Raw genomic sequence first — 70591 nt, forward strand, 5'->3', positions numbered from 1 at the left:
TATTGCATGCCTAAAAAGCAGCTCTCTCTCTCTCCGACTGCACTCAAGGCTTGCTAGATATTTCATCTCCAATTAAAAAGGAACTAAAGCACTGCATCACTGGACTCAAGAGGAGAGAAATAATTGACATGCTCGCTCCTGAAACAAGTGAATAATTCAATTTGTTTTTAATTCGGTGGAGAATAAAAAAAGTTTCACATCGAGAATACGTTTAGTTATGTGTAGGCCTAGGTTGTTGCTTGGTGTGATGCAAAAATAATTTCTATAGGCTACTGTAGATGAAATATTAAGAGAAATTTGGTCATTTGGTAAATGTACTTTTTCAGAATCCTTTTCTCTGACTCTGGAAGAGGCCAACAAGAGGAAAAAGAAAAATAATGAAAGAAATCCCGACGGAAGCTATTTATTTGTGTTTTATTTCAATTCCTCTGGTGCTAAGTGTTGGTTGCTGGATGTATAAAATATATAAGTGGACAGGGAGGCTCATACACTCTAAGGTACAGTAACAAAAAATAGTAGCAGCGTTCAACTGAACCAGAACTGCTGAGGGAAACAAAAAAAATGACTTGCTGCTTTCTGAAACATCCACTCTACAGTTGCCTTTAGATTAATAGTTCCAGATTAGGAGTTTACAATCCCCCATCAATAAAACAGATGACATTATCTTGGAATATCACTGCTTGCAATGCAATGTTGTCAAACAAAAAGTGTGAATTGGCAGTAATTTAACAGCAGCCACTTTGGCCTCCAAGTATCAAGTCCTGTATGGAATAATGTCAAATGCTAAATTGTAGCATAACAGTAGTCCAAGAATAGAAGGGTTACAAAGTCTACAAACATACTCGGCAATGTCTGTTTTACAGCAAAACGGCAATATCTATCTAGTTAGCTTACATTAGCTATCATTAGCCGCTATAAGCTAGTGGTCATACCAGATCAAGTAGGATAAGCTTTAGCAGCAAAACTCCTGGTTTGGTTTTAACACGTTTGAATTATTCATTTGTAAGAGAATGAATGTGTTATTTCTTCACTCAAAAGTTATATAGTCTTGCTTTAAGATATTGTCATTTAAAGGTGCTCTAAGCGATGTTGGGTGACGGCACTTCTTGTTGACGTTCAAAGTATTTTCAAACAAAACAGAGGCTAGCTCGCCTATCCCTCCTCCTCATCCCGTTCCCTTTCCCTCCCTTCCGTGCTTACGCGCACTAACCCCTCAAATCCTTCTTGTCGGTTATTGGCTGGAACACTGTTTGTTATGTTTCGTGGTGCAAGTTGGCACAGTTTGATTTTGTAGGCGTTTGTGGAGCCCGGGCTGTCTACATGGACCGCATTTTTTTACAGTGTGTTCAGGGGACAGGCAGCTCGCGGATAGTGAGGAGATGTTTGCTGTATGTGACAAAAATGATTAAAAACGCATGACATCGCTTAGAGCACCTTTCAACAATGTAATTTCAAGAAAATTAATGAATGAAACTGGGTGACAGCATCTCAAGATATCAGATTATTTTGCACTTGTCCTAAGAATATGGATTGAGTACCTCCAGGGATTTCGCAATTGAAATAGAAAAGCTAAGATTTAATAAATTACTTAAAAGGCTTTTTTTTTTTTTTTTTTTTTTTGTGTCTGTTAGTCTCACACCTTTTTTCTTGTGTATTCTGTCAGACATTTTAATGTTCCAGATTCCTTTGGGTTTTCAATAAAATATCACCACGTTAAAACATCAGAGGCTACAATATCTTAAACACCTGTTCATTTAATGTAATATTTATAATTATGTATTTAATTCAATAGCGCTGCAGCATATAAACCATCAGTTTGTTTAAATTGTATCATATATAGTAATTCAACTTGATGGCAAACGTTTTTGGCTGTACTGTAGGTTGGTGTGCTTTTATTGCATCAAAGTATGCAGTAAATGTAGCATTATATTTTTTTGGTGTTATATTAGTGGTGTTTATGACATGGTAGCCACCTTCTGTAGCCTTTTCCCTTGTTGTCATTGTATCGATCCATCCAAACAGCAAGCAGTGGAAAAAGTGAGAGCTTATCACAAAGGTCCTGCTTGTCGACTCCTTCTAGCCCAACCTAGCCAGGGACAGAGTGTCTCAAAATGGAGACTTTGCAGCAGGATTGAATTTGGCCACAGGAGATACCAACAAAGGATTGATCAATACGGTTAGATTGCTTCTTCACAATGCATTAAGCACACTAATGTAGCAAAAGCAAAACATGTAAACTAATTCAGCATGTTAGAGGCATTATATTCAGGAGTCAAGAAGGGTAATGTCACGATTTGCATGTTAAATTTAGATAAAAGTTGTTGAATTCTCCACTGAGGTCTTGCTAATGATGTTCTCTTGGAACTGGTACAATTGGCAAATGATTATTGATTTCAGCACTCGAGGAGGCTGGCTCCTTTACAGAATGATCTTGCGCCGGGTTGCAGTCTGTGAGTTTTTTAATTACATTCAAACATGCATATTAATTCAACAGCCTCACGCTTTTCTGTAGAATACGAGACAAAATGTTCCATTTCTGATGAGCTATGTGACGCAGAGCCTTCCTACTGCATGTGAAGAGGAGCATGTTGCAGCTCCATCGCACCACAGGCCTTTTATTTATTTATTTTTATTTTTTCATTTCTTCACTTCTCAGACTGCACAAGAGGTGAGAAGTGAAGAAAAGAAAGGAGTGAAAATGTAATTCCCAAAACTGATGACTGTTATACAAAATTACAAGAACAGAAAGACAAAGAGGCAGCATTAACTCTTAATATGCCCAGCCTTGGGCCAAACTAATAAAACCACAATTGAATCAGCTCTAAATAAATGATTGTGCTGCAGTTTAATAGCATATCATCTCCCTCACTGACAGCAATGGATTTGACGGTACTATAAATCTTAGTTATCCCACAAGTTGAAATTGAAGGACATGTCTCGGGGACAAATTCACGTTGTTGCTTCATTTCCCCTCACTCATTTTGTATGTGTCCTGAGGTTTTGTTGGCAAACACTGAGCTCCACCCGGTGGAGACAATAAGAATTGTAAAAAGAAAATAGCTGTACAAAGTGTAAATGTAAAACAAAACATCCAAAGCTACATTATGTCAAAATGTTACTTAATGACATGATTTTATTTTGTTGTTAAATCAATGCCAACATACACTGCTACCCCACAAAAAGATGAACACAGTACATGTCAAACATTACATTATATCACAGATTATGAATGGAACAATAAAAATCATTCTCATGCATTTGTGAAAATAATTCATTCCCCCCAGCATTTTGTTATATTTATACATCTCTTTCATTTATTCAAAATGAAGTAAATGAATGTTCATGTGACATACATATGTCAGTTTATCGGTTTATATACTGCATGTGTTGGATGTAGCACAGTATCGACACCAGACCAGGCACTAAAGACAATACTTTATTCTGCACCATGTGCCAGAAATTAAAGTAGCTTGTGGTTTACTGATGAACACTCCTCCGTGACTGTGACACTGACATTCAGTAAATCTATAATGTTGACGTATATTATTACAACCGTCAATATTACATTTTTATTTGGGTGGGACTCCTGTTACAAACTCAGTTAATGGTGCCTTCCAGTGCAGTCTTTCACAGTGGGAAATGTACAGCTTGTGTCTTTTGTTGTAGGTTTTTGAGATAGGTTTGAGGTTTGATTATACACGACTTGAATTAAAAACATTATAAAATATTAGAGAATATTATAATATAATGTATTGAGAAGCAGACAACAAGCCGGTCGTCAGTTCTTATATATGAAACTACTGTTTGAACTGTGCCATTTTAACTCCTGGTAAAATTTGACATGTTTGCCATACATCTCAAACAGATGATGAATGAAAGTTATACCCCAACTTGTAAACTGAAGCAATGTTTTCTTGCCAAATAAAATATTTTCTGTTAAAAGTTGCTAAAGGAAATAGTGAGGAAAAACGTGAGACAAATAAGTACAATGCAGAAAACATTCATTTGCAAGTAAGTTAATTTACTTTGAGAGGGTGAATGAGCAATACTTATCATTCATACAAAATGTATATTACTTTGAAGAAATGTGCAAACAAAGCTTTAATAAAGGATGCCTTCACATGCTCTCTGATGCTGGCATTTGGAAAAATATACAGTTAGAAATATATACACATCCAAAAGTAGCACTTCTACATACTCATTGTGGGCATTAGCAAGAATATGCTTGCATAGTTAAGTGCATGCATAAGCAAATTTATCATGCAACAACTGTCATATACGTCAAAATCTCTTTTTTCAGTCTATGTCAGTGTGTTCAGTGTTGATCTACTCTGCGATGCAAGCTAAAGATGTGCACAAGCTGTGAAGTCAGACATGAAGACGGAAGATGGGCGGACTCAAACATACCATAATGCTCTATGTACATGTATGGTGCGTTCAACGAAGGCATCCCGTCTGTCTTTGAATACGTGTGCGTATAGTGGCTTTTTACATTAACCCTGTGTTCATCTGAGAGGAATGTTTGGAGATGTCTGGCAGTCTAAAGAGGCTGATCCCCATGAGGAACATGGGCACCGCAGTTTAAGTGTTGGCATCAGCAGCTGGAGGACAGAGGTGGCGACGGATGGGAGGTTGTCTGAGGGGTAACAGGTCATTACTGGTAAATAAAACACAAACTTTTAAGAACCATTATAAACTCACGTCTCCAGACATTTAACACCAACGACACATGCTTCACTCCTGCACTTTCTTCCCCTTCTGACTTCTCGAACGTTTCGATTCTGCCTGCACAAAAAATACTTCTTAAAGGCTGTCGCGCAATTACTACATCAAGGAGCATATGTAAACAGCGCTTCAGGTTAAATAGGCTTAATTGTGTTTGACTTGAAATTACATTTTCAGTGCTTAATAAATATTAAAATTGAATTATAAATTTACCAACAGCTGCAGGTATACAATTGAGATTAAATACTTCACTTTGATTATCTGAGGCACTGATGTTTGTTTACATATGGCTCTCAATATTCACGGAGAGCTGTACATGAAGATTTTTGGAAATAATTCCATGTTTCACTGCATCAGCATGTTAAAAATTGCCAGTAAACTTCCTTTGGCGACTGAGAAGTCTGTGTTTGATATATCTCAAAAGTTTCTTCCCACTATTATATCTGCTTTCCACCTTGTGCAAAGTCACTTTTCCTTTTCACCTCCTACTGAGATGTACTTCTCCCAACTATGCTACAGACAGAACAAGGCAATCATTTCAATACATGTGCAGTCCATGCTTATTTACAATACAGTATAATATTCCTCAAAATCAATGCAATCCATACAAAGTGCTTTGTTAAAATCCATTCCTTAATAACTATTTAACAACGTGGAAAGTAGGTGTCCAGTATGGCAGCTGGTATTCAGTAACCACTGAAGAGCTACGGGTGCGTTAAAGATGTTAGTTTGATGGTTAAAACACCTCAGAGCTGCACTAGAGAGATTGTTATCAGGCCTTTAAAAGAAAGTCACTTGGCCTTGTGGCTAGTTTGTGTAGAGCTGATGGGGATCTTCCTGGACTGCATCATCTTTTTAGCAGGCTCTTTCTTTGAAGGCTCTTTTGCATTGGCAGCGGACTTGCCGGTCGTTTCTGCTCCAGAAAGCTTGGACCTTGTGGACGGCAGCAGTGAATGCTTAGCTGGAGCGGACACCTTAGAGGACTCCTTGTCTTTGGCTGTGGTCACATTACTCTGGGCCTCTGAAGCCACATTCTGGGCTTTCTTGCTCGCACCGTTTGGGATTCCCTCTCTAGCTACATCGCCGCCACCACCATCCTCTGGACTCGCTTTAGCCTCTCCCGCCCCTGCTTTCCCACCATCGGCTGATTTCCGGGTCTCTTTGGGCCTCAGAGCAGTTTTGAAGAAGGATAAACCTTTGTCTTCTGTCTTACTGTTCCTACGAGGTCCTCTTGATGGCGGGGCTGCGCTTGCAGAGGAAACACCCACACTTGAGGATCGGAGACTAGCCATGGAGGAGCTACTGCTTGAGCTCCGGCCTGCCGTCCTGTTCTCCACAGCACGGCCCGGCCTGACCTCTGCTCTACTAGCAGCACTCGACCTGGAGGGAGGCCCTCCGTGGTTAACCTTCTTCTCTGAGACCACGGTAGTCCGTGAGGATTCCCGGCTAGTGCTCCTGTCTGCTGCTTTAGTCCTTCCTGAGGCTAAGCTTTTCTCGCCTCCCCCTTTGGGTGATGTCCTCCTCTGAGGGTGTGAGCTTTGTAATCCTGGAGAACCACTCTTCTTCTGTTGGCCAGAGTCAGAATGTAATACCTCCGGGGCTTGGGATGATCCTTTCTTGCAGGGGGTTGCAGTTCTCGAGGAACCGGCCTTGCTAGTTTTAGGCAGCCCATCACTTTTGTCTTTGGGGGTTGATGCTGATGCTCCTGTCTTGGTCTGTGTTCGAGACGGTAACTTGTCAACAGCTGGGGATGCGGGAGACAGAGAGCTGGATGATGTTGAGGAGGTGGCAGGGCGTTTCTTGGGACTTGCTGAGGTCCTTTTAACACTGGCGCTATCTGCAGCCCCATTTCTTTGTTTCGGGTCCTTTGCAGTTGCCCCGTGTCGAGGACTGAGCTGTTCAGCAGCAGTGACTACATTGTTGTTATCCCCAGCCTGGGTCGAGCTCCTCTGCTCTGCCTGTGCCACATTCTTGGAGTGAACCTGCTCTATCAGCCTCTTACTGCCTGGATTACTATCCAAAGCTGCAAGGGTCGACTTGCCCCCTGAAGCTCTGTCTGGCTTAGGTGACCCAGTGCAGCAGGAGGCTGACAGCTTGGCATCAACCACCTCTCCTATCCTCTCCAGTGTGGTGGAGGAGGAGTGGGATTCCAGGGAGAAGCGTGAGGGAGAGTTGGAACGGAGTTGGAGTTTAGCAGAGTGGGGCCAGGGTGGTTTAGTGACATTTTCACTGAGCACCAGTGGGCTGGCAATGGAAGACCTTGAGGAGAATGTTTGTCTTTGCATGCCTCTTACTGCTGGCCGGCTCGATAAGCCTGCATGGTAGAAAGACATGCATCAATATAAGAACATATCCACATTTGTCACATTTGAAGCATTGAAAACAAGTCAGAAATTGTGTGTATTTGGATGAGTCTATATTACCATCATCCTCGCTCCTTTCACCGGCAAACTCAGCAGACTCAGAGAGGGAGGCCAGTGAGGTGCGTCTGGAGGAACCAGATGAGGCTTGGCTAGGTGGACGGCTGCCCATTAGCCGACTGATCCAGTGCTCACACAAAGAGGAACTGGTGGATCCTAAAGTCCCAAACAGACAATGGTTGAACCAGGGGTTGATGCATAGACTGTATAAGGTGAAGCCAAAACATCTGGATCGCCCCCTAGTGGCTGGCTGCAGTATAGGTCATAAATCCCCACCCCCATCATGTTAAAGGGGTGATAGAATGATTATATAGGGTATTTCACACTGTTCCTTAAGGTCTCCTAATAGAGTATGTAACATTGGTTTGGCTGAATATTGCTTGAATGCTATTTTATGGGTCCTTAACTACCCTGTGAATATAGCCCTATTTGTAACAAGAGCTTTTCTTCCAAATATGGTATGCTCATGAATATGTAGATGAGCTGCGCGTTTGTCTACTATTTCGTTATTAAATTCACTTCTGAGACTTTTTAATGCGAGAAATCAACTATATAAAGCTCAAATATGGGCCGTTTTATGAAAATTGATGGCTAATTGCAAATTTGGTAAGACGTGTCGGACATAGGCTATGTGTCCCATTTAATTCTATGGGAAAAGATCGTTGCTACACTTTCGTCATAATTGTCATATATTTACAGTTTGAATTTCGTCATGACATGTATATCACAGCTACCTTAAATTCTTAACAAAGCTAATTAAGATTTAAATTGAATGTATTTTGTGAATTTTAGAGGTTTTGTTAGGAGGAGGCAAGCTAGCTCTCATTGATAGATCTCCATACAGCTCACTCGCAGACAAGAGGCGTTTATTTCCCGATCGTTTGTTTAAATAACTCAACACACATATCGATTATAAGATTAACTGGAACCTGTGGTAAGAGATTGTGGGTGTAACAAGCTCGCTGACCACGCTCTCACTCACACACACCGACCATTTAGCAGGAAGAGGGGAGCTGCAGGCCCTGGAGCTCTGTCAGGGCAGCGGTGTTTGGTAGTCCACTAACCCAGAAAAGGTGACTTTGCACGGGTTATCGAGCACCGTGGGCCAGCCATGACAGAGCTCCATCTACCTCACAGCGGGCCGGTTTAGCAATCAATTTTCGTAAAACGGCCCATATTTGACCTCTACATAGTTGATTTCTCACATAAAAAAGTCTCAGAAGTGAATTTAGTGGTTAAATAGCAGATGAACAATGTAGCTATACAATTTCTGAGATCTGCGCGACCTATTCAGAAGACTAAGCTGACCTCAGCCTATGTAAAAGTTGACGTCAACTCGGCAGCTTGTTGAGATTCGCCCGTTTTCAGAGGCAGTTTCAAATTGTGAGATTTGCAGAGGAAAGAGGTGTCAATGGGATTTTGAGGTTCTATGTATGTACTATTTACCCACCAAGTCGTTATTCAACTATGACAGGGTGAAATTGGTTTTGCATTCTATCACCCCTTTAAAGGATGGGACATTGGACAAACAAAAAAATCGAACTACAGATCAAATACATATTTCCCAAAGATGTTTTCTGTCATTTTAGGTAGTTGCTATCACGCTGATGTTTGTTCAAGTGTTTATTTTTGTGATAAGTTTGGTTTTTATTAGTTTGATGCTATAAAAACGGGGTGAAATGTCATGATTGACAGCGGTTATTGACTAGCGGTTGGTCGGGCGGATGTATGGGCGGGGCTTTGATACCGTGACTCCACCGCCCGATCACTACTCTGCGGACTCTGGCTCCAACATTACAAGATGGCAGCGCCCACATACGGGATATTTTGGCTTCACTTTTGTTCAGTGGGAGGAAGTGGAGACGGGTCGTCCATCTTCATATACTGTCTATGGGTTGAACATGTATAATATATTTAAACATGTACATACGAGATTGTACAAGCTAATAGCAATAAAGATTACCTCCCACAGAACTGTTGGCAGACCAAGATGGAATTGTGGCACGTCTCTGATAAAACAAGATGTAACCGGTCTGCTTGCAGACCTCATCTTCAGGTATGGGCTGAACATCACTATCATCAAAGCAATACCACTGTCCATCTATGGAGTTCTTACAGTGAGCTACAGGACACAACACAATACAATTATATTAATATCTTGGAAAACTTTTTTGAAAGAAACAGTTGTGGTTGGTTGTTGATGCTGCTTTGCTACCTGTGTAATGTCCACCCTGCATGGTACCATGATGGTTACACACTGCATACAGGTCATAAAGGTAGTCCTCTGGGTCACGGCCCATCCCATACGGACGTCTCCACGGTGACCAGTGGGAGGGGAGACTCCAGCTGCTCTGGCTCCTCTTTACCATATGTGGTGCCATGTCCATGCCTGCGAGCGGGAACTTAACCATGTTCTGCATCTTCATTCGTCGATCCCCATCCTGAAGTCACGACACATTTATGGCATTTCATTTCTACTTTTTTAAAGTTCCTACACAGTAATATGAAAATTAATAATCTCTTTCTCTCACTTATATATATATATATATATATATATATATATATATATATATATATATATATATATATATATATACATACATACATACATATATACACACACAGTACAGGCCAAAGTTTGGACACACCTTCTCCTTCAATGTGTTTCTTTATTTTCATGACTATTTACATTGTAGATTCTCACTGAAGGCATCAAAACTATGAATGAACACATATGGAATTATGTACTTAACAAAAAAGTGTGAAATAACTGAAAACATGTCTTATATTTTAGATTCTTCAAAGTAGGCCACGCTTTGCTTTTTTCATAACTCTGCAAACCCTTGGTGTTCTCTTAATGAGCTTCATGAGGTAGTCACCTGAAATGGTTTTCACTTCACAGGTGTGCTTTGTCAGGGTTAATTAGTGGAATTTCTTCCCTTATTAAGAAAAAAGCAAAGGGTGGCTACTTTAAAGAATCTAAAATATAAGACATGTTTTCAGTTATTTCACAATTTTTTGTTAAGTAAATAATTCCATATGTGTTCATTCATAGTTTTGATGACTTCAGGGAGAATCTACAATGTAAATAGTCATGAAAATAAAAAGGAAACGCATTGAATGAGAAAGTGTGTCCAAACTTTTGGCCTGTACTGTATATTTTACTTTTAGAAATCTAAGCATTTTGGCACTTTTATTTACTAGACTGTCAACATGAGTACCTGTCTAAAGCGTTTCAGGTGAAGTATGAGGATGTCTGGCAGGGTCCACAGACTGAGCTTGATGCTGCCCTGCTGAAGCTGCTTACAGTGTGGACAACGCCATGCATCATCAGGAGCAAGCTGAAATGAATGTGAAGAAAAGTAAGTAATTAAAAAGTAACATTTTACCTGTTAACATATGCTTTTTTTGTATACTAAAAGGTATGAACTTATTTCTTTAAACATGTCGTAAGCAATATAATATAGCAAAAGAAAAGTGGCAGAAAAGTGTAATTGTACTGCCATCTACTGTTTGTAATTGTCTGCCATCTTGACACCACCACTGAAATCAAATGAATAGAAATATAACCCAACATCACATCCCTTACTCACGCAAACCTGAATCTTAGTATGCAGCAAAAAATAAAACACTTCTTCAATTCTAACACTCCTGCAGCCTATATGACAGCATGTCTCAGCCTACCTGTTCCTCTTTGGTGTAGAGTTGAAAGCACTGGGCAAGTGAGCAGGTCTGAGGCTGCAGGTGCTGCTCCTTTACTTGACGCACGCTTTCAGCATCTGGGATGTATTCATCCTCAGTTCTTTTGAACAGACTGCGGGGGCATAACACGGCACAAGTCACAGAGGGATCACACAAAACTTGAAAAGACATTTTACTACATGTATTTGTGTTAAAACGCAGAGCTCTGAAAGGATACATCACACATCTGCCTGCCCTGAGCTTAATTAAAGTGTGAGTGATTGTTGCTTCAGCTGTCACTTACTAGTCTTTCGTCTCCTTGTCCCATTCAACAACAATTTTGACATGAGGTGGCCCTCCAGGACCACAAGACTTGTATGCCCTGTTGGTAAATAGATTGAGAGAAACACATATTATATTTTTTTTGTTCATTTTACTCATTATAATTTTCTTAGAAGAAAATCTCTAAAAACTCAGACAAGCTATTATAAATCTCAGGAGATATATTAACATCAATACGACTGAAGACTCCGCCTACATACTGAAGCTTTAAGTGGCTTGAACTCACTGCAGGGTTTATATATTGACTATTCAAGTGCGGTAACACTCCCCCCTTGTGGCGATAAGTAAAATTACCTCTCCACAGAGGGATGGCAGAGCGGCTGCTCCTCCTGAGGCAAGAGGTATGTGATTCCAACCACTCCTACCACACGCAAAGTGAAGGGCCCTACCTACAGACCGTCAAGGGTAAGACGTTAAAAAAACATAACACATTAAAATGGAATTAAAAGATTATTAAAAATCAAAAAGTATGCAATGAGGATGTACCTGCACAAAGACTCCAGGGCGCAAAAGATGCCGCATCTTCTCCAAGATCTCTTTCTGAAGCACATCCCATGTCACTGTACGCTCCAAATACAGAATAAAGGGATTACCAAACCTGCCGGAATTACAAAAACAAAAACATCAGTTTTAAAGATTTCCTTGGGATAATAATTTAAACCTTTTCAAGTGTTGTTTAATACCTGCGTCCTTGCTGTCCAGCGCAGGCTCTGTTACACACCAGCAGGACGATCTTCTCAGCCTGTCCACTATTTTTATTGGGACTCTGAGGTGGGGTCGTCGGCTCTTGTATTTGTGTGGATATCCTATTATTATCTGTGCCATACTTCAGGTTGTTCTGGTTGAGATTTGCATGTGGGCTCCCTGTATTAAACACAGAAAATTTAAAGATTCAAATGTGAAATTGAAAATGATACACGTGTGTGTGTGTGTGTGTGTGTGTGTGTGTGTGTGTGTGTGTGTGTGTGTGTGTGTGTGTGTGTGTGTGTGTGTGTGTGTGTGTGTGTGTGTGTGTGTGTGGCAGCTCCCCGAATAAAGCACATCTCTAATATTAGTCCATTTCTAATCTGATCTCAACTCCTACAGGCGTAATAAACTTATTTCTCAGGGACAAAAACAGGATGTACTGTATATGTACCACTTCGCTTGGAGCGGATCTGCTCTGGTCTGAATAGCTCAGGTGTCTCGAAGGCAAAGATGGAGTCACTCTCCTGAATGATCTCGAGGTCGTCGTCGTCGTCACAGAAGGAACGGTGAAAGCCGTCAAAGTACATTTCAGTGAGGACGATCTGAGCAGAGACAGGGAACAAAAGCAGGTTTGCATTTGGATTGAGTCATTTGATGAAAATTTGTGAAACAAACTAACAAGTGACAAAAAAGAGGTGCTTCCAAATATCAAAAGAGGCTTTATATTCTGAAATACATATATCGATATTTATAAAGCACTGATAATAAAAGGCTGGTCTTTACTATGAGATAAATCAAATACTTGACCATCAAATTCTCTCACATCTGACTGGAAAACACTCCTTCGCCATCCAGTTTCCTCAAAGTAGCACACCCTATCTTTAATCCTCTAAATCTTGATACATTAATGGTACTAAAAAAAGGAAGTTTCCTAATAAGACAGCACCTGTTGGGCAGGGATTTTGGTCTCTTGGGCCACAGCTTGTCTCAGCCTGGACACGGTGCCAGAAAGAGGCACCGCCACCCCGACTCTCATGCAGTGGGAGCACTTTCCTTGGTACACCACTGTCACATACAGGGGCCTGCAACACAGAAAGACTGGAATTAATTGGCTGTTTCATAACCACGACTGGACTGATGTTGCAAACATAGACAGCTTCTTCTAATTTTAACTTCCTCCTGTCAGATATTTCACGGTTTTTGTCAAAGCTGGGTTTGACACTTCTTTTAATGCTGGGTTCAGACTGGGTCTCGTCTCGTTGCACGTTTTGGATACAGGGACTTTTTTTGTCTGACAGATATTGTCTTACTCATAAACAAGATGCAGAGTCATCTTACCGTGTGTGAGGTACCGGGATTGGCAGTGAGATGCAGAGGAAAGGATCAAAGGTGTTGCTCTGTTTCTGGCAGTGAGGGCAGGTCAGAGAGGACCTACACACAGACATGGCGAGAATAATTACATTCAGCTGGAATACTGTGATTGTGTATCATTACAAAGAAATGTATTTTTTTGGGATATATGCTTATTCACTTTCTTGCCGAGAGTTGAATGAGAACATTGATACCACTCTCGTTTGAATGAGCTGGTATTGATCTTCTTATCTCAACTCACAGCGAAGAAAGAAAATAAGTGTGTTTTGCAAAATATTGAACTGCTCCTTTCAAATTAGTGGAATACAGGATAGAAAAACCTAACATCCACTTCCAGGAACAGGGTGTTCACAACGATCTGTACAGTTTGCTGTTAAGAGCATAGGAGAGCATAAAGATGCAGTATTATCGGTGTATCATTTTAAACATCAGTGCCATATATTACAGTAATGAATAATACAGTTAGAGTTAGATAAAGTCAGTTACATCAACTTTATATCCCTGGAGTTTAAACTTGTAATCACCGTTTCTTTTTGTCAATACAATGGCTTCAAGTTCTGTTCTTAGGTCAAGCAATGACACCTGAGAAAGTTCTGTTCTCTGAAGAAGGTCGTGGGATATGGTCAAAAGCTCTACAAAATAAACTAGTAAGTGATCCTTAAGTTTTAGAATTTTATCACAAAAGTTGTGTGTTATGTGTTGTGTGGCATACGTCATAATTGTTGCGATATAGAAGATACAGGATGTTATGAACTCCTCATTGATTTTCAGTCAATATGAATGTGAGCTAGTAGTAAATGTTTGCAGTCGGTATAAACAGAGTATATACCAGCAATTGAAAGTTTCACCTGTATTGTGCCTGAAACAACTCTTGTACAAAAGATCCAGGTGCTGGTAGTGGAGATCCTTCAGGGGCATTTTCCTCTTCTCCTGGAGGCTGGGAAAACAACAGACACAGAACAATTATTTGGCAAACAGGCACGGTAAAATGCATGTTATATAACAGCGGCAGTCACCGGTAGTACACTTTATAGTATCGCAACATTCAGTTTATTTCAATATTGATCATTTGGGAATTACAAAAGACATCCTGTCAAAACATAAAATCACTGTTCAGATATTCACACAATTTTGAATATAAGGTACTCTGTACAGAGAAAACTGTGTTCTAAGTTGCTGTTTACCTTCCTGGGGGGTCTGATGTCAGGGTGGATGATATGGTTGAGGTCTTCGTGAACTCTATCCAGCAACCAGAGGAGGAATTCCTGGGCATCGTGCTGGGAGTTACCCTTGAACTGAAGAGCACTCTTGGAAACCACATTCTGCAGCAGGACAAACACATGATTGGTTTAAGTGGACTGCTCCTAAAACAGAAAGGATTTTGTCGACATCACTGTCTCGTCATAAAATATTCAGCATGTTTGACCAGGATGATGATCAGCACAATCCTAAAGGTCAGCAGCGATGCGGGTGATGGTGAGACGTAGGCGCGGCGAAGCTTTTCAAAAACCGGGACACAGGCGGAAAAATTGACATCTTAACGTCACTGACGATTAGCTATCGGAGATGACAACAGTGTTTACTCTGCAGAGCCACCCAGTAAAGTCACCTCTACTGGCTATCAAATGTCACGCTGGGTCAAAGACATGAGGGGACTGTGTGTCTTTCCCAGCCTGTCCCACCAGACGTTCTTTTTTCATTTTGAAGGCATTACCAATGCAGCCTCAGCATTTTGTACAAGATGTGGTGCAAATAAAGAACTAGCCTTCCTTCTGTGGCTTGGCTACAGAGGTTTGTTGGTGATAGCTCTCGAGCTAGCCTTAGTATACCCCTCTGATTATTAGGGGTGGGAATCACCGCAGGCCTCACGGTACGATACCATCACCATACTTATGTCACGATACAATATTATTGCGATTTTAAACATATTGCAATATTCTGCGATATGTTGCAATTAATTGCCCAATTTCAAATGATGTCCCCAAAAGAAAACTTTTTCAACATCTGTTTCATTGAAAAATGATAATTTTCTCTGTTTGTTCATCGTCATCATTACTTCAATTTTATTGCTGCAAAATGGGATTGTCAAGCAGACAAACGGACCAACACATATAAGAATAGATCGATACTTGGCGTCTGTGTATCGATACAGTACTGCCACGGAAAACATCGTAATACTATGCTGTTTTGATTTTTTTTCCCCACCCCTACTGATTATGAGTCAATTTTAAGGCGAACAAGCAATTAAGAGATTTAGACAGAGAGTGAAATGCGGACTGAATATTAATGAGGCACTGTTTTAAATATCTGTATTTCGTGTAAACAGCACACCTTGACAAAAATAGTGTGTCCTGTGAATGGCAATGCTTTCTCAAGGTTTTGGTGAAATAAAAGAAAGTGTAAATAAAATGGGTCTGATGCGTTGTGTAAAAGTAATAATTTTAATGTCAAAATATTGATGATGCTCACAATATACTGTATGCAACAGTACAAATATAATTCGAAAGGGGAATGTTGCTCTTAAACAGCTACAGTAATTAGTTATTCCGTTCAAATCAGTTTCTCATTTAATATCCCTACAATACAGATCTACAAAATAAATCTAATAATATAAAAACATAAAAAAACATCTAATAATTTTATCAACTATTGATTTCAGTTACCTTGTGTTGTTTACAGACTCCCACCATTTGTTGGATTTGTTTCCCCATCGATCACATCGTCAAATTAAGCATCGCATTTCACAAATGTCTCTTGCTATCATCTATGAGAGTTTGTGCAGATCGTACTCAGTGGCAGTTTGGTGTACAACAACAAAATCCTCAAACCAATTGCTTCTGGGAGAAAATGGTCTCTGAGACGCAGCGGATAATTCCCCTGTGTTATTATTACGGATGTCTTCCTAATGATCTTTAAGTGCTCTCAGTTTCGGCTCAGATTGTGGTCGGAGGGAAAGAGGCGCAAAACCAATAGCAAAAAATGTGCATGCTGAGCTGTGATGTATACTGACCACAAAAATAACATTGCTAAAGTTCAATTAGCTGCACTTAAGTTGGAGATGTACAAGTTGGTGCGCAAAATAACAATTTTGTCAAAAGAGTATGAGAATCCTTTCAATCCATCCAAATATTGGATCTTTTAAGTTATTAAAAGGGAAAGTCTACTGACTTTGACTTTATTTCTACTTCACGAACATATATACAGAATGATGCTATTAAAAAGCAACAGCTTGGGATGTTAGCCAAAATAATTTACATAAAACAAAACAAAAAACAAAAAGATGAATCACCATTAGCTTTTGGATATATTGCCAGGATTCCTCATTTATCACAAATGAAATACTAAATTTTACAAATATTGTAAATGTAAAGTGCCTGATAGTCTGGGTTTGAACTTCTTTTTTTTCCAATGAGTTACAGATTCAAGGCCTCTCACTCGGGAGAGAACAATCTATATCCAATCAGACAGTTGGTACTTTGGCTGGCAACCAAGGTAGAAAAAAGTGGACAGAAATAGTAACACTGTCAAGAATAAGCAATGTGTTGTAACAATTTAAATGGTCTCTGTTATTTTGAACTTCTGAAAGAAAGAAATAGGTTATCAGACAGAAAAAGACATAAAAATAAAGTATCCCTGTTGCGAAAGAACAAACCTTTGTGATTGTGACAGGCGAACCAACCATGAGGTGAAACGATGAGAAAGAAAAGGAGGCTGCAACAAAAGCTGATAAGTGTGGGACAGACAATAAAGCAGTTGCAAAAACAGATGAGTTTTATTACAGCTCAGATCTAGGACTCAGCTGACCGGCTAAAACAGCCTTTTGAAGTAAGCAGCGTTAGTCCAGGAACACTGACTGCACCTGTTTCATTAGGATTAATTCTCCTATAAAAAGGCTGATTGTAAGTGCAAATATTACATGAACTGATATCAGAACTGTGAGATGTGCTGGAATCTGATTCTTGACTAAAGAAGAGACCTGTCTGCAATTATTCTGACAAATGAAGGAATTTTATATAAGACAGACTCAAATTCATATTTTCCGTACTAACCGGTGGGACCAAAGCATCTGCATCTGGTATTATAGATGTCAGAATTGACAGAGCACAGAAAGTTTTTATTTCCCACTGATGATTTAAAAAGTAGTCTCAGATGCTGCGGATCCCACTTATCGTGTATTGTCCTTAATGGTAAACAAATGGCACAAAGTGGGGCTGAGGTGCTATTCAGTAGGGCCATTTGCAATCCTAACAGCGACTGTAGGCCTACTCTTCTTTTAAGAATGACATGGACCAAATAAAAATGCTGGGGCTCCTGATGACGAACAGCAAAACAACAAAGTTATTAACTTGAGAAGACATCTCAGTTTGTTTGTTATTAAGTTCCTCTGTAAGTATTAAAATAAATCAGGGGGCACTGAAGGTATCTGGAAACTTTATTCTAAGCAGGATCAAGTTTGGGTCGATATGAACTAAATAGCCAGCCTCTCTGTAGCTATATAGTACAGTGTAGTCTGTTGTTAGATTTATTAACACGTTTGAACCAAATTAATCAAATAACATTCTTCAGACTGACGAGTAAGGAGTCCTGCATGATTCACAGCCTACCTTGAAGTCTCTGCTGTGCTGAGGTGTGTACTCGAAGGTCCACAGAGCCCGAACCAGACCGGACAGCTGCTCAGTCACCTCCCCAGCCTCCTGCTGCTGGCTCCCCTTCTTCTGCACCAGCAGCCCGTTGGACTTGGACTTCTCGTTGCTGCTGCTCGTCTCTGTCCCTTTAAACTGCTCCAAAGCCAGGTACTCGGCAAAGAGCTCCGTGTTGCTCAGGCACTGTAAGATAGCGTTCATGAAGCAGGTGTTGCCGTGGTTCTTGAGTCCGGCGACACCCGGCACCTTGTCCCCGAAAGGGAAACCCCCGCAGTCGCTATCGTCGGACGGGACTGACCCTGCGGTGGTGGTCGGGATCAAACTTGCGTCGTCCTTCTCATCCTCGGCGGCCTGCTCCTCGGTACCGAAATGAGACAGAGTCGACAGAGTCCGGAGAACTCTGTTCATAAAGCTCCCAACGGAGCGGACAGAGCTTCTCCGGAAGAGTTTTTTACTAAAGGATTTCTTCTCCTTGTTACTGACAACTTTCGACATGGTCGCTCTGATGGCTTTCCCCGCTTTTTTTACACCTTAATTCCAGAAAGGGCCCCCCTTTTCAGAGCATCGCCTCGATCATCCCCATGTAGTGACAGCTCCTTCACTTTCTGGTGTTTTACAAAAGGCCCGAGCATATTTCACAGACACACAAGGCCTGGCAGTTCTGGGGATCATATGGAGACAGTGGAGCAGCATGAAATCAGCCCACTTGCAACACTGCGTACGATTGCATAAACAGCCTCCATGGAGAGCCGCTGTCAGGGCGCTTCACATGAACGCATGGGGTAGTCCCGCACCAGCCGTCAGCCATCATCTCTGGCGCTCGGTCCGGTGACATAACATCACCCGTGCCATTGTTCAGACACAAAAACAAGGCGATGTGGTCGAGTATCAGCGTCCGTCAGACATGCACATCAAATCAACCTTTCACAATTAGGCTGAGAGTGACGAGCGAAATTCCTCATTATTTATTAAAGAAGCCGCAGCTCCACCCTTTAAAAAGGCATTTCTTCACATCTGGTCATCACATCCACGGCGATGTTAAAAACCGAGCGCTTGGTTGGTGATATTTACCCAGTGGATGTCTTCCCTAAATCGCCTCCACGGTGGGCGCGCTCGCAGGAGCTCTGCCAAACTGAGGAACACCCCGAACGGAGAGGCACAGCCCGCGGCTCCCTCGCGCTTGTCCGCCTTGGAGCATCACTTCGTGGGCCAGATGTGAAAGGTGCACGTTTCGGTGTCCCCATCTAAAAGTTTTTTTTAATACTTGTCCCACTCTCCGTGCGCCTTAATTCCTCCTTCGGATGGGATTCATGGCGAGGCCGCTTCTCCCGTCTCCATCACCATCTGAACGCACCGATACTGCAGGCAGGCAGGGCGGTAACGGCTGACGTCAGGGCCAAACACTGGTCCATGTTGGAGGAGAGAGCAGGTACAGCGGCATGTGATGCTCGGTGATGCTACATCCGCGTCTCTGGACAGCATGGGCACTGATGAGCGCCAGTTGGGCAGCAAATGGCGATATATTATCACGTCATTGACAGAAAATAAAATTGGTATTTATCTGACGCATTTAGGGTGTCGCTACAGAAATCCCATGGAATCTACCAAACCACAGAGGAACAAAGGTTACCATTAGACAAAGTATTGGTGTCCATTTAGGGGTATTGCAACGAGTTTAATTATATTTTTGAAAAATTTCTTTCAGCCATGTCAAATTTCCCCCGAAAACATGTAATTTTCAATATGTTGGTAATTTATAAATGCAATTGATTTCTTATCTACAAATAACTAGTTATCAATGATATAAAAACTAGATTATTTAAATGATTAATCAATTAAAAAAATTGTTTATCTAAATAAACTAATCTATTCAGCACTAATATTATTGTAGTTTAAAATTGTGGGAAAAAACATCAGTTTTCCTCTTCCAAATTGTTAAAGACGCTTGCTACAGTAAAGTCTTCTATTTCTGCATTTATTCCTTTGACAGTTGACTGTGACAGACATGCCAATTTTCATGACTTGAAGGTGCGAAATACATTCAAAATCAGTGAAATAAAAGAGGCTAAAACATGGTACCTTTGTGTCATTGGACACACACGGTTCGACCAATGTGGGATTACGAAAGGAAAGGATTTAGCAGAAAAGGATATACATTTATTAAACTAGACAGATTACATTACAAACTCATTCAACCCCCTCTTTTATCCAGCAATAAAAATAGATTGATCAAAAGTAACACAATAGGCTCCATTTTAGTGTTATGTCAATGTTTTATGTACAGATTTTTAGGATACTGCATGGAGAAATATCGAAGAATGTCCACATGGAGAATATTCATATTGTCCAGCCCAGACTGCAACCAGAGAGAGAGAGAGAGAGAGAGAGAGAGAGAGAGAGAGAGAGAGAGAGAGAGAGAGAGAGAGAGAGAGAGAGAGAGAGAGAGAGAGAGAGAGAGAGAATACTCTTTCATTTTTAAAGTCAACTGCTGAATGTGTATGACAAATAATCAACAACAAATATATCAGTCCTATAGATTTTCAAATGCTCTCACACATCCCCTGATGTACATGTTGTTAGTTCCTCTATAGAAGCATCAGCAATAACAACAACAACAAAAAAGCAGAAATTAAAGATCTATAGTCAAGGCGCTTTGACTTGAAGGCATTTTTCCCCGTTGATCATTCAACGCCACATTTAGCTCAACAATAATCAGTATTAAAAAGTCTGAACCACCCTGATTTCAATCTCTTAACATTCCCATAAATGCCATTAGAAATGGACAGGACTATAATCCTAAACCGCTGCAGCCACAAATTTGAGACTTAAAAAAGGACAGTAACATGTAAACCAGCTACTAGTGATGTCACATTCTTCGTAGTTGTCAAACATGCCTGCGAGTCCCAGGTGGCGCTCTGAGAGCCACAGTACCTACAGGCCAGCTTCCTCTCCCTTGGCGTTAGTAGTCGATGCAGCGGACAGCAGCGACGGTGGAGGCCAGCCGATGAGGCAGCAGTTTGGCCGTCTGCCTGTAGTCTTCTGGCTTGGCCCTCAGCAGGGTGACGATGTGCTGCAGGGTGCGGGAGGGCTGCAGGCCCAGAGCGTCCATCACGTTGCTCAGATAGTCTGTGGAGCAGGAACAGGAGTCATCAGTACACATTAGCTCGACTGGGAGTCACCTTTCACCGAATTGTTCCCTGTGAGCATTAATGACAGCGTCGTTGCTCTGCTTAACCATCATAAGGAATTTATAACTGCGTGTGTCCGTCCGGCGGCGTTCTGGTTACTGTACCGATATCCGTGGCCAGCTGTTTAGTGGAATGGATGCTCAGTTGGGGAATGAGCAGAATGGCATCACAGTAGGTCTGCATGGTTGCCCGAGCAATGGAGCCCAGCCAGTAGTCTGCGGTGTTGTCCAGCTCGGGAAGGTCATCACCTGAGACAGAAGGAAGGTGATGTTTCCAAAGTGAGTCAGTTTACAAGATGTAAAGATAAAGGTGTGAGGATAGTGATGTAGATACTTTTTTTTTTTTTTATTTAATATAGTCAGGGAGAAAGAGGAAGCTGGAGATGGAGGATAAAGGATAAAATGATGTGGAACAGAAAAGGTTGTCAAAAAAGTACAGTACCATGGCACATTTGCGCTGATAACAATTTGACCTCTCAGTTCTTTGGCTTCACGATAGATCAGTTGTCTGAATGTTTAATGTCTTGGATGTTACTTTGTCATGTATCTCTGGGTGTGTTATCCTGCTTCAATCACCATTTGCTCTAAATACTACCAAAAACTGATTTACATCAAACTTGCCCTATCTGGGGCGCCTGGATGGCTCACCTGGTTGAGCGTGCGCTCCCCCAAAAAAGCTTGCGCTCTCTTTTATTTCTTTTTTAATGCTGCATCATGCTCTTGGGAGTGTATAGAAACATTTTAATAATAAATACAATCACAGATTTCTGACTGACCCAGACAACCTTCCGTCTACCAAGCTAATGTTGCGTTATGCTGTTTTTTTGAGTTTCCATTGCCTTGGTTGTAGTCCAAGAGGATTGATTTGACCTTTAACTTATAATAATAATAATAATAATAATAATAATAATAATAATAATAATAATATTCATATTAAGTTGGCACTGCTTTTAATTTGCAAATCAAATATTTATATTAGATTCTTTTGTATCATTACAGAAATTATATACAAATCGGAGGCTTAAGAAATATACCGGAAGGGTTAGTGGAAGGAAAAAAAGCTGAAATAGTGAAATAAAGAGAGAAAGGGGAATGGGAAGGAGGGGGGGGGGCAAATACATGAAGTTTTAGATTGAGAAGAAAATCAGGGTTGAAGGCCAGAAACCTTGCTCTGGAGGGAAAGGCAGCTTCCCAGCATGTAGGGCCATCTCTAGGGCCGGGTCCTCCTGAGTCACAAATGGCTCCAAGTGGAGAGGCAGAGACATCAGGTACTGCCCTATCTGGAAGGGACAAAAGTAATATGTGAATATGTACAAAAATACTGCTAGTTTGACTTCATCTTATGAGGACAGTGCTGTTGTTTTTTGTATTGTTCTGCACTGCCCATATGAATCATATCAATTGTAATTAATTGATTGTCATGATGTATATTCAAGCCAAACCTGACTAACATTTGTGATGTATTCTTGCGGTGACAGGCTGAAATTAGGCAGGTCCTCTGCGTAGCTCTCTCCAAAACCAGGTGCCTCTTGTCTCTGAACACAAACAAGATGCAGGAAGCAAACAGTATGAGGTGAGATTAAAGTAGACACAGTACATCCAACACTTAAATGCACATGAGGAAAGGCGGTCCAAAAGCTCTCAGCAATGCACTCGTTATCGTGCTAATCCTTATATCAAATCAAATCATGTAGTAACTTGACACTGAATCACCTCCATCTTGGAGATGAGGCAGAGCTGGTGTTTGATTTGCAGGAAGACAGAGTCAAAGGCCAGCTGGTTGGCCTGCTGGTTGAGTCTGATCAGAGCTGCTCTGGGCTTTGCTAAAAGGCTGGAGTTACCTGTGCCCTTCTCCTGCAAGATAAGGGGAAAGAGATGCATATTAACAGCTGCAGAGGGTCCTTTATAAACCACCTGATAACATGCAACAGTAGAACAAGTGTCAGTTCTCTTCATAGGACAACAACCAGATCTATTCTCATTCCGACACCAAGCCCTGCTCCATACCTTTAGGGAGTAGAGGACTTCCATCAGGCTGTTGTATTCAGCCATATTTCCTCTCTGGAGGTAGTTGTATTCCTGCCAGGGGTTCTTGGTGGCGCTCTTCCTCTCTGTGGAGCTGGCCTCCTGGATGCCCGCCAGGCTGCGTGGGCTATACGATTCTGACAAGTACTTACCTGCAGTGCCCAGGATCCTATGGGAAGGATTGATTGTATTCAGACAACAAATGCAACTCCTTTAAATCTGAGATTGTGCCATATTAATAGAGTGCCCCATTAGTTCCATCCATGTCAAAGGGAAAGGTTTAGGGCAAAACAACTAGAACATAATGAAATATAAAGTATAAACATCTCTCTTACTTGTTTGACAGCTGCTGCTCAAAGGCTCCACATTGTCTAAGCAGTTCTCCACAAGTGGCAATAATCCTGCAAAATCAAACATGAAACTGTTCATCTATCCATCCATTTTGGCCCTATGCTTGCACATGGTGTTTGTTATGGCCAATCACAGAAGTCCAACAACAAAGCACAACTCAGGTTAAGGCTGAGGCTATTCCTCCCAATCATCCTCCGCCAGGTTTCTCCATCGTTGCCTACAGGAGAGGGCTTTGGTCCGACAAGTATTACAAAAATCTGTCCTGTGCACTGAAATGTCAAAAACATTAACCTGACGGAGTTCTGGAAGGCTGTCCAGTCCTCCTGGAAAACAGATGAACTTGGCGTATCCTCCAGTTTACACTTCTTCCTGATTGACTGCAGTGTTGTAGAGAAGTCTGACACATACCTAGAACAAGCACAATGTTAAAGCTGGCTACAGAAGTCAAATAAAGTCATGTCTACATATAGTAAAAAAAAAAGTAGGCCATTTTCTTTTCTATCAATAAAGCAAAGTAATACATCTTATGTGGCCTATGACCGTTTTGACAATAAAGGACACTTATTTACTTGGTGAAGAGGGCTTTGAGGGCTTTGAGGAGGCCACACACGGCCAGTCCATCACTCAGTTTGACACAGCGGTCCACAGCAGAGCTGGCCAGGCCAAACAACTTGCCAACCGAGTGGCTCAACTCTTCCACGCAATCAATTACCTCCCCGTGCTCCTAAAGACAGGAGAGAATATAGAGTTTGAAACAAGGGGCGGCACAAACAGAGGAAATAAAAGGTTGTGGCAAGGTTTTAATAAATCTATTATTTTTTTTGTGTGCGTGTGTGTGTGTTGTCTAACCAAGGGTACAGCACTGATCTGGATAAGGAGGTGAGCTTCCTCCAGATCGCCATACTGCAGCTGATAAGGTTTGTAGGGGTCATACAGCGCACAGACCAGCTCATTCACCTTCAGCAGATTATTCTCACCTGGGGAGGAAACACAAGACAGAACATAAGGACCTAACTTCACCCACATCTGAAGTATCTACTGTCACGTCTTGTCAATATACAAACCAAGGTGGGGCAGCATGGCGGCCTCCAGGCTGTGTCCGAAGGTGGACGTGGTGTGATGGAGTTCGAGCAGTGTGTCGAGGCGCTGCTCTTGGGCAGCCCGCTCCATGGCCGAGCTCAGGCACACGGGGATGGATGGGACCATGGCACCCAGAGTTTGGATCAGCAACACTGTCACCACCTCATACGGGTTCTTGAACACCTGTTACAGTAGGTGATATGCAAACAATTAAAAGAGCATTCTGACTGACTATTTTTAATTACTGATCATTGTAGGATCGATATTGGGTCTGTGGTGTGTCTCACCTGGCTGCTCCACTGTAGCTGAGAGTGCCAAGAGGAGAGCAAAGTGTCATAGAACTCTGAGAGCTGCTGATTCAGACTGAGCTCGCTCTGAGAGAGATCCTGCCAAATGCTCACCAACTGGCCCTAGAGACGCCAAAACAGACGGTCACTCACAAATGGACATTAGAGCATTCCTACTCCAAACAGGTCAAACATACCAAGAATATGATTTTGTGATGGCTTATTAAGGTAAAGGAGAGCTGTGGCACCGACCTTGTGACACTTGTAGTAGTAGGCAAAGAGCTGTGGCATTCTATCTATCTCTGTGAAGACTTTAACAAACAGCTTGGCTTGGTCTGCAAATAAAAAACATGTGGAAACATTCTGGAAATATAACACTAGAAGTGAAGTACAGTGAACAAAGAAAGAAATTGAAGTTGGAATTAATATTGAAGGTTCTTCTTACCTATAGACATGGAATTAAAAGTTGCTACTATTTGTGGGCTGGCCAGGGCCTCCAGTCTGTTCTTGAGAGCCTCCAGGTGGACACACTTTTCAGAGTAGTCTGGTGTGTCCACCAACATGGCCAGACTGTTCTGCATGCAGGTCAGCTTCGAGGAAATTACAGCAAAGTCCTGGAAAAACGGAAGAGAACATATTTAAGATGATAATGACAAACTAATTACCCTGTATCAGAAATATGAATATTCCAATGTCATATTTTTTCAACTAAATTGAATCAGCTCAAATCAACTGCCTAGAAAAATGCTTGAGTCTGTGAGGGGCCATTGCCTTGGTGTCTTGCACACCTCAATTGGAACTATTCCTCGAACATTCAGGAGTCCCGTGGTGATGTCTTGCATGTATACCTGTGTTTTGAAGGTCTCCTCAATGTCTGCACTCAGTGTGCTCCATTTGTCCGCCTCCTGCAGAGCGTCAGCTGCCACCTGCATGCGGCTCTTCACTTGATCTATCTCCACCAGGACCTGGTGATTAGGAACCACACAATATAAAAGTCATACCTAAAAAATATCCTGAGAGCACCCTGCACATTTTATGTCACAGTCAGGCTCTGACTATTATAGTGCTTATTGTCAAAGAAATTATTCTAAAAACATAACGTTCGATAAACACTCGTGTGTAGATTTGTATCTTTGTTTTACATGCAATACATGATTTGTGAACCATGAATCTACTTCAAGTATGCATATGCTATAGACGGAGTAGTGACAGCGATTGAACTAATTTACACCTGCATAGACTGCACAGTGTCTTGCTCAAACTTCTTGATGTCTTCCTTGACCAGAACCATTTGCTCCTTGAGGAAAGAAGCCTCCTGTTTCAAAGCCTCCACATCTCGCAGCACTCTGGGCATATTTTGCAGGGCTTGATTACTGCTCTCTACACATAAAAAAACAAAAGTATTTCAGTTAATGGACTTAACAAGAAAAGTATAACTTTCATAACATGATATATCACAGTTGGTGCCATTCTAAGAAGAAATTGCCTGAAGTCATTACATGCAGTCCTCTTTGGTATGGGTTTCAACAGCAAAAAACTAACTTTGTTGGGTAAAACATAATGCTGCTCCTAATAGATTAGTGTGATTTTGTACAATCCTCTCTACATCTTAGATGTTTCATTGTCACCAAAATGCAAGTAAAGTATATACTATGCTATACAATCAGTTGCCAGTTTATTAGGTACACCCAGTTAAAATAAATGCATTCTAATAAAACAGTGCTGCAATATACCCTACCTTTGTGAATGTTGTATTGTTCTGGTTTTTTTTTTTTTTTTTTTTTTGAGGTGTTGATTCAACTGACAGGTATTTCTATAATTTGGGTGTATAACAGTTCAACGTCACCATACAAATAACCTACTCCAAAATGATCACTTAGTTGAATCATAAAACAGTTTCAACAAAACATGAAGGGACAATGTATCACATGACATCATTAGGTTTAGCTAGGTAGGCCTACCTAATAAATGGCAACTAAGTGTAATGACTCACATAAACAATGCAGTCCCTGAACGAGCTTTGCTTACAAATCAAGTTAAATTAATTTCCCTTGGTATTTCCCTATCCATTTAGGCTTACCACTTTTCAGATGATAGGTCTGGTATTGCCATTATGACATCATCATGTAATCTGAATTGCTGCAAAATCACAAACTATTTCTCGAGGTTGCAAGAAAAGGAAACAACTCACTACATAATATGTCATAGTCTAGTCAGTGATACTGGCCCATCGTTTAAGCTAGATTGCATGCAGCTAAGTCCCCATAAACAAAACAGTTTATGTTAACGTTGCCACTTTATGAGCTAATACAGTCTAATACAACAGCATTAGCAAGAGGTTATAATGAAACTGTTTTTGAGAGGTGTTGATTCAACGTTATGGTCATTTTGGACACTGTGTTGCTATCGAATTTATACTTCGGGGTGTTTGTAATATACAAGTCTACCCTCACTGAAACAAAAAGGCTGGACAGAGCATTATAAACAACCTTCACTATAATGAATACAATTCTACGCAATAGGTAGGAAGTAGTAATGCAGAGCTGTTGTATTAAGATTTAGCTAGGTGTACAGAAACCGGAAACTGGGTGACAGGCAGCAAGAGAAAATACACTTTGTGCAGCCGAAAGAAAACACCCTACAAACTGTTAACGTGGTGTTAAAAGCAAAACGTCATCAGTTAACTTACCCTCAATGGCATTGTTGACTTCCTGGATGAACAGCTGTAGTTTCATGACCAGTGTGGCTGCGTGTGTGTCTGCCTTCCCCGGCGCGTCTTTCTGCACCACCTTGAAGGCGCCGTTCACCCAGTCTTTCACATCAAAGTCATCGTCCAGGAATTTGGAGAAATCCATTTGGCCTCTACACTCCTTCACTAGTGCAAGAAGCCGGGCGGTGTTCAGTAAAACTCTTGTGGTGCAGTACAGTCTGTGTCATCGACCCATTGCTAACGTTGGCTAATTTTTCCCAACCAATGGCTTCGACACGAATATAAAATAAATAGCCCAAGAAAATGAAATTATCATTACAACTAGATATAGTTCCAACAAGGCGACGGCTTCCTCCAGAGTTGTTTTTTAAATGTTGACGTCTTTAAAAGGAGAAAAGTAAAGACATATTTCTAAATGTTTGATGCTAACACATAGCAGTGCTACCAACACTTGACAACAACTTCCTCTTTGTGCTTTCGATTTACCTTCCCCAGAAACGAGCGCCAGCTCGACAAACTAACCTGCTGAATACACAGCTTGTCAACAGAAATTTCGTCAACAATATGGGACAATTTGTGTGTTTTTAAATGAAGATATATCACAATTGGCCCCCGAGAAAAAAGAAAGGGGAAGACATAAAGCTGAAGCAAAGAGTATAGAAGTAGCTACTGTTGATAGAAACAACGAAAAAGTTACTTCTTCTTCTTCGGCTGAAGCTTGAAGCAGTGTCACAAATAAGTATATTCGTACAGAAACGTAAACCGATATTTTTGCAATACCTTCATGCTGAATTAGTGACATAATATATATATGTCTATATATATATATATATATATATATATATATATATATATATATATAGAGAGAGAGAGAGAGAGAGAGATATATATATGTATATATATATATATATATATATATATATATATATATATATATATATATATATATATATATATATATATATACGGATGATCTGGGGAAGGGGAAAACAGCTGAACTGTAGAGTTTTATAGAATGTGTGTGGTCCGTAATAATTTAATCATTGTTATTATGATTTTTATTAATAATAGTGATCAATAGCATTGGATAGACAAACAATTGTGGCTTCTCACATTAGGCGACTCTGCTCACACTTTGAGAAACGTGAAAAGTTGTATTAACAGAGGAGGTGGTCAGGACCAGTAATTTTAGTGCCCTTTGTGCCAGTAAGATGCTGGTAATGACCACTGTGCCACTGGTCGCAACCAGTGTCTCTAGCGCCCCTAGTGGTTGTGACCACTGGTCCGTGCCAGAGATCAGCTGGTCCTGACCACACGGATCACCATTATCAATAATAATAACAATAATAATCATAATATATATGTTATATTGTATTTTATAGACAAAAGATTGTGATCTCTGACATTTATCCAGCTAACAGTGCTGCCAAAACGACAGGAAGGGTTTGACAATACTAAAGCAGCTTCACAGACCACAGGGACCACAGGGAAGACCACAGAGGAGCTGGTCGCGACCAGTGTCTCTAACGCCCCTAGTGGTTGTGACCACTGGTCCCTGCCAGAGACCAGCAGGTCCTGGGACAGACCACAGAATCGGCTACAACCCCTGCTGCAAAACATATATAGTTTATAAAATACAATGTTTTATTATAAATGTAACTACCCAACAATATATAGACCTACAAACACTTAGTTGATTGGCAGAACTGTTCGTGATCGTTTCCAGTTTCCAAAATGTGAGGATTTTTCTGCATTGAGTACTTTTACTACTTTAAGTACATTTTCCTGATGATACTTACATACTTTTACTTACGTAACATTTTCAATGCAGGACTTTTACTTGTAACAGAGTATTTTTACAGTGTGGTATTAGTACTTCTACTTGAGTAAAGGATCTGAATACTTCTTTCACTACTGGCCTATTTGTAAAATGGCATTTGACAGCAGGAAGCGATGGACACACAGCAGAGGTAACTTAATTAGTCAGGGAGCCAAAGCAGATCTGCTTTTGCCGTGTCTTGTCCTCACTGATGCCTCTTTACCTATAGTATACTCATTTTGGTTATTTAATATCTGCAGCAGCAGACATTTATCGCCACACACAGTCAGTGTCATGAATAGTATGCAAACCTGAAAGGCAGTAAAAGACCACATGAAAAGTGGAGCTGGACACACCTCAACCAGTTTGGAGCAGCTGCCTGCAAGGACATACATAACAGTCATTTTAACTGCTCTTCAGCTCATTTAAAGAGATGGGAATAATTGATGATATTAAGGACACATTGTCCAAGGCTGTGTTTTCTCCTTCTACTCTGTTATCCGGCCGAGGCGGGCTGCACATGGCCCAGATCATTCTTTCTGTGGTCACCTTTGTCTTGGGTGCCTTTAGAGGAGGGAGCACCCATACCTACTGGAACTATGCTATGTTCACCTGGGCCTTCTGCCCCATCATGACCCTCATCATCACCATTATTGAGATGTTCAAGCTCGATGTAATACTCAATTTGTTTTGCATGGACTGGGCTGACTTCACCACTGGGATGGCCATGTCCTCTACGCTCATGACCGTCTCTGTCGCTATCACTTATGCCAACTTCTATGCCTGCCTGAGATGGCAATGCCTGTACGGCTGGATAGTGAGTATATTTGCTTTCTTGTGCGCCTTTGTCTACACGCTTGAAGTGGTGAAGGACAAATTCCTGGACAAGAAGAAAGGGAGCTACCTTGCTGCTCTGCCTGGATTCTGGAAGGTCATGGAGGCCTTTGTGAGCTGCATGATTTTTATCTCACTGACTGGTTACAGAGACAAGCCCGCTCTGATCTTGTGTATTATAGCATATGCCATTCCTTTCCCCATCCTCCCTCTAATCATAGCCACTAACATCCTCAAGAAACTGAAGAAGTGTTTGCCATTTAACCTGGACAGGTTTGTGTTTATATTTCTGGTGATCTCTGTTGTGCTGTACATATTTGCTGCTATTATGTGGCCCATTTTTATGTTCAGAAACAACCCTCGATCAAAAGACTGTCCACCCAGCTTCTGTATCTGGGCCATAGAGTTTATGGTTGCATTTTTTACCTATGTGAATCTCATTCTTTTCACACTGGACCTCATTTTTACCCTGCTTGGTATCTGTGACTTTAAGCGCACATAGTGGTGACTTTCCTATCATTTTTTTTTTGTTCTTGTACTTGTTAATCTGTCCCATACAGATTAAAAAAAAAACTGGTAAATGCTGCTCAACATAAAAAAAAAAAAGTGTGAGTGAAGTTTTCTAGCTAATTAGAGGTTTACTTTATTAGAGGTTTTAAATTATGCTTTTAAAGCCTAGTCTCAAGTGGGTGAACTGTGCCATTTCTGCCCTCAAGTCAAATTTTGCATATTTGGGCGCATGTAGCAGAGTGTACACAATCTCTATTGGAGCAGAAACAGCGCTGTGGCTGTACACCAATCATGGATGGGGGCTTTAAACATCCATTTCTGATCCCACTCAAAACGCCAGCCCTAAAAGGTAGTCTACATTTTTGAAACTCAATAATTTAAACATTAATCTGTTGAGTATTGTATTGTCTAGTTTTTTTATGTTTCAATGTAAAGTTTAATGTGTGGTGTATAATTAAAACGTGAATTCTGCTCTATTCATTTGTTTTCCACTGTCTGTTTTCATATTTCTTAATGTGCTGCCTTGAAATATGTATATGGCACTGCCAATGAATATTTAAAGATGTAAGCTGTGTTGCATTACATTTGAAAATGAGATAACACCTGAATGAACACACCTGTATATCCTGGGATCTGTCAGCAACAGACAGATGAATACCAAGATGGAAATAAAGTGACGCTCTTGAAAAGACATATTTGTGACCTTATTTTGTTTCTTCCAATACTAGATGAAAAGGCTTTTAATTAGAGAAGACATATGGATGCTAAAGAGACAAGGCAATATTGTATTGTCAGTTTACAATTTAATTTAAGGTTAAATCTCAAACAAACACACTGATCCGGTAATGGTCAAATAAATACATGTGTTTATTTTTAAGTATATGATCCTGATAAGACAAAGGTAACATAAATTAAATATAAGAAGATAAGGAGTAAATGTATTTTTTGCTTGCTGGATAAATTACAAAATAAACAAAAAATAAATATTGACATGCAGTGACATGCAGAAAAAACTCTATAGAGACAGCATGCATGTATATATTTAACACAACATACTGTGTATTAGAAATGGTTGAGAGCGAGTCTCCTTTCCCTTCAGACATTCATGGAACACACACTGAGCAATTCATGAATTTGGAAATTTGAATAGTGGGTAAGACGTGGCTCTACCTCACTAAAAGGATCCAACAGCAGCAGGACAAGGAATTAGTGTTCACACTTAGTTCACCTTGCAAAGTACTGGTATAACAGAATAGACTTTTCCTTCTTACTCTTTCTTCAAGATCTCGGGTTCCTAATTTGAGCATCATGTGTGGTCCATTCAAGGGCTGTCAGGGAATTTTGCGCCTCCTGGAAATAATCTTCAGCGCTTTATCTTTCATCGTTGTCATCTGCAGAGGCAGGATGGTGAGTCCATGGGGTGTCTGGTGTGAGTTTGTCTGGGTGTTCTGCATCACTGTGCCCGTGGTCATCACCGTGATGGAGGCCAAAATGTGGCACATCCTCCTGGCTGTCTTCCTCCCCAACTGGGCTGACCTGACGTGCGGGCTCACCAGCCTGTGTGCTGTGATGATCACCTCAGCCACAGTCATCTTTGCAGCCGTGTTTGTCTGCCTCTCCTGCTTTGTCAACATCCTGTGTTTCCTCTTCTCCCTGGTTGCCACCGTTGTCTTCCTGATTGATGGTGCAATGCAAAAAAAGCTGTTTCCGAGCGGCTACCTATCCAGCCTGAGAGGAGGCCTCCGCACAACAGAGGCCTTTATAGCCTGTATTATTCTCACTGCTGCCGCTGACCACTTTGTAACTGGTGAATGGGCCTTTCGCCCTCTTGGGATGATATGCAGCATCATTGTGTTTGCCGTTTGCCTCCTGGTCACCGTGGTCATCATAGTTCTCCATCTGCTCAAGCTACTGCAGTGTCTGCTCTCATTCAAGCTGAACGTGATGGAGCTCGTGTTCAACATTGTGGCAGTGCTGTTGTACCTGCTCGCTGTCATTCTTTGGTCCATCTTTGGTTACAAACGCTACAAGCACAATCCTTACATCTGTCAGAAGTGTTCCTATGTAGACATGAATACTGTTACCATTGGAGCCCTTGTCAATATTGTCTTTTACATAGTGGACCTGGTTTTATCCTTTAAATCTCGCTAGAAATATATACATAACATGTACTTGTAGATGAAGATAAAAACATTGATTTGCTTGTTTCATTTCTTGAGAAGTTCATTCTTTGATAAAATATTCAATGGACAGTAGATGTTTATACAGTATGTACTGTATGTTATAGTGAATTATTATCATATTGCTTTTTAAATCTGTCCTCAAGTCAGCAGGTGACAATATGATATAAAAAAAGGATGTTTGTCATATTGTTTTGCGTTCTTAATTCTCAAAAGTTATTAAAAAATAAGTGCGTGAGATATGCTTTTATATTTATTTTTGAGTATTTCTTGTCAAATTAAAAGTTCTAAAAAGGTGTATAATGTATACAAGGCATTTTAAATAATGTCTATGAAACGATGAAGAAAAGCTGTGTTAAACCAGAGTGGATAATGTAGTCTCCCTCGTATTTAGTAAAATTTATTGCCAACGTAATGTAAGCTGTTACTACAAAGTTTAATTGGCTCTCTGCTAACACAATAGTTCTGAAACAGTATATTCAAATCTCACAACTATGGCAGTCATAAGCCATTACACTGAGATAGAGAATGCAAATGTCATAGCAAACATTCACAGCTGATACCAAAGAAAAATGATACCAACCTTTTAACAATAATACATACAGTATGCATTGTACTTTTAAAACATTATTACATGATGTCATTATAAGGAGAAAAAAAACAGGCATATACAAACAATGCCTCATAGTCCAAAACAGCAGCAACCTTCAGGCCTCCTCTGGTTCCTCAAACTCCACATTCTCCAGCAGACCTTGAAAACAGAAGTAGTGGGAGTTGCAGTAGACAGCAGGCTTATTGGGACATGAGCCCATCACTTCTGGTTTCAGCGACGCGAAGGGGCACGCTCCGCTTCCCTTCATGTCCATCTCCAACTCCAACAGGATCTGCAGCGAGTAGGTCATCTCTGTCTCACTGCGGGTGGAGGACCAGAAGCATCAGCAGCCATTATACACGACACAGCATGGATGAATTCACATGGAAGATAAGAGAGCAGTGAGACGATAAAGAGGTTGAGTGTGGAGGTAGCACATCCATCAGACATTTGGTATATTTGCATGTTTTTATGCACTGGTGTAACATACAACACCATAACGCCAATAATATAAAACAATATCAATGCGCCAATTTGTATGCTATTCTTGGTTAAATGGAGGCCTGAATGGTACTCTGACAACATGCGGGAGGGAAAGACAGTTTGAAATGATAATCAATTACAGATCATTGATTATATGTAACATAATTAGAATGTAAAATCAGTGCTACAGTACGGCATATTATTCCATTCAATTTACTTCACAAATTTCAAAACATAAGCAGTTTACCAAATACTTCATTGTTTGAGCCATCAAGCTAAGCCTGCCAACGCCCTGTCATTATTGACCAGTGAAGGTGCACCACGGGAAGAGGAAGAGGCCGAATAGACCCTTCTGTGTAACAGCGCCTTGGTCGGAGCAGGAGAAGGAATATGGATTCGGCCGACTTAGCGGCCCTAAAAGGAAAGCGCTCAACAGCACAAAGCTCTTTCAGTAAGAGAGCCAAAAAACTGTCCCTCACTGTAGACCTCCTAGAAAAATAGGGTACTCATCGACGAGATCAGAGCACTCGGTGTGGACTTTGGAAAAGTGAACAACACTGGACTTGAATATGTTGAGGCTCTAGGAGAAGAGGAAAGTGGGGAGGAAGAAGAAGCAGCAAAAGAAACAGCTCGTGTAGAGGAGAAAATGGCGACGTGCCTCGCCACCTATACAGAAACGCTCCGGCTCGCTAAGGAGACGTTATGGTCCAAATTCGCCTATGTTGACCTGAAGTTGTACGCCTATGGTGCAGAGGAGAAATGTACTGAAGTGGAGAGCACGGATGTGAAGGAGTTGCCGGAGGAAGACTTCCAAGTCCTGAGAGAGGGCTTGGTGGAGAGAATCAACATGCTTGAGCAAAAGGTGCTTGAATGGGAAGCTCTTGTCTCCGGAGCCAAAACAACAGTGTACAAGCAGCAGCTATATAAACTGGTCAACAGACTGCATGACTGGGTGCAGAGCTGGCAAAAGTTGCGGACAGAACAGGTCGACGGGAGAGAGAAGGTTGAAGAAGCAGGCACTGATGAACTGCATAGCGAGTCCGGTGAGGGGCCCACTAGAGCTGGCATGCAAAACCAAATCCCCAGTGTAACACCTGTACCAAGTACCGGAGAACCTGCGCATCCATATGCACCAACACAAAGTATCCCTAGCCTGCATCCCGGGGCGTACGGCTTCAGACCACAGATCAGTCTTGAAAGAACACGTCTGCCCACATTCATGGGAGACATGACTGATTACTATCGATGGAAGGCTGAGTGGGACGAGTTGGAACAGCTGGGAAACCCACAGAGGACGGCTGGTGTTACAAGGTTCCACGTCCTGGCAAGTCTCAGCGACAGGGTGAAGAAAGACTTGGTCCTGTCCAGCTGTGCATCGCCGGATGAAATGTTCAGGCGCCTTGATAACCGCTTCGGGAACAAGGCGGATCATCCTGAAGATATCCGACGAGGTCCAGGGCCTACCCCCCGTAAAGGGAGACAACCCCAGGAAAGCTATTGAGCTGATCCAAGCAGTGGAGCGGGCCCTTAGTAACCTTGTGATTCTGGGAGAAGAGGAGGTTATAAGGAACCGTTGGGTAGCACAGTCCCTTGAAAGCAAGCTACCAAGCTCTCTGAAGGAGAAATGGATTGCGCATATGACTGAGCCTGTGAATGGGTTTGCTCCACATGACCACTTCGACTGCTTACTGCGCTTCCTGAAGAAGCAAGATGCAATCCTGGAAGAGCTGGATCAGCTGGAGGCAAGCCCTAGAGAGGGAGGCTCCTCCTCAGTGAGAGGCCCGGCAGACAAGCCAGAAAAAGGAGTTAAGAAAGCGTTCTCCAAAGCTACCTCAGGCCGAAGAGGGTCTCAGCCGAAGTCACGCTCGGGTTTGTGCACTGCCTGTGCTGATGAGACACACGCTGGCAGGCTGTTTGCCTGCAAATCCGTCAGGGAGATGGATCTCCAGAGGAGAAAGGGCCATCTAAAGACCCATGGGATGTGCAATCGGTGCCTGTGCTTCCATCTAAAGGATGGCCGTTGCAACCCGAAGTTCCTCTGCAGTAAAGTGGACTGCCGCAGAGAAGAGCCTCACCACTACCTACTTTTCTCCAGGTTCATCGCTCAAGAGAAAGACGCTGGCAGCGAGGTGCAAGGTTCCAAAAGAGTGGAGAAAAAGGGCCTCGGGCCGACCAGCAAGCAAGAAGAGCTTTTGGCAAAGGTCACTCCGGAACTACAGTAAGAGCAGAAATCAGGAAGGCTTTTTCCAACAAAGCCTCAACCACGATCTGCACTGCTGGAGGTGGACTGAAAGAGTACTGTAATGATGTTACTGGAAGTGACAACTAACTCAGGCCAGTTGATAGGTACTCTGATTGACCTTGCCTCTGACACCAACTATATAACTAACAACGCTGCCCAGCGCCTTGGACTGATTGGGGAGCGCATCAAGTTAATTGTCCGTGGAATAGGAGGGATGAGAACAGCAGCCTCAACCAAGAGAGGCTGCTTTCTTTAGCTGTATGAATGTCTGTAGAAGTATGAATCGCGGACCAGCGTTTAACGTAAGTGACGGTTACTTCCTGGTTTACCGCGGGGCATTTTGGGAGCTGTAGTTTCCAGCTGTTATGCATTTTGCATAGGCTTTGCATAGGCTTTTGGTAGGTTTGTTTGACATGTGAAGTGTGTACATAACAATTATGAAATTATGAAATGAGTATTATTTTTATTGTGGGATGATGATGATGATGATGATAATAATGATAATAATAATAATAATAATAACTATATATGTATTAATATATATAATAATATACTTGTATTTGATTAATGTTGATTGATTTGTATGTAATTAATTTATATTTGATTAATTTGTATTTAATTAATGTTATTCCGTTAATGCTGCTTATTGTTATTGAGGCAAAGAACTGGGGAGCTGTCTGTAGTATGCACATGAGAATTGACAATTGCATTTCTTATTATTACAGGTTTATTACCTGGTTTCCCTTTGTGAAAAACAAGAAATTAAACAAACAAATGTGGAATACCGAGTAGTATCCATTTGTTGCCCTTTCTGTGGGGAGAACACGGAACATACAGCCATAATATTCTTGTGTTAAGCAGTCGTGTCTTTATCTGATATGTGTCTGATAGGATTTCATAAGGCATCATCATTTCTGTAAACTCCTTGTCCACAGATCCTTTCATTTATAATCTGATCACTATAATGTAATCTGAAATTTGTGTACTGTTTTTTCAACTGCAATAAATTACTGTGACATTTTCTGTTTGTATTTATTTATGTATTATAGTAATGCAGTAGTGTGAGATATAGTAAACTGATTTACTTAAGTAGCAATACAAGAAAAATATTCCAAAATGTACTCCAGGTATCAAAAGTTTAAAAAAAAAATACTCATGCACACTGTGTTATATTGTTGTATTGTTGGATCTATATTATTATATTATTTTAACTACATTATATACTTTGGGTAGTTTAAACCTGATCATATGTTGTTTATGTAAAGTCTTAATCTTAGTTGTCAAATAAATGGAATGGAGTAAAAAATACTCTGAAATGTGGTGAGAAGTATAAAGTAGCACTAAATGGAACTATTCAAGTAAAGTACATTAAAATTGTACTGAGGTGGGGCGGCCACTAGCTCACCCAGTTAGAGCGGCCCGGGTTCAAGTCCAACCTGCGGCCCTTTGCTGCGTGTAATCCCCCATCTCTCTCCCACATTTCCTGTCTATTCACTGTCACTATCAAATAAAGGGAATCCCCCAAAAAAAAAAATTGTACTGATGCACAGTACTTGAGTGAATCTGCCGTGTTACTTTGAACCACTGCAATTCTGAAAGGTATCCCCCTACATGTGTGGCTGTCATGTGAGGCTGTAACACTCACTTGAGAGCAGTGAAAAGGGAAGGAATCTCATAATCCCTGAGGAGCAGAAGTGTGGGAAGCCAACCCTGGTCCAGGCCCTGACTGGCATCAAATCCTTGACACAAAAAGATGTAAAGGAAAACAAATGAAAAGAGTTCACTTTGAGAACGACCCTCCTCCTCAGCAGCTAGTTCAGCTAGCTGTTTACTGACACACACAACACAAAAAAAAATGATTTTAGAGTAAAAGTGAGTTTGGTATATTTTCGTTCTCACCAGGATTAAACCCAACCACCAGGTCTGGCTTGGCTGCTTCCTCTTTCTCCACCAGCTCCTCCCAGAACTGGTGGTAGAGGCCCTTGTAGGCGCTGATGTAGACCCTCTGCCTAGGGCCAGACCCATGGAGAGGAGGCCTCATGATGGGGCCGTCCACCACCTCCGGTCCCACCATGACTATACTGATGCCCTGGTGTCCAGGGAACATTTTGTTCAGCTCATCATAGTCAGTCAGTCTGGCTGCCAGAGTCTCACTCTGGCCTACTCCCACCAGGTGACAAGTGAGAGGTTTGGAATAAGGGTTAAGGCCGAACAGCCTCATCCCCCAGGCTATGGCCAGAGGCCTGGAGAAGAACTCACTGCAAACCCTCCACAGGGACTGCTTCAAGTCCTCATCGTCAGGCGGAGACCTGCCCGCGCTGGTCCACAAGTCTTTCATGTTTTCTCCTTTTAAAATGGGATCAAGGCGAGCCGTGAGGTCTCCCTGCATCGTAAGCCAGTCATCCCAGCCTTTAACCTCAGACTGGGGCTTTGACCATTTCTCTGTTGGGAATGGAAGGTCTCCTGATGATAGGGGGAAAATAATACAATTAGCTAAGTAGTTAATAGAAGTAGAGACATGACATGGTAACTATCCTTTCTTGCACATTACTTAATTCCTTTAGCGGAAGAAGAAGAATTCACCTGGCTTATGTAATTGTTGGTGCCTTTCAGATGCGTTTTACCTTTATATAAAAGCCATTCCACAACTCTGTCAATGGCAGCCAGACGCAGCTGTGGACAGAACTTCTTGTGTTTGGGCCAGTCCTCCTTCTGACAGTCTTTACAGCAGTAGTAAACATTTAGACATCTGTGCAAAAATAGGAGAAAGGTGAGAGATCTGTGATTGTAAAATTAATTACTTTTATGAGTAATATCTTGACCGTACAGGCCTGCGTTATCTTTTCATTTATTTTTTACCTGCCACAACGCTTCAGACTCTGTGGGTTGGAAAGTTGGTTTGGCTTCTTCTCGCAACAGGCACAGATTTGAAAAGATTCCTCCATCTTCTCAAACATCTCTTTTTGAGACCGGAAGGCCACGGCTTTACTCTTGGTCTCCAGACCAGCTCTGGAGAGAAAAATAAAAGAACAGAAAACAATAGAAATATTGATCAGTAACTCATTACTAATAATTTGCTAAGTCAAGTTATAAACACCACAAGCAAATATACGAATTCTAGACAACAACATAGCTTGTTTATCACCAATATACTATGCTACTGAGGCCTTTACCTTTCTATTCTTAGACTGGGACATCTGCTACAGTATGAGGAGAGGAGTGCAGTGACCGCATGGACACCTTTATAATGAGTTCAGTTTACATATAAAAATGTTACAGGAAAGTTGCCCGCAGCTTAATGGTGACAACATGGACAGAGAGCGAATGGAACAGCAGGGAGCTAAAGTATGAAACAGACTGCGGCATTGTGTCATTCAAATGTCGAGCAGTTAATAACGAACACCAGGCGGCTCTGTTCATGCGCGCGCGACTGTAGACACTTCTGACAGTTATGTGATATAGTAAGATGGACATGTACATTTAGGCATGTTTTCCAAAATGAAGTTGAAGATGTGTCAATAATTTAGCCAAAACCTTCTTACCTCTTAGTTTCCGTCATTTGTTAATGAGTCTCACGCGCTGTTAACAGTTTCTTCTTGTGCTCTGGTTTGTTATGTGAGCAGCCTGTTGGTGGTGGGGGGGCTGCCGGTGCCACATATAGCACCTGTGCTTTCCCTTCTAGAAAGTTCTGACAACTCCAGACCGCTCCAGACACTTCCTGACTCAACAAAAACTACATTCATATCTCTACACAATTTCAATGGCAAGAAAATAACAACCCAACCATTACTGTGGGATAACCTCCCAACCTGATTCTATTACCAAATTACTTTTAATTAAAATCTAAGTTCACTACATTAATTGGAATGCTAACTCACCAGGACATAGACAAATGTCCACTAAAAAGCAGCTAAAAAGCCCTAAGCCTCACTATTATTACAACGCTAACTATACTCTCTGTACTGTATGCCTCCACTTTCATCCACTGGAGGGCAGAGTCACACTGTACACTGATAAAGGCTGCAAGATTTTTCCCATCCTTCCCTTTCCACGAAGCACCGAAACAACTTCATTCAGACAGAGATGTAATGGTAGGCTATGTTTAACACATTGCTATCAGTGTCATGATTGAGCATTTTTAATTATTTTCATTCATTCAATAAGCAGCAGAGCAATTCCTTACTTCACTGTTACAGATAGCAGTTTCTAAAGCAGGATTGTCATAAAAAGATTGTTCTAATGTGCGTATCACTTGACCACTGCTAAATTATTAAAACCTTAAACCTACAGAAAGTGGGTCTATTTTTTAGTCAAAAAGTGGCCTTTTTAAAGCTGCCACAGAGGCGAAATCCTGTGGCATTTGTCCATGACTCGCAATACAATCCCTTATCAGGCCTGCAATAGGTGAAGCATATAATGTAATAATGTTTTGTTGAGATTGAGACTGTGTCAGACAATCAGGCAATGTCTTATCTCGTGTTTTTTCTTAGCCTGTGGCTCATGTTATTTTTTGGATTTTATAGTAATACTGTTATCAACCCAGAATAAAACTGAAAACAGTTGTCAAACAAATGTTTCTTGGCTTGCTTTGGCCTTTTTTATTGTAAAGAGAAAGGGAAAAGGCATGATTGCTTATAGAGTCTCCACTTATATTGTCTGTAGTGATCACACAATCCAGAACGCAGACTCGCCATTTAAAGACCAACAACAGCTACAAACAGAATCACAAAAATAAATTAAAAATAAAACAAAGTCAGGCACTGTGACACTGTATATTTTATTGAGATGTAATTTTAGATTGTGTGTTACATTAGTATGCATATGATCTGATTTCAAGCAGCTATTGTGAGATTTGGGAATACATCTAGCCGCAGAACGGATTATAGGCGGCCGCAAAATGATGGCTGAACTCATTTTGGTCTCATTACGTATTTACACCTATGATCCTTTATAGCCACCTACCATGCTACCTCCGGGGCACCAACAAAGTACAAACATTTGTACCCCGCTGGTGCCCTCAGGTGCCATCATACTACATAATGAGCTTTGAGTATTTTCTGTAATCTGTCTCACCAATTAATTAAGTGTGTTTAGTGCAGCGGTGAGGGTGTGTCTTTTTTTTTTTTCGCTTTCATGCTCTCTGCCCCATATTCACTGTCCATATTTGCCAAGTGGCTGCATAGCTGAGCAATATCCATCTCTAAAAGGCTGCATGAAGCCCCCCAAAGACCTCAGGAAGTCCCCAAAGTCCTATTTTGAAACCCACACATTAAAGGAGAGGACTTGTGGCACCCCAAACAGGCTTTGATTTTCCTTATGAGGGTCTCTCATTGTCTAGCCCGGGCTCCTCTAAGTCTTCTTGATGCAGCAGCAGTCCCTGGAAACAGATGTAGTGAGAGTTGCAGTAGACTGGGGTTTTGTTGGGACAAGACTGGACCTGCTCCGGCTTCTGTGAGGTGAATGGATTGGGTCCACTGTCCCTGATGTGCATCTCCAACTCCAACAGGATCTGGAGTGAGCGCTTGAGCTCCATCTCACTGTGGAGACAACGAGATAGCTAAGGAATCAATTAATCAAGTAAGTTGTATAGTACTCATGAGAGACTGAAGAGAGATTAAACACCTCCCAGACTTCTTTTAACATCCACCCACAAGTAAACAGTTTGAGAGATTACAGAGGAACAGCATCAACAGAAGAGAAGGAGAACAACATCAATTACTTTGCTATATCATCAAGTAAGAGTCTGCAGGGGGAGTTTGCTGAGAGCGCCTGCAGCAAAAGAAATAAATCTTTTCTTCAACTTGGCCAGAAAACTGGTATTTGCCACCAGAGGGAAGGAGTGTGAATTGTGGAAGGAGTTGCGTGATCTGGGCAACAATAACTGCACTGAGACTGAGGATTGTGGCGATGAGGTCGGGTAGGTGAGGAGTAAGGAGACCACACATGATGTGTGGGTAAACAAACAATAGTTCTATAATTTTGGATAGTAGATGGTAAGCAATGTGAACTAAACATGTTTACTATTGCTCAAAGGGCATTGGATGTCATTAGCCTCACTCTAAAATGTAAATGTATGTTTCAGAGTTGCAATAATGTGACTAACCTGTACATCGTGAAGAAGGAAGGGATGGTATAATCTCTGAGCAGCAGGAGGGTGGGCAGCCAACCTTCTACCAGACCCTGGTTAGCATGGAACCCTGTGGTAAAACACACACGTGTAAGATACATAAAAGAAGAAGAACCAGTGTGTTAATTTAATGATAGTGTATATCCACGCCATTCCACTTCCGGGATTGCTCCGTTGCCGACGAAAATTCCGCCGGATTTCACTTATTTAGGCCAGATATCCAGTGCCTTGGGCTTCCGTTGTGTTGGCATTTTAAACTCCGGCCGATTTATGAGGACCATGGTTAACATTTTTTCTTATCAGGCTTAGCGCCGCCGATTGTGATTGGTGTAAAGAAATGCCAATAAACCAGAGCATGTTTTTCTCCCATCCCGGAATGCTGTGTGGACTCGCCAGAACCTCCTCCGCAGCGCTGTGGAGGTGGGTCTGACAATGCAAGACTAATTTAATGATAAAATAACCAGTATCATTTTCGCTTTAAATCCTATTGGTGCCTGAAAGTATGTGACATCACCTTTTTTTTTCTTCCAACTAAAAAATAAAAATCTTTAATGTATGATAACCATAACTGCTCTTACTTTGGCAGAAAATAGTGCATTCGTATAGGATCACATCAACCATAGTATATAGCTAATTAGAAAAATATATTTCCAGGGCCTTTCATTTACAATAAGCCACTCATGCAATATACATACCCTACCTCCCTGAATAAGCAAGCTGAATGACACTGACACTAAAAAGCACTGTCTGTTTCTCGCCATGCAAGTCTTATCAGGGTGAAGATCGAACAGATTACGCTTGATTGGTCTCCAGTCGGACGTGTTTCTCTCTTGTTAGCTAGACTATATTTCCATCTGGACGTGTCACTGACAGCCAGCCTAATTATCAGTCGATATGACAAAGTAAACCTTGCTCTAAACAAGCTGACCTCGTTTTAGAAAATTCAGCTGGACTGGAGAAAGCTTGTTGTAACTCAACCTTGCAACCACACCAGCTGAAAATGTAGGACATTCTCGCATAGAGACGACCCAGTGCAGCAGTCTGGCTACATTCATGCTGGGTTGGGTTTCATAATCCTCCAGCATATTAACTGACAGATGTCACTTTCCCCTGACTCGTGTTTATATCAGTACTTTTTTTTCTAAGCAGCAGGGTGGTGTGGTGAATAGTTCACCCGTCATCCACATGACTGAGGTTCAAGCAACCATGACGGCAAATACTGTAAATCCATCCGGCTTAAGTGTCCTTGAGTGAGACAAAAACAGGCTGCAAACAGAGAATTTCACTGCACTCATCAATAAAGTCTCCCATTATTAGTTACTCCAAGAGAAAGACATAATCACGGATTCAATTTCAACATAGGGGAAGAACTATGCATGCTATGAATTTATTAAAACATCAGCTGTTTAGTACATTACTGGTGTGTGTGTACACTGGTTGTAAGTGTGTTGGGGGGCCCAGAGCATGCCACAGAGGCAGAGAATTGTAAGACACCGACACACAGATGGTATCATGTTATCCACCGCCTGCCACATCTTTCCGGGGAACTCAAACTGCAGAAAGAGAGGATTTTGATTTTTGAATAATGCATGCCATGATAAAAACATCCCTGAGGTTACACTTCTCATCATGATAAAACATTTAACAGGGAGTAAGCATTTAGGTGTCTAGACCTTCAGGAGATAAGGGAGCAACGATACGCTGCAGCCTGACTGTTAATGTTAATGTTTGGCCATATGGTGGAAAAAGTTTAAGTAATGGCAGTAGACTTACTTTGTTTCCTGGTTTGGAATAAATAAGCTTTAGAAATATTAAAAACCCAGTTTATTTCATGGATAACAACCAGCTATCAGGAGGCGCCTGTTCTCAATGGGCTATCTTTGTATGGATGACATTACTCAGCCAGCATCCATCTCCTTTGTGAGAGCTGACAGTTGACATCACCCTCAGTTGCATATTCTCTAAGTCAAAGTCTGTTTTTACTGCTTTCTATCAGCCTTTTCCTCTGTCATTCTCTTTGTGACTTTCACACGCACCTCCCTTTTTATTCCTTCCGTCACGCTGTCTGCTCCCCTATCACTTAAACAGTGTCATAATGCAGTGCTCTGCCAGCTTTGCGGTATGAAACACAGCCAGGCACTCAGGCAGTTTACTCGCAGGATGACTGATTCCTGTATATTTAGCTCCCCTGGTGCCTGCAGTGATAACTGAGCCAGGGGTTATGGGTGCAGTTGGGTCGGGGCTTTACTGCTGCTCTGCAGCAATAAAGGGTCAGACAACAGATTTGGTGCAAGAGCTTAGGAGGTTTAGGGTTATAGTAACACTTTAATGAGGTGCTTGTCTGTGAGAGTGGACGGCGGATGTCTTTCAGTCTAAAATGAAGTTTGTTTGTCGTGAAGTGGAGAAAAAGTTGCAGTTGCCTTTTGCATTGTATTAACAATATCAATAATTTAGAAAATGGTTCACTGAAAATAGTGAGATTGTTTAAGATCGAAGACCTATTTTGCACACAACTGGGGCTTGCAATGTTCGTCAGAGTGAATCCAAGGGGACCTTAAAAAGGGCAGCTTACCGGCATTATGCTGAGTACAGCAATCAGAAGCCAAACTCTTTCCCAGCTGCTCCCATTAATCACCCAAAGCCCCAATAAAAGCCTGGCGCTAATGAATAGGCCAGATCTAGTGAGTTACAAGTCTCCTGCTTGCTCTGCTCTTTGAAAGAGGTAATTGTCAAATGAGCATAAAGGGAGACAAGTCACTGGTTCTCCGAGACAACTGACCACTTAAGCTTAGCAGTTTCTATTTATAGGCGCAGCAATCATTATGCTTTTTACTGTTTGATTTTAAAGCATTTGAGGTAAAAGTCTCCTTTGAACCAGACCTGTCTTAAGATTTAAGTGGCTGTACAATCACATTTCTTACTTTCTGTTTGTTCATGTTTGACAAGTTGCTGGATGTACATACCAGGATGAAATCCAACCACCAGATCTGGCTTGGCTGCTTCCTCTTTCTCCACCAGTTCCTCCCAAAATTGGTGGTAGAGGCCCTTGTAGGCGCTAATGTAGACCTTCTGCCTGGGGCCAAACGCCCTCAGAGGAGGCCTCGCGATGGGGCCGTCCACCACCTCTGGTCCCACCATGACTATCTCGATGCCCTGGTGTCCAGGGAACATTTTGTTCAGCTCATCATAGTCTGTCAGTCTGGCTCCCATGGTCTCATTGTGAGATGCGCCTGCTATGTGAATAGTTAGCGGTGTAGCGTGCGGGTCAAGGCCAAAGTGTTGTATGGCCATCCCAACTGTGAGAATTCGAGAGAGGAACTCGCTCTGAATCCGCCATAAAGACTGTTGCAGGTCAGAGTCACATGGTCTTGGCCTGCTGGCGTTCTTCCAAAGGGTTGTCATGTTGGCACCAGACAAGATGGCGTCCAGACGTGGCGTGAGGTCACCCTGCATGAGAAGCCAGTCGTCCCAGTTCTTCACCTCAGCAGCTGACTTAGACCACTTCTCAGTGGGGAACGGGAGATCTCCTGCGCGGGTGGCAGAACATTTATGATGGACATATGTGACACAAAACTGAGGACACAGATTAGAGTCGAGTCAAATAGAGTGTGGCAAGTTTACGTGGTGTTTGAAAAGCAATCAGAGAGATCCAAAGGCTGAGGAACTTTAATTAAAATTTCAAAAGCGCACCACTATTGCACTGTGACTTTCTGTCAGTTTTTGTCTCTCGGAGGCATTTCATTTTAGCAGCTCATCTTTAAAATATGCCATCTCATTAATGATGATGAGGCGTTTCCATTTCAACAGCACCCCCTTTTTTTATTTCTCACCAGTGAACATCAGCCACTCCACTAGTCTGTCAATGGCCACCAGGCGCAGCAGTTTGCAGACCTTTTTATGCTGAGGCCAGTCCTTTCTCTGACAGTCTTTGGTGCAGTAGTACACATTCAAGCACCTGTGAAAGAAAGATTGGGGGGGGGGAGGAAAAGCAAAGCAGGGAAATGAAACGTAAGGAAAGGATGCAAGGCATACAAGTTAAAGCTATAGTGTTTAGTTTCTGTCGCACCCATGAGGAATTCTAAGTAATGACAACAACACTGTCGGCGCATCCACATGACACCACCCCTCCTCCACGCAGTTGCTAGTAGCGCTTAACACGTCAAATCAAGGAGGACACGGAGGATTAAAAACATGATCGCGGGACTACATCATTTTGTAAACATAACCATACGGAGAAATACTGAGAGAGTTTTGCAGAGCTGATAGGCTTAATTAGCTTTCTACCAACTCATTTGGCAATGGCTTGAATTTAACGGGTGTTCATTAAAGGTGCAGTAGGTAAGACTTATAAAACTAACTTTCTGTCATATTTGCTGAAACTGACCCTATGTTCCAATAGAACTACATGAAGCAGGTAATAAAAAAAGAAATCCGGCTCCTCTGGCACCACCTACAGCCTGTAGTGCGATTTGCAACAATCCACCGCTCCCTGTTCAGATGCACCAATCAGGGCCAGAGGGGCAGTCTAACTGCCTGTCAATCACTGCTCATCCACACACATTCATTCTCGCTTGTGGGGGGAGGGGCACAGGAGACCGTTTTGGGCTTTAGCAGAAAGCGAGGAGGGACTGAGACGTTGTTGATGTTAAAAAATGTTGGCTAATCCTACCTATGGCACCTTTAATATAAAATAGTTGCACACTATAGCTTTAAACAAGTTAAACAAACAGAAGCACTTTAATTGAAAAGTTTATATATCAACTTTATATCCCCAAAATATTGTTGTATGTTTTTAGCCATGTTTGTAGCATGACTTTAGAGATGGTAATTTTGGTCTGTCTATTGGTTGGTCGGTCAGTCAGTCCACCATGGTTTAGACTGAAACCATTGCAAGGGCATGAAAGTTGCTACATATATTCATGTTCCCAGAGAATAAATTAGGATGACTTTGGTGATCCTCTGACCTTTCATCTAGCGCCACCATAAGGGTCAAGATTTTGGTTTGCCCTATAGTTTGGTTCATGAGCAAATATCTGGAAAACTAATGACATTCCCATCAGCCTCAAATGTAGTTTGTGTTGGGGTTATTCCAAGTTCCTCATTGTAAGAGATCGGTAAGGGCTTTCTTCGCAGCTCAAATTGCAAACAAATGAAAGAAGATGGACGTTTCAAATTCAATTTCAACAGCTGGCAAAAACAGCCACCGTAGGTAGAGGCTGGAATTTGTTACTGATTATACAACTTCTTAGTACGGATGTGGGCTTTAGTGTTGTCACACAGTTTAAGTGGCGAGTTAATGTGTTGGATTAGAGGTCTGACAGCCAGTGCCAGTTGGTGCTTTGGGAGTCTATATTACTTTACCTTGCAGTCATTTGCAGCCTTTCGGGGCACACACATTTACATAAAATCATTTATCAGCCTACGTGTTCTGTCATAGTACACTTTGGGCGTACTGATCATCCAGAGGAGGCTTACAAAGTGAAACAAAGCAAGGTGAGAAAACACAGGTGCCATTGAAAGGTACACACTTCTGCGGAGATGCTTAAGCGTAAGAGTAATACATAGATAAATGTGAATCAGAATGAGAATGAAAAGGAATGCACTTTGTTGGACTATTGGTGGTAGCCTAATTCTCAGATGTCAAAGGTCTTGAGGGTTTTACTTTCAGTCGTTAGGTTTTTTATCTGCTGCTACACATAACTTCCCAGAGAGAGGCAGTGGCAGCTGAGAATTTCAAGGGAAAACACATGCAGTGTGTGAATGTGTGTGTCAATCAGTAGGAAAAAGAGAGCGACAGAAAAAAGAAAAATGAGGCACAAAAGCCACGAGGCAGCATACAGTACTCCGCTGTTTATTCTCAGTACACTGTGTGATGTTGTGAACCGCATTAAGCTGCTCTTAATAAGCTGCAGATTAAACATAATCAGATGGCTTAGCTATATTTGCCATTGTCCTCTGAGCTGTCCCAACTTGGTGGCCTATCATTCGGTAGCTGATGCAACGGCAACTGGTAATGCTTCATACATCAATGTCGAAACCACATCTCAACTGGGTGATGATGGAGCCGAACTGAGAACGGTGTAGGTTTCAGTTACCTTAAAATAGTCTGATTGTCAACAATGATTAATGTTAATCCGTGTTAAGGCCACTCACTTCACGCAGCGTTTCAGGGTCTGACCGTCGGTGAGATGCGCTGGGAGTTTGTTGCAGCTGGTGCAGAACTCAAAGGTCTCCTCCATCCTCTTGAACATCTCCTTGTAATTGCGGAACGAGATTCCTTTAGCCTTTCCCTCAACGGCAGCCCTGGTTAGAATCAGACAATTTATTTGCCAAGCACGAGACATGTTCATAAATTTAGTGGAATTTGAGTGAAAAATAGCCTAGAGGAAGTGCAACTAACAGCCCATACAGTATGCCATATAAAATCAAACACTACATTGCGTGACAATCAAACAGAAAATGAGCAAGACAGCTGAGCTTACAACTCATCAGTTCTTAGTTAGTACCAGCAGTTTTTACCTGTATTCGCCGTAATCCTTCATGTTGAGCTTGTTGAGAATCACCTTAGAGAGCCCAGGAACATTGGAGTCCAGTGAGTAAAAGCCAGACAGAACAGAAAAGACGCTGTCAGTCCTTGGAGTGTCGGGCTGTTGGAGCGCTGGGATCTGGGACGCCATGTTGTGGCCTTCAATTTCCACTAAGAGAGGAAGGAACACATAGTTATTTATTGTACTGTATTGCCTATATTGATTAATGGTTGGTGCATTTCAGACATTTAAAGAGTAACTAAACCCCCCCTGAAAATCTTGTTTTTCTCTGTCTGACTTTACCTGTGTTTTAATGTGATGCAGAGGTGCATCCAGGACACTGTGACATTATTGATGCTGGTATGTGGTCAAAGCCTTAAAAAAATAAAAGAAGTAGAACCTACAGCTCAACTTTTGCAGGACGACAACTCGACATTAATTTGCAACACAAACCATGTTTTTACAGTTTACCTCGTGATCATCACAACAAAAGCTACAAATAACTGCGGTTGTGATAACTTTCTAGAGTTGTTAAATCCTGTCACAGAGTATTATAAAATGCTATGCGGTGTTTTAGTGTCTGATAAGCCTTTGAACTCATGGATCTGTCACTTAAACAGGATCTGGATCGTGTTTCTCACAGCTACCTGAAACCACATCAACGTAGCATTCTAAAACATCAAATCCATGTGTTTGTGTGCTGTGTTTACTGACAGACACAAAGCAGAATCTGTAGGATGTGAGGGACACAGGAACCCCCCCCCCCACCAGTCAGGTCACAATGACAAATGAGAAGTATGGGTGTAAATGTGGACTCTGGTGGAAGGACATACAGCCCCTAGCTCACAGAGGTATTCGTTCTATGCGCCCTGACAACCAAGTAGCACTCTGCACGGACACAACACAGATTTTCACTGCTGTTTTAATGCTCCTTTTCATAATGCATCACTGCTGCCAGGACCCACAAAAAAAGCTAGTTCAGCACCAATGATAACATTTTAAAAGAAATACACAGTTTTATATACAAAGTAAGATGCTGTACGACTTTTTCAAAAGGTATATGAGCTTATTGCCGAGCAGCAGTGAAACTATACATAAACCCAGACAGTATGCATTCCTGTTCTCAAGGCTGGCATAGGCATCTCTTCTCAACATAGATTTGAGGGTGCGAAGTACACACACTGTAGTCTGCAGACCTTTGCGCTTTAAAACACACACACACACTCTGGCTTGATGACCCTGACGACAGAAGCTCTCATGACAAGAGGATCACCCAGATCTCAGACTGGCATGTTCTTTGAGCTGCACCATCAAGCTTCTTCCCTGTTCCCAAAAATCCCTCCTATTTGCATGTCACATGATTCATTTATTTTTACGCTGGTAAATAAGACGGGGGGGAGAAATGTGATCATCTTGTAGTGGTCCTCACATACTGTAGCTCCTTCAGTCTTTCTTTAGATTTTGCGCTGATTTAACACTTCAAAATCATGTAGAGTATGTGTACAAGTCGGTTTGGTTTGGATGGTGTCTGTACAGTTTCTTTCTGTTTTATTATGATTAAACATATCTACCTGTCTCTTAAGTACAGCAGCGCTCAACCTGGCCTTGAAAACATGACAAACTCCGTGCAGCTCGCAGAAGAAAACATGTCCTTAACTTGCACAACACATGATTTACTTTATCACACTGAGGCACTCACAACAACGCTGCTCCAGTCTCCTACTTTGAGGAACTCTGTATCTTTTCAATTTCATACTAAGTGTTGCTAGGGAATGATTTAGCCTTATCATGTCCACAGACAAAATTGAAAGGCCTATATCTAATTAGCTCCTTTATATCTACAGAGCACCAGGGAGGCACAGGGTTGGAAATGAACAGATTTCCCATGAGAGGGCAGCTTTTTTTCTTCTTTTGCTGGTCTCCCCCTCACATATCTGACCGTGAAAGTGTTAAGTTTTAAGCATGCAAAGTTTGTCGGCTGACTATCTGGCCACAGCATTATCACATTTTCACCCTGGCTGGCCGTGCCGTAAGGTGGCTATGACTAAAGACATAGGCAGATATTTTAGTAGCGGTACCTTTGTTTCCAGGCGAGCAGAGTGTCTTCTAGGCGATTCTAGGAGTTTTCTTGATAGCAGTGATTGACAGCTCCTTATGCTGGATGCCTCTGCTTCATAGAGCCTTCACTGCGTCTCTGCTGGGGTCAGTAATAAAGTTACCACCACAGAGCCAACGTAGGGGAAGTAGCCAGGGGAGGGTTGGGGACTATGGAGTGCTTCTGGCATCTGAGGGGTTTAGGGGTGGTCTCCCGCTCAGTACCCCCTACTGAGTGGGAGAGGGACTTGGATGGGTTAGGGAGGGAGTGTGCCTTGGAGGAAGATGAGGGCCAAAGAAGAGAGGAGTGGAAAGCAGGACATTAAAATAAATAAAAAGGGTGGGGTGGAAGTTGTTTGTTTTTTGGAGAAGAGGTGGAGACAGAAACAGGGAGAACACACAAGATACCAGTGGGATATTCCACCAAAAATATTCTTAAAAAAAAAAAAAACACTCAATCTGCTGGAGTTCAGAGATGAGAAGAGGCACATCACAGGGCAGGAAATAATGAAGAGCCAATGATAGGAACCAATGATAACAAACACATCAGAAAGTGGATTTCTGGAATCAATAATAGTGTAGTTAAACAAGTGTACATGTAAGTGAAAAACATTTTTGATATGTAAATATGTTATTCTTGTAAATACATTGCTTTTCTTACTTAATATTTGTAGCTTGAAAGCTTGGACTTGCTCTTATTATTCATCAAAAACAAAAGCCTGAGCAGGAAACCAATGAAAAAAAACATCTGCTCTGACGTAATTCTGTCAGTTTCCGTGAGTCACAAACTCCAAAAGCCTTTGTTACCGTGTAGTACATGGAAACACACTGTGTTCGCAATAATAACAAAAGTTGCCTTCATTTAAAAAAATTTATTTGGTCCATCGGAACCTGAGATTGACAATTAAACATACATGTTTGTACACATATACTCATATCCCCCTCCCAGAAAAAGATCAATAAAATATATATATATCACATTCATCAGAGTTCCATTTTTTTCAGCATTAGGTTTCTTTTTCTTTAGTTACTTCTATCATACTTTTTTTTTTTACAAGTTTAAAAGGGTCAGTTGATTATCCCCAGCTCCCACCCCACCCCCACCCGTTTTCTATTTTATATGTGGCTTAAGTTTGCAGTCTGTACAATTTACAAGGAGGGAACCAGGACAGAGGAGAGGAGAGAAAAGGCGTTGTGTTGGCCGGTCTGTAAACGACCAGCTGATCTCTGGCTGCAGCCTCTTCAGCAGCAGGGGGCGCACCTGACACACAGAAGAGTCACCACCACAACTTCACAGAAGAGGAGTAGGTTCATAGGACACCAGCAAGAGCCAAAATGACAATTATGACCAAAAAAAAAAAACAGTGTAATAAAAAAAAAAGATAATATTAAAAATGAATTAAAATCTCATGTTCATGTAAAGTGATCCAGCGTTGACACTGAATTTTGAGGTGCCTTGTCATTGCAGGTGTTTCAGTGCAGGGTTCATTTTTAGTCACGCTAATCCCTCTGGGCTCAAAACTAAAGCCATACAATTATCACATTCCTTTATCTGTCATACATCGATCCAGTACTGAGCAATATTCAATTGACAACAGGCCTGCAAATCACTTATACAAATAAATTAAAAAAGGTCACAGCTGCTTGGCTGTGACTACAGACACACACTAACACACACACACACACACACACACACACACACACAGACAGACAGACATCTCAAAGTGGTCATCATTACACATTTTGTTTCTTTGGAAAACATATTTACAGCTACTTCAGCTCCAGGTTTCTTTATGGAAAACGTTACTGTGCTGTAGTGGTTTTTCTTTACGAGCTGTCCCGAAGACGTCGTCGAAGTACAGCCTTCCAGTCGTGGTTGTGCAGTTAAGTAAGACTGCGAGCGTACGGGACACGGTGCTGCCATTTACCATCAACGCTACCAACAAATAGGGACACGGGCTCATGAGATGATGCGTGTTTCAGCACCCTTCCAACTCAAGGGCACTGAGCTCTAGACCTGAACTGAATCAAGTCATGTGGGAACTTTAATGCTTAGACTCAAAACCAAAAGCAGCATTCATTTCTACCAAGCAATCATTCATTGTAAGAGTGCTCCGGCGATTTTGCTCATAAGCTTTCAAGTTTTTCTCCATTCCACTACACAATAGTAAGACATCCACTTTGACTCGGGGAAAAAAAAAAATAAAAAGTCCCCCACTCCATCCCATTACTATAGTACCGCGTTAGTTTTCCCCCCTCCCTCTGATAAAACACCTATGTTGCCATGGTGAGGACTGAAAGGTCCTTAGTGAAAACAGGAGCAATGGCTTTGACACTGAAGGAACTGGAACGATCAAGTGGCGGGTGGGGCCCTAAAAGGGAACCTACGTAAAACTGCTGTAGGCAACCCGTGCTTTGAAACGACGGAGACAAAACTAAACTATTTTCTGTGTCACAACATGTCTCGGGGGTCCCCTCTCTCCCTCTTGTTATGTGTGCACGCAGACTGACAAAATTGTCATCTGTTATTACAAAAGGACTCTGTGCTGTCGCTAATATGCGCTCGGTGTATTCTTGTGGGAGGATGGCCCAGATGCTCGCGCTGCACCCAAGCAAACAAAAATGGTCCCTGACCTCCCAAAGTAAACTCGGCAGCTCCTTTGGCAGACTGTCTGTTCAAACATCAACTAGCTCCTCCGGTACTCCCTAAGTACACTCAAGTGTAAATCAAAAATACTGGCAACGTGTGACAAACAGACACTGATCTTTAGTACCAAAAAAAAAAAAAAAAAAAAAAAAAAAAAAAAAAAAAAGATTAGACACGGGTGCCCAGGTAGCTCAGTTGGTAGAGCGCGCGGCCATATGACGAGGTTTGTTCCTTGACGCAGAGGCCCAGGGTTCGAATCTGACCTGCGGTGGTTTCTTGCGTGTCTTTCCCCCTCTCTCTCTGTCTCTCCTTTCAAGTCTGATTAAAAGCGATATGCCCCCAACCCCAAAAAAAAACTAAAAAGATCAGACACAACTTTTGGGGTGTCACAATCCAAGAGTGCAAGAAGCAGCATTCAGCGTCTAAAAATGGGGAGTCGCTCCCCAAGTGTGAAGAAATAAAGTGACCGCTGAATTGGATGAGAACAGCAAGCATGCCCGAGCTACAAAGCTGGTCATAGAATGACTCGCCTCCAGCGGTTAGACCCCAAACTGAGACGGAGTTAAAAAAAAAAAAAAAAAAGAAAAAAGAATTTAAGTAAGAGGAAGGAATAAAAGAGGTACAGTGGCTTCTCTGTAGGGAAAAAGCCAAAATTGGATGTTAGTCTGTCGAAACACTTGGGAAGGAATTCTATCACGTGTCAGTATTTCACAAGATAAAACCTCCCAATCACAACACTCCCCTCTGCACCACAGCTTGGCTCGTGAAGTGCTTACAGAAAGACGATAAACCAGCTATCTGGGCACCGTACACCTGCCACAACATCAGCTCGAGGTTTTTGCTTGACCCCAGCTTACCCTACAAATCACAGGTTTGGTCCTGAGTTAGAGAGAGCCCTACACAGCACTGCGGTGAGGATGGAGACAGACAGCACTGTATGAATGATGGCTTTTTCTACGACCTCAAAAACACAAATATGGACAAGACGGCAACAAAGACCGTGTATAACACAAGTAAGACCAACGTGTATAGTATTGAATAAAAAAAACAAAACATGTATGACTAAAACTAGATTATTGTGTTGGCTCATGAAGTACCGTACTATGGGCTGGGCGAGATTCCCCCCCTTCCCCCCAAAGTCTCCTGCTTTGTGAGCTGTCCTTGTGGACGACGTAGGGGTAAATGTCTGATCGCTGTGGGTGATTGGCTCAAAGTTTGTGGGCTGGAAAATGGCTCAGTAGTTAGGGCACTCCACCCTGACTTCTGTGAAGAAAGCAGGGTCGTCTCCAAGAGATGACATCCGTTCCACGTACAGCGCTCGTACCAAAAACGTCCAGAATTTTAAGCAGGATCATGTTCGTTGTCCGGGCGAAACATTGTTTTGTGAGTAAGTCCAGGTCATTCCGCATGGCCCGCTTCCCTCATTTCATCCTGACATGGCACATCCACTTGGCAAGGAAGAGAGCTCGTAAGAGCCGGATGAAAGCATTTATGGAGCATTAGTAGGACAGCACATGAATGCTGCTTATTTATGCTTTACATTCAGGTGTGTTCATCTAAAAAAAAAAAAAAGACACACAAATACACATCTTTCTCCACGTTTTAGGGCTGCACACACCACTCGCCCTCCCTTGCCTGGTTTTCCAGTCGTCTGACAGTTCACTGGATAACAGTCTGTGTGTGTATGTGAGATAGTGGGCGGTGGTCATAGCGGCCTGGGCCGGTGCAGGCCGTCAATGTCCGCAGTGAGCTGGGGGCAGTGGGTGGCCTTGGTGGGGGTCCAGTCTCCCAGGGAGGCTTGGGCTGCCTTGCGGTGAGCCAGGCGGTGGGTGATGGAGAAACCGGCATTTCCTTCCAGCTGTGAAAGCACCACCAGCACCTGCCTGCAGAGGGAGACAGAGAGTGTTGGGGGGAAAAAAACAAACAAACATGGAGAGGTTCTAGTTCAAGTCCTTTCTAGCTTCAGTTAAGGCAGATAACGCACACTCATTCTGAATACAAGTATGGTCTTTTTCTGTTGTGCATTGTGTATGGTGAAGAGAAGTAAGGGACTGTATGAAAATGACTGAGAAAGCAAGGCCCTCCCCAGCTTAACCCTTGTGTTGTCTTCCCATCAACCTTGAAAAAAAACTTTTTTTCCAACGTTTTAATTGTTAAATTTTTCTTCTAAACATTTTCTACGTCCCATATTTTCTGATATAAAACAAAAATTGAAAACGCATCAATGTGACCCGAAGTCAACACATGGGTTAAATTATAATAAAATCTTCCAAAACTGCAATACCCTGCATTAATATCTCAAAATAATATATTTATGGCAAACATAGGGACATGGTGAAAATACAGCTACTCTCAAATTTTGAATAAAGAGCTGCTAAAGCAATGGTTATTACAGTTATCTAAAGAGTGAACCAGGAACAGGCTGCTGATGGACTGGAGCCCATCAAATGTTGTTCCCCACTTCATATTCCAAAATGATCAAAATAAATATGAATTTAGTCTAGATCTTTTTGATGTAACTATCTTTTTTTTTATATATAATAAATCTCACAAGGGAAGAAAAATAAACTCTGGGATTAGAAAAAAAATCTACCAAAAAAGTCAGACATCCCTCCTTCTGCCTCCTTTTTTCCCCCCTTCTGGCTAATACTTATTATACAGTCCCTCAGTATGCCACTGGTATTGGAACTGCTTGTTAGCTAGTCAGCAAAGTTAGAGCTAGGACTGGAGGAAGACATGTTGCTTTGTCAGCATTCTAGAGCAATTTGTTTGTTGGATTCAGTCTATTTAGAGAACAAGATGAGGTAATATGGCGACAGAAAGTACACCCCAGAGAGAATCCTGAATACCATTACCTACCTGCAAAATGCGTGCGCCTATAAACTCATTGTATAACAGCAGGTGAGTAAGAACGTCAGAAAATAAGACTGCGATATTGCAGCAGATTGGTTTTTTTTTTTTATCAAGAGAACTGACAATATTCTTGTTAGACATTTTACAGTTTGCCATTATGTGGGACATAACTTCGAGGTGATAAGGTCGTAAATTGACAATAATGTGTGCTGTAATGTGTCTGTGCGAGTGAAACATTCACACAGTAGATGTCCAAAAAAACCCTAACTTCAGATAAACCTAATGGTGTGTGAACATCTCCACCGTGCTGCATTTCATAGGTGTCTATGAGCACTGAGCATGCAATATTCTTCAGGTCTTTAAATTATTGGCTTTAATGGGCAAATAACAATGGGGACTGACAGAAAACAAAGGCAGTTATAACAGTGCTGAGACCAGCCTAAATTAGATTATAATGAAATACGGAGCGCTAATCCTCTGGGATCACTGACGTTTATAGAAGTGTGTATGTGTGTACAGATATAATCGTCTAAGTGGGTGGATGTTTGCTGCACCTGTACCAAATGTTTCCAAAGCATTTAATCTCATCACTTGCAATCTACTTAGTTTTTCTTTCAAGGTGAAATATAGCTTGATGAAAAAAAGACTTTCAGAGTTGTGTGTATGTGAGGAAAAGAGAGAGAGAATAAGATGTGTGTGTGTGTGTGTGTGTGTGTGTGTGTGTGTGTGTGTGTGTGTGTGTGTGTGTGTGTGTGTGTGTGTGTGTGTGTGTGTGTGTGTGTGTGTGTGTGTGTGTGTGTGTGTGTGTGTGTGTGTGTGTGTGTACCTGTGCAAAGGCGGTACGCTGTCGATGGTCTTGAGGCTGCCGCGCGTCGACACCACATTGAAGCTGTCAGTGCAGTCACAGGAGACGTGGAGGTAGTATTTGGGATGGCGGTTCTCCACCACCACGATGAGCCCCGCCCAGCCATGGGTCAGGTAGTAGCACGTCATGCCCTCGCGGCCCTAAGAGCACACAGGGAAACACGGAAATGTGAGCAGGGAAGATGTTTTTACATATATCTCCTGAGCTACTGAGGCTTCTATCAGCAAAAAAAGCGCCTTGGTCTTTTGATGGACCGATGGCTGAAAAATATTCTACTGTCCAACTATTATGTAGTTGCATTGGAAAGGTGCATCCCTATAGTGCATATATAATATAATGCTTTTAATACTGCATTCACAATAGCAACTCCTCCTGAAGGCGAGATGACATTCATCTCTCATGCAGGGGCTGCTGATCTCTCTTTAGGGGCCTGTAATTATAACAAAATGAATACAAGTGCAGCTAAACTGCTTTAGCCATTTAGTCGTTTAGCTGCTGTCCAATGATCCAGTAACATAATCCAGTAATTCCACTGCACCTCAGACATAGCTGTCAGCAACACATGTATGTGCTCATAATACAAATCACTTGTTTCATGACAGCTCAAATTACTGCACAAATCTCCCCCACCCAAAAAAAAATTTTTTTAACCATATTGTTAAAACACTAGTGTTCGTTTAGTGGCTGCCATGCACTCCCGAGTGCTTGGCCCACCTACCGCGAGCGGTGAATGATTTAACAAAGATGATCTCAAGTGTTTAAAAAGCTCTGTCATTCTCTAAAATACCAGCCAATGTGACAGCACTTTCAGTAAAGCGCTGTTCAGGAGAGCCAGAATAATTTGCTACCTTGGGTGTGAGCGGCTGTGTGTGTGTGTGTGTGTGTGTGTGTGGGAGAGATGCACACATACTTGCACAGGTAAAGGCAGAATAGGATTTGGGACTCTGCTAAGAAAATCTAAAGTGTTATCTCAAAGTGGCTTATGGAGTGCAAGCATTCACTGGCTTTACAAGCATTATACTCAAACAGTGTGTGTGTGTGTGTGTGTGTGTGTGTGATGTGTGTGTGTGTGTGATGTGTGTGTGTGAGACAAGGAGACAGGGGCCAGAGACAAGTGTGCTTATTCTCTATTTGAGCGAGTGTTTACTTCTCTATTTGAGCGAGTGTATACATGTGTCTCACCCAAGGGGGTAAGCTTCGCTTCAGAACTCGAACCTCCTATGGAGCCATTTTGATGCTACAACAACATCACCTCTCGTTAGCATTCCACTGACTGCCATTCATTTTGACGTCACTTTGACAGCAAATAACTTTACATCTGAAGCGTTTAAAGATTATTTGTCCATTGTTTATTTCTAAAGAAACACGACAATGTATAAAAGGCTCCATTACCTTGTACCTCACGTTATGGCTCCATAGCAGACGTTTTTGTAAAAATAAGCTAACGATTAGTTACACAGTAGAGGAATTACCTCTATTAGAGAATTAGTACAGGAGAAGCTTGCAGGCAGTTTTGACTTACATTAGCAGTTTAGGTTTAATTACTAATGTTAACTAGCATTTTAGTTAGCAATACTTAGCCTGTATCTATGTTATCTCCTTACATATACCTAGGCTCTCCGTCTCTGCAAGATTGGGAATGATTGAGATTTCTCTTGGTACAGCTACCAGAAGACTTACAACTTTCAGACACGTTGCTCACGTCACATTTACGTTGTCTCTGTCAGTTGGAGGCTGCGCAGTAAAGCAAGAGATCACCGGAAAAGTGCTTCTAATATCCTTCAATGGTCTCCGTCCAGAGCAACAGGATCTGTTGGTCCATTCTTATATACAGTCTATGGTCTCACCTCGTGTCGTTCGCCTTTGTTTTCCGTGAGGAGGATGATGGCGTCGGCCAGCGTGGTGGCCATCGCCTCCACTTGCTCCACCATCACCTGTCGCGAGCTGTAGATGGCAAGGATGTAGCCGGGGAAGTCTTGGCTGGGCCGCCGTGCTGCTGCGCTGGTCGGACTGGAGACTGCAGGGACAAAAATGTGCTTTAATATAAGTACCTACTGCTGTATGCTGAACAGGGTTCCGGGTATGGATGAACTGGGTAAACATTCATACGCAGTAAAAAGCAACAAAAGCATTGCTTGTGCATATTATTATTATAGTTATCTGTACACCTACCCGGCGTGGGTGGACCTTCCGCTCCGCTGACATTCATCTGCCAGTGGTTGAAGGCGCAGCAGACAACAGCATACTCCCCCGGCTCCAGCATCACATCACAACCAACAAACTTCTTCACCGCCCGCTTGCTGTGGGCCAACAGGCGGCCCAGAGTCAGCTTGTTGCCGCTGCCGAAAGAGGCACGAAACACCATGATGCAGAGGTCCAGCAGGTGGCTGTCGGCTGTGTCCGACCGCCTGGAGAGGGAGAGGGGATGGACGGGTTAGCGCAAACAACGGTAAGGATGGAACAAAAAAAAAAAAAAAAAAAAAAAAAAAACAGAAGGGGAGGAAGGGCTGTCCTATTTACCTGCTTCCCTCCTGGAAGAGAGCAAACTCTAATGCTGTTCTCTCCAGCACGGTGAGGGCAGTGACGGTGACCGGCCCGCTGGCCTTGCTAGGGAAGCAGCCCTGTAGCCTCACCTCCTGCCAGTCTGAGTGGATCTTACAGATGTCCACTGAGTCAAAGTACCTGTGGGAGGAGATGGATGAGAGGATAGGGCCTTCTTGAGCATATAGCATCAACCCAAAGTCCTGAAAAGGACGCGTTCCAACAATTTGACCGGCTGCTCTCCCCCTGTCATGAGCTAAGTCGATTGGTATGCATCGCAAGGAACTCTTTAATATCAGCATAGCCTCTGAGGGTGCTGCCTTACAAACACCATTTACCTTGCTAACATGTCAGACCTCCTCCTTCAAAGACAGAGCCCCCGAGAGACATTTTCTTCCTCCCTTTCCCCGTCTGTTTTTCACTGTTTCATCACTTCCTAACCTCGCGCTGACAACTTTCTTACATCTTACTTTTGTCTTCTTGACAATCTGGAAAAAAAAAAGGGGGGCATGCTGAAGCTTTACAGTAGGCTTTGATCACTTAGAGAAAAAAATATGTCTGCTGTTAAAATCTTTGGTTTCTTAGAATTCAGTTAGTTTTTAGTGAAATAATATATCTGAAATGTTATTAATAATCAGCATCATCATCTATTTGTCCACTTGAGTCAATAGAAGGGCCTTGATATTTGTCCCACGAGCTGACCAACAGGCGTAGGCACGCGCATGCTTGTAGGTTTGTCCTATAAAACAAAGCTGCTGAGAGATTATTTGTCTGTCAGAGAAAACAATAAACAGTCAGAAGACAGATGGGATTCTGGTCTAGGCCGCACGCATTTTTCAGGTTTAAGTTGTTCTGGACGACAGCCACATCGATCCCCTTGGACGTATTGCGACTCTTATTTTGTTAGACACGAGGGACATGAATAACAGTCTGATACGCACATCATTTATCTTTCAGTGAACTTACTAACCTGGTGGACTTTGTGACAATGCCCGCTGATCAGATTGTTTGCTGACAGTAAGAAAAAACATTTTCGGTCCTGTACACGAGGTAACTCCTTGGTCGTGTCAAATCATGGTATTTACAAATTATAAACACTTAGAAAAATGTTTATTGTTTGCAGGTCACACCGATTTGTTATTCAGTTATTCAGTTATGTTTTAGGGCAGACCCAGCCAGGCAACAACTCCCTGTTGGGTTTCAGATGACTTTTCAATCAAGCTGTTACAGGCAACAGTGTTTACTGACCTCCACAAGGTTGCTAGCCAAAAAAATAGACATGTACAAAAACAGCTAGAAAAACACCAGTCAATACTTGATGCGGTGTGTGAATGAATGACAGGATTAATGTAATATGACAAAACACACTGAGCGCCATTACAAGTCTAAGCCTCTGCATGCCAAATCCTTGGCGACCAAAGCAACCACACAAAAAAAAGCAACCCACAATTCCATAATAACACCATGGTGTGGGAACCAGTGCATGAAGCACAATGACACACAAAAACTCAGTTTGGTGTCAATACAACATCCACAAAGGCATGAGATTACTAAACTATCATCATGGCACAATTAACTGTCATGTCAGTGTTTCCTCTATGTTGATTTGACCGTGGCGGCCCCCCATGGTATCACAAATAGGGCTGCATTGGTAGAGTGCATGTCGGAGAATAGCACGGACACACGAGGATAACTAGCCAGTTGAGATCGTGTGTGTACGTCCTTGAGAACTGTAAGTCGTATAACTTATGTTGTCAGTTCATTTAAGCCTGGTCTTGCAAATTTAAATTAAGTTAACTGGTGATTTTTGTTGTTTGTATTCCTTACCTGCGAGCTAAATTGCACGTGGCTGTTGATTCGATAGCGATTGCTGAACGCCCTCGTCCACCTACATTGTATTGTAGGTGCATTATTTACATGCTGAAGTAGTTACACTGCATTCAGATAATGTAATTAATAGTGGGTTTATTGTTATTTGCTACAGAATGCTTAGCCTATATGTCAAGATCAAAGTTGGCCTATATAGTAACTCAAAAACTACAGTTCAATCACAACAGAAAATATGCCTCATTGTGTGTGTGAATAGAGGGGAATAAATATATTAGTTTGTGTTGCAGCGAAGTGTCAGTTCCGTTTCATTGGGGGGTGGGGGGGTCATCTGTATTTCACCTGTTTAGCTTTGACATTTGCTCCTCTTAACAGCTGGTCCTGGGAAGATCTTTCCCTCACAGGGAGTCATGCAGGTTGCATTTCTAACAGTGGTGCGTTTAGAATAAACAAGTGTAGCGTTAGCAGCCACCGCCACCGCCACCACGGCTCAAGTCAATCAGCAGAAGACAAATCTGTGAAACCATCATGTGTGCACAGTGATGGACTGTGAAGGCACCTTTGAAAAGTACAGTGCTACAAAACGAAATCACAGCAATGATGCTTTATCGTCAAAGATGTTGACAAAATATTACAGCTCGGTGTTTGCTGGTGGCCACTAGGGGGAAGAAAGCTCACCTGGTAATGAGTGAATGAATGAGTAAGTTACTATATGAGATACGCATCTACATTACATTACATTACATCTCATTTAGCTGATGCTTTTATCCAAAGCGACTTCCAATGAAGTGCCTTTCAACCTTAAAGGTACGATCTCCGGACAACAAGAAGTAAGTGCAAGTACATGAGCTACAAATGAGGAATTTTGTGGATTAAAGATTTTGTGATGTCACTGTGGTTGCATCTGTGCTGGTAAATAAGCCCGCTGATTCCTAAACAAACCAAAACAGATACACAATTGCAATGAAATACTCTGTTAACAGGGTTCTTACTTTATAAAGTCGCTGTACTCCATCCAGAAGACCCCCTCGCTGCTGCCATGAGCCATCAGCTCGTGGCGCAGGTGCTGCGGCCAGTCCGCCCACTCGTCCGACCAGCTGCCGTTCCACGAGAAGCGACCCCATGGGTTACGCAGCCGCAGCAACCTGAAGCGCAGCCAAAGAGTGACAGTTAGGGGGGGAAGATGACAGGACAGAAAGGGAGAGCCAAACGCAGAACACAGTGAGAGTGACAACAGCTTTCAGTTGACGCAGTATCCCCATCTCTGCAGACTCATATTGCTCCTCTTATGGATCATTGCCTACTTTTTAACAACCCATTTAATTTTACTGCCTCCTCCCTACAGTGAGAAACCTGAGAGGCATAATGGAAAACCATATTGGAGAGTCCCCACTTTCCCAACAAAAAAAAAAAAAAAAAAAAAAAAAAAGGGGCAAGTGATTCGCTGTTACCAAGCTGCTTTTCATCTCCTCCGGCTCCTAGCAGGAGGACTCCAACTCATTTCTGTGGCCCAATCTTCCACTCGGATTGCTTTATGGCAGTCAATTAAAGCGGATGTGTGGAGCTCTTGAGCAAATTACATCTGGGATTTACGGCTACTCACAAACTCCTCTCGCAGGTAGGACCGAAGAAGCCTCCATTGTGTGGACATTGTGTGAATTGCACAATGCTGATCAAAGTGATCAAACTGAACTGGCGTGCACATGTTCTCTATTGGCATTCATCCTCTAACCCATTAACCTATGAATCATTCAAGAAGCACCTTCACAGAGTGTGCATCTGTTCAATCAATTCTTAACCAAAGACACTTATTTATGAATATGCCTCGTTTTTTTAATGAGTAAACAAAATATTTAAGACATGGTTTCTTTCCACGAAATACACCCACCAGCCCGTGCCAGTGAAACCTACTGTATGATTCATTGCGTTCGATTATGACATCCACAACAGACATGGATGAGAGAAGTAGAAGGGAAAGGAGGAATTAAAAGGGAAACTTAGATAAGTATTTTGTAAGGGGAATGGCACGTATAGAGTTGCAAAGTGTTTTTCCCCCATTTTGTATTCCCCATTTCAAATTTGTCTTTTTATGCTATGTTGGTTAACACAGAAACACAGAACTCTCACAGCTGACGTTTTGATCAAATAGGTTACGTTACGGCCTCCAGTGTTAACTATTTAAAACGTTTATGAGATATCAGATTTTAGCCCGGCAAGCCTCTAAATACTACAGTACCCATGGGCCTCGGCCGGCATTGCTATGTAGAAGCGGGAGCAAGAGTGAATTCTAATCCTTTGTTTGTTACAGTTGTGAACTAAACACAAATCCCTTCGGTTGCTGGATTCATCCAAAAATCGTCACAGAATTACAATTTGAATTGATTGCAAAATGCAGTGTTGGGGAGTCATGGTTAACTTCTCCCCCTTTTTTTGTGTCATGTACGGTGTTGTACCTTTGACTTTTTAAAATCAAGGAAGCTGAGATGTTGTAGCGCAGCTGTTAATCTTTTGAACAGATGATTCACTCGGGAGAATGTCATGCCTATCCGAGCCGTGGAGGAGCTCCTACTGTCAGTCACCTCACATTGAATGAATGTGTGACATTCATGTCCTCACATTTTTCAGCTTAGTACAGATGGTAATTTCATTTGTTTCGCTAATTTGATGTTTCTCTTAAAAGTCTACTATATTGGTCAGTTACCAAGACATAGTAGATGTACGAGAGGGAGATATAGCAGACTGATATACGTTCAAAGAGAAATCCGGATGGGGAAAAGCAATGAAACTAGAAGAAGTCACAGAACGAGAGGCAGGTTATCACTCTAGTTCACATTCCGTCATACCTGTAACCCTGGACGTCTCGGACGTCTAGGATGGAATAGGCATGTCGAGGCCGCAGACCCAGAGACTCATAGACCGCGTCGTCTACCTTCATGTTTCCTCCTCCACAAGATGCACCCATCAGAAACCTAGCAGACATGGGCAACACACAGTCATTGTAGGATTCACTAGAACAGCATCAGGAAGCATAAGCGTTTGCAGACGGCTGCTTTATTCCATTTTTCTGTAGCAAAAGATAACGTAAAAGTCAGAACAAACTTTTCAATGTTTGTGCTTCTTTCGCTTCGAATAGCCAATCGTGTCTTTGTTAAACCAGGAGAGCCACGAAATTAAAATCTCATACTTCTGGCAGCACTACACAGAGTTACAGATCAACAACGAAACACAAATATCAGTTACATACATGTTAATCTGATTTCAAATTCTGACTCATGCTCCTTCTTTGTTGATGCAGCCCTTGTCATTTTCCAGGCCGTTCCCCTTTGATATACTGAATAATACCACAGGTTTTCTGACAGATGGACCTGCAGTTTGGCCACGGATAATTTGCCCCCTTTGGAGTTCTGCTAGTTGTCTCATGTCGCTTTGAAAGCTCACATATCAAAGTGCTGATTACCAGACCTCTTTTATTACTGGCATATGCTACTAATTGGCATTCAGCGCCTTTGTAGTTTGTAGTAACACCTTAGTGTTTGTAGTTGTTGATCCACTGTTACTATTTATTATTTTGTCTGTTACCTGTACTGTGCAAGAAAAAAAAAACAATCTATTGTATATGCATGTTTTTTTTTTGTTATTTAACAGGACACAGTGGAGTATGGAGGAAATATTTATTCATAATTCAAATTGAAAGTCCAAAGAAAAATTGAAAGTCCAAAGGAAAAACAAAGCGAGATCAAATTAAAAATATTATTATTTTTTAAATTTTCCATTTGGCTTTGGCTTTTGAATTTAATATTCGGCTGTTGAATTTCAATTTATCATTGGCTTTTAATTTTCATTTAATATTTGGCTTTTGAATTTCAATTTAACATGGGATTTTAATTTTCATTTAATATTTGGCTTTTGAATTTCAATTTAACATTGGATTTTAATTTTCATTTAATATTTGGCTTTTGAATTTCCATTTAACATTGCCTTTTCATTTGGACTTGACACATGTCAATGTAAATGAGGAGGCGTGGCCCAAAGGCTGGTGGGAGGGTCTGAAACCAAAGGGATGCCGAGGCACCTTATGAGCAGCAGGGGGAGCTTACTGCTGAGGAGCACACTGTTAAGCATCTGTCTGCAGATTCACCACTAGGCTGGGTCTTGTTTCACATGATAGAAAATGATGATGTAAGCTAAACACAAACCACATTTCATGCTACAACCGTGAAGTTTTCATGTAGTTACTATAATTGGGCCCGTGTTAGTGAGGACTAGATTAGGACTGGATTTAAAGCTGATTCTGGTTTCCAACTTCGCCCCAGGTGTGTCTGTTTAAAACACGACTCAGACAACTTCTCGATCTCGAGGACGCACACACACAATCTCAACCGGATAGTCATCGTCCGAACTGCGACCTCTCCTTTTTCTTTCTCTCACTTTTTTCTCCGGGTGGTGCGCGCGGTGTGAGGTGCGTGTCGGCGCTATTCTCCAACATGGAGCCTACTCACAACTATCACTCCTGATTGACGGCCTTTTGTACAGCCCGTGTAGGCTACTTTTTCAGACTTCCAGCTAACAGCGGTGTCTGTGAGCATCACTGGCCATCAACGTTTGTAAAACTGCCCATATTCAAACTCTACACAGTTAATCTATCGCATAAAAAAAGTCTCAATAGTGAATTTAGTGGTGGAATAGCAGATGAAAATTGTAAAAAGTTTCCAGTTGTTTGCTGCTGCTAATACGGCAAACTCCGGATCTAGATTATAGAATCGATTGCTTTTTTATGATAGTTGTGAGGAGGCTCCATGTTGGAGAATAGCGCGGACACGCACCTCACACCGCGCACACCACCCGGAGAAAAAAGTGAGAGAAAGAAAAAGGAGAGGTCGCAGTTTGGACGATGACTATCCGGTTGAGATTGTGTGTGTGCGTCCTCGAGATCTGACCACACACAAACACACGTAAGCAGAGCTACCCACACCCATGTTTCTACTGTTGCTTAATTAAATATAACATCAAAAGAGAGAAGTTGTCTGAGTCGTGTTTTAAACAGACACACCTGGGGCGAAGTGGGGAACCAGAATCAGCTTTAAATCCAGTCCTAATCTAGTCCTCACTAACACGGGCCCAATTATAGTAACTACATGAAAACTTCACGGTTGTAGCATGAAATGTGGTTTGTGTTTAGCTTACATCATCATTTTCTATCATGTGAAACAAGACCCAGCCTAGTGGTGAATCTGCAGACAGATGCTTAACAGTGCGCTCCTCAGCAGTAAGCTCCCCCTGCTGCTCATAAGGTGCCTCGGCATCCCTTTGGTTTCAGACCCTCCCACCAGCCTTTGGGCCACGCCTCCTCATTTACATTGACATGTGTCAAGTCCAAATGAAAATCCAATGTTAAATGGAAATTCAAAAGCCAAATATTAAATGAAAATTAAAATCCAATGTTAAATTGAAATTCAAAAGCCAAATATTAAATGAAAATTAAAATCCAATGTTAAATTGAAATTCAAAAGCCAAATATTAAATGAAAATTAAAAGCCAATGATAAATTGAAATTCAAAAGCCAAATATTAAATTCAAAAGCCAAAGCCAAATGAAAAATTAAAAAAATAATAATATTTTTAATTTGATCTCTCTTTGTTTTCCCTTTGGACTTTCAATTTCTCTTTGGACTTTCAATTTGAATTATGAATAAATATTTCCTCCATAGTGGAGGAGTATATTAACACAAGGATGGTTAAAAAGTGGAAAGCAAGGCCGGCGAGGACAATGTTCCTTCCCGCCCATTAGGGGTGTTGAAATTAATCGTGGCATCGATGCATCGCAATGCGGACCTGGACGATTCTGCATGGACCATGCCGTGACAGGCTATAATCCATTATTGCCTACTGATGTTGCCGGTCGCTGCTTTTTAGTTTTTGCCTTTTGTCTGTTGTCTGCTGTGTTCAGACTCTACACTACATTCAGGGAGTGTCTTTTTTAAGAGCAGATACAATAAAAAGGGGAGTTCATATATATCTGACTGCTTGAATTTGTTGATGAAACCCATGTGTAGCAATATATAATAATAGTGAGGAGGTGACGCATGGTGATATCGAATCGATTCCAATCGTTGACGGGATAAGCGTAATTGAATCGAATCGTGAGACAGGTGAAGATCCACTGCTTCTCTTACCCGGCTTCCTTGCAGCTGAGCATCTTGGCCCAAATGAGGTCGGTGTCGATGGGTTCCTCCCGAGGGTTGGTGGAGCTGACCTGGAGCATCAGGGAGTCACAGGGCGCCCCCGTCAGCGTGGCCAGGCCCTCGATGGCGCGCCCTGCCTGCAGGGCAAAGTAGGAGCCATGGAGTTTGGCCAGGGCCTTTTCGATAAGCGCCACCCATAACTGCTTCCTCTGAGCCTGGAGTGATGGGAAAGAGAAGGAGGGAAGAAAGAGGGAGAGTCATGTCTCAGTCGTGAGAAAAGCTCACTTGTAACAGGATGTTGGGTTTGCTGTGGCGCTGGTTTTGAAGTGTTGGCTCTGAACCTGTTGGCTGAGACTCAAATGTTGAAAGGTTAACACTTAACATGTTGTCCTTCTATTACCTTTGTTTTTCCTTGTCTACTCTGAGATTTAAGGTTGGCGGTGCCAGGTCGTCTTAACAACATTATGTAAATAAGGTATGGTATGTTTTACAGTATGTCTCAGGATGTCAGTATGTCTCTCTGCGTTGTTGTTGCTTCCCAGTGTTTTATTTGTTGCATAATGCATTCATTGTCCTGTAATTGACTGTTGATTTATTAGACCTCCAGGTACAATCCGTCTCTGTGGGGTCCTTTGGGACATGCTTGTGATAAAAAGCTGGAAATTGAATTAGCTTGAAGTTAACCTAGTTGAAATTACACTGATGTTAGTGTAACTCCATCCACAAGGCGATTCTGATTACACAAGGCTAATAGCCCAAAGCAACTTATGGACGCCCTGCTTACTGATAAATGAGAGAGTATATATGTCTCATATACTGCCTTTAGAAGAGCACCACACCAATTTAGCATTGCATTTCTGGGCTGCATGGCCTAGATTACCCACAATACCACTCGACCGCTGACAGGAGTGTTAATGCTAGCAGCGGCTTACGTAGCCTTGAGCCTATAGCAGAGATGGGGAGCGGGCTAGTGGGCTGGGTAAGACCACTTCTTTCTAACTCCACACCCCCAGATTGTTTTAATTATTATTTTTTTTTAAAGAATATTTTTTTGGGGGCTTTTCCCTTTATTACATAGTGACAGTGGATAGACATGAAAGGGGGAGAGAGATGGGGGGATGACACGCATCAAAGGGCAGCAGGTCAGATTCGAACCCGAACAGCCGCTGCAGGACTCAGCCACCATGGGGAGAATGCTCTTACTGGGTGAGCTAGAGGCTGCCCCCCAGATTGTTTTCATTTTACAACTTGTAGTCTTCCACCGACACGTTTATCAGACTTTGCGCAGCTATCTCTGGAGCCACAGAAAGCTTCATCCAACTTTTTTCCACATATGCAGTAGTAGTCCCCAACACACACTTTGATGTGTGGAGTTCCTTTAAGGGTAACAATAGTGTGAGTGAATATAAAAGCATGTCAGAGGGTGAATATTCTGCATTGTCTCTACTGTATGATTGACATTGTTTTAGCCATCTTTATGTATTACCTATCTATCTATCTTCTCTGACCTGGAAGAGGACAAAAATATCTACCTAAACCTCCTCTATCTATTCTGCAGTGTCTATGCAACCTTTGACATTCGTTGACTAAATATCAATGAGCATCTATTTTCTCATCCATTACTTCTTCTCTAGTCTATATCCACGACGTCCCACTTCTGGGATTGCATGTCTTTTCGTCTGTTTCCTTCTGCTTTCTTTGTGTTGGAATTTTAAACTCCGGTGGATTTATGAGGACTATGGTTAACTGCTCTCAGATCTCTGCAGGGTAAATCCAGACAGCTAGACTATCTGTCCAATCTGAGTTTTCTCTCGCACGACTAAAACAACTTTTGAAATTCCTTCCCGAGGCGATTTTGCAGCGGCACCGTGCCGAGCTTAGCACCGCCCAAGACGACGGTGATTGGTTTGAGGAAAAGGCAATAACCCAGAGCTCATTTTTCTCCCATCCCGTAATGCTATGTGGACTAGCCAGACCCTCCTCCGCAAGCCAGACCCTCCACCGCAGCGCTGTGGAGGAAGGTCTGGCAATGCGAGACTACTTCTTTCCCTAGATCCCTCCCTCCAGGGCTTCCCTCAGCCCTCTCTTCATGCCTGACCTGGGAGAAGAGGAGGTAGCCATAGTCGTCGCAGGGCAGCATGTCGTCCACCAGTACAGTAGTCCACGTCCCGTCTTTACACAGCCGAACCTGGTATGCCCCCTCCGGGCAGATGGTCCTAGTGATCATCACTCTCTCCACCAGCTCCGGACGCTCCGCCAGCACTGCCAGCGCACTCAGGAACCTGGAGAAGGATAAAACTCAACGAATCAGAAAATGAATTGTAGGATCAGGAAGGACAGACGGGCGAATGAGAGGATGTGACTGTAACACAGAGCAAACGACAATCTGAACTGAGTGAGCAGTGAAAGAAATGGAAATGCAAGGACATAAATGATCAGCTGATTGTGACAGACAGGTGGATGGATGTGAATGGATGCCCGCTTTAGTTGAAAAAGACAGGCGGAGACGAGGGATGTCGACTGACGGACGCAATCAGAGAGGACAAAAAGCCGACGTGAGACTTTTTTTTTTTTTTAAACTAGTTTTTGTCTTCATTGAAAATAAATCACATTTGATGAGTCTATGCCTTCTAGTTTCCTCCCCATTACTGTTAATTCACCTTGAAGCAAAGACAAACTGGCTCGCCTCCCCTAATTAGCTTGCGAGAGAAATTAGTTAACCAAAAATCAGAAAATGCTAATTCCTCACACAAGAGAAGC

The 70591-nt window shown here is 42.1% G+C and overlaps 5 protein-coding genes across 8 annotated transcripts in view; all 5 read right to left on the reverse strand.

The window, feature by feature from the left end:
• Positions 1–4120: 4120 nt before the first annotated feature.
• Positions 4121–18512, reverse strand: LOC114548051 (ubiquitin carboxyl-terminal hydrolase 31). Its single transcript, XM_028567722.1, has 16 exons — positions 17831–18512; positions 14411–14548; positions 14075–14163; positions 13194–13286; positions 12802–12937; positions 12310–12457; positions 11852–12032; positions 11655–11766; positions 11463–11557; positions 11131–11208; positions 10830–10959; positions 10367–10486; positions 9361–9586; positions 9109–9267; positions 7149–7301; positions 4121–7039 (listed from the first exon to the last, which is right to left on the reverse strand). The coding sequence occupies exons 1-16, from the start codon at positions 18362–18364 to the stop codon at positions 5517–5519; spliced, it is 3915 nt and encodes a 1304-aa protein (XP_028423523.1). The 5' UTR covers positions 18365–18512; the 3' UTR covers positions 4121–5516.
• A 1492-nt stretch (positions 18513–20004) lies between these two features.
• Positions 20005–28224, reverse strand: cog7 (component of oligomeric golgi complex 7). 4 transcript variants are annotated; one of them, XR_003691313.1, is made up of 18 exons: positions 27489–28224; positions 26031–26179; positions 25648–25764; positions 25245–25413; positions 25052–25134; positions 24800–24922; positions 24497–24695; positions 24282–24409; positions 24002–24156; positions 23724–23840; positions 23417–23482; positions 23064–23250; positions 22770–22910; positions 22508–22591; positions 22222–22336; positions 21162–21305; positions 20764–20995; positions 20005–20225 (listed from the first exon to the last, which is right to left on the reverse strand). XR_003691313.1 is itself a non-coding variant. In XM_028567718.1 (18 exons), the coding sequence occupies exons 1-17, from the start codon at positions 27652–27654 to the stop codon at positions 20829–20831; spliced, it is 2310 nt and encodes a 769-aa protein (XP_028423519.1). In that variant the 5' UTR covers positions 27655–28224; the 3' UTR covers positions 20005–20225; positions 20805–20828. The 4 variants fall into 4 exon arrangements, 3 of the variants coding, with proteins under 3 accessions (XP_028423519.1, XP_028423518.1, XP_028423517.1); XM_028567718.1 differs by having other exon boundaries at positions 20805–20995; XM_028567717.1 differs by having other exon boundaries at positions 20801–20995.
• Positions 28225–33092: 4868 nt separating this feature from the next.
• Positions 33093–40072, reverse strand: LOC114548048 (putative protein MSS51 homolog, mitochondrial). Its single transcript, XM_028567721.1, has 6 exons — positions 39712–40072; positions 39029–39178; positions 38794–38918; positions 38069–38632; positions 37815–37908; positions 33093–33764 (listed from the first exon to the last, which is right to left on the reverse strand). The coding sequence occupies exons 1-6, from the start codon at positions 39726–39728 to the stop codon at positions 33560–33562; spliced, it is 1155 nt and encodes a 384-aa protein (XP_028423522.1). The 5' UTR covers positions 39729–40072; the 3' UTR covers positions 33093–33559.
• An 855-nt stretch (positions 40073–40927) lies between these two features.
• mss51 (MSS51 mitochondrial translational activator) lies at positions 40928–51154 on the reverse strand. The gene is made up of 7 exons (XM_028567720.1): positions 50902–51154; positions 48816–48993; positions 48450–48599; positions 46127–46251; positions 45260–45823; positions 42273–42366; positions 40928–41706 (listed from the first exon to the last, which is right to left on the reverse strand). Exons 2-7 carry the CDS (start codon positions 48971–48973, stop codon positions 41484–41486), a joined length of 1314 nt encoding a protein of 437 aa, XP_028423521.1. The 5' UTR covers positions 48974–48993; positions 50902–51154; the 3' UTR covers positions 40928–41483.
• Positions 51155–53747: 2593 nt separating this feature from the next.
• Positions 53748–70591, reverse strand: part of capn15 (calpain 15) — a 41818-nt gene continuing 24974 nt past the window's right edge. Inside the window, exons 4-12 of the mRNA XM_028568050.1 lie at positions 69930–70113; positions 67823–68046; positions 64494–64619; positions 62643–62795; positions 59803–59964; positions 59455–59690; positions 59130–59299; positions 57244–57422; positions 53748–55447 (exon numbers count right to left, since the gene is read on the reverse strand). Coding sequence (XP_028423851.1) covers positions 55270–55447; positions 57244–57422; positions 59130–59299; positions 59455–59690; positions 59803–59964; positions 62643–62795; positions 64494–64619; positions 67823–68046; positions 69930–70113 — 1612 coding nt within the window. The 3' untranslated portion in view covers positions 53748–55269. The remainder of the gene's footprint in view (positions 55448–57243; positions 57423–59129; positions 59300–59454; positions 59691–59802; positions 59965–62642; positions 62796–64493; positions 64620–67822; positions 68047–69929; positions 70114–70591) is intronic.

The sequence above is a fragment of the Perca flavescens genome, chromosome 21, assembly GCF_004354835.1.
Source record: "Perca flavescens isolate YP-PL-M2 chromosome 21, PFLA_1.0, whole genome shotgun sequence".
NCBI lineage: Eukaryota > Metazoa > Chordata > Actinopteri > Perciformes > Percidae > Perca > Perca flavescens.

Bases quoted from the DNA above. Each gene is read 5' to 3' on its own strand.
- mss51 (XM_028567720.1), bottom strand. From the start codon at position 48,973: ATGGCGTCCCAGATCCCAGCGCTCCAACAGCCCGACACTCCAAGGACT. The intron at 48,600-48,815 runs GTAAAAACTGCT...GATTCTAACCAG, and splicing joins AAGGATTACGGCGAATACAG to GGCTGCCGTTGAGGGAAAGG. The intron at 46,252-48,449 runs GTGAGTGGCCTT...TTTCTTTCACAG, and splicing joins ACCCTGAAACGCTGCGTGAA to GTGCTTGAATGTGTACTACT.
- LOC114548048 (XM_028567721.1), bottom strand. The intron at 38,919-39,028 runs GTAAAAAATAAA...ATTTTTGCACAG, and splicing joins AGTCTGAAGCGTTGTGGCAG to ATGTCTAAATGTTTACTACT. The intron at 37,909-38,068 runs GTGAGAACGAAA...TTTTGTGTCAAG, and splicing joins GGTGGTTGGGTTTAATCCTG to GATTTGATGCCAGTCAGGGC.
- cog7 (XM_028567718.1), bottom strand. From the start codon at position 27,654: ATGGATTTCTCCAAATTCCTGGACGATGACTTTGATGTGAAAGACTGG. The intron at 23,841-24,001 runs GTAAATAAGTGT...TGCTTGTTCTAG, and splicing joins CTCAAAGCCCTCTTCACCAA to GTATGTGTCAGACTTCTCTA. The intron at 21,306-22,221 runs GTTTCTGGCCTT...CTTCTGTCTCAG, and splicing joins GCCTTTCCCTCCAGAGCAAG to GTGATGACCTTCCCGAGCTG.
- LOC114548051 (XM_028567722.1), bottom strand. From the start codon at position 18,364: ATGTCGAAAGTTGTCAGTAACAAGGAGAAGAAATCCTTTAGTAAAAAA. The intron at 12,938-13,193 runs GTAAGATGACTC...TCTGTGTTGCAG, and splicing joins ATCCCGGTACCTCACACACG to GCCCCTGTATGTGACAGTGG. The intron at 10,487-10,829 runs GTAGGCTGAGAC...CATTCATTTCAG, and splicing joins TCTACACCAAAGAGGAACAG to CTTGCTCCTGATGATGCATG.